Below are 60948 nucleotides of genomic sequence, written 5' to 3'. Positions count from 1 at the left end.
TGACCTTAACCCCATAGAGAATCTGTGGGGTATTGTCCAGAGGAAGATGAGAGACACCAGACCCAACAATACAGATGAGCTGAAGGCTGCTATCAAAGCAACCTGGGCTTCCATAACACCTCAGCAGTGCCACAGGCTGATCGCCTCCATGCCACGCCGCATTGATGCAGTAATTGATGCAAAAGGAGCCCCGACCAAGTATTGAGTGCATTTACTGAACATACACTTCAGTAGGCCAACATTTCAGATTTTAAAAACATTTTTCAAGCTGTTGTTATAAAGTATTCTAATTTACTGAGATAATGACTTTTGTGTTTTCATTGGCTGTAGGCCATAATCATCAACATTAACAGAAATAAACACTTGAAATAGATCACTGTTTGTAATGACTCTATATAATATAGGAGTTTAACTTTTTGTATTGAAGAACTGAAATAAATTAACTTTTTGATGATATTCTAATTTAGTGAAATGCACCTGTACATGATGATGATGCTGCGATTTAATTCCAATTGGATGGGTGCGGGGAAAAAATTTGGATGCCATACGGACCATCAGTATGACATCTAATTTTTATGGATATATTACAATTCTGTAACATAGGAAACTGTATATGGTCTTATAAATGATTAATAACTGCTGAGTAAAAAAACAGATTGGACACAGACAGCACATGGATGACAAATGAGAAAAATAGTCCCACTTTTCGATTTTTTTTTATACGCTCGTGTGATGCCAGCCTAAAAGGAACAGCCTTACCAACACCAGGTCAGAATACCAATACACTAACAGGAGGAAGCTCCGATCCACACATGGGGACCCATTCCCAGAATGTTAATTCATGTCCTATTGCGGGTTGATCTGTTTAGCCAGTTAGAAAACAGAAGATGCTTGTGCAGAAAGCTGACAATGTCATCTGCTATTCTGCAAAGTGTGCATTATAACACTTCACCAGCATTTGTTGTGCTGGGATGTTTTTTGGTGAAGGTGTTAGTCCATTGACCTGAAATGAACTATTTAGCAGGGACAAAGTGAAGCAGAATAAATTTTACCATAAAGTTATAATTAATGACAAAATTGTTCCTTAGAACAGTATCTGCCAGCAAGAAAGGTCCCACCGAGATTTGAACTCGGATCGCTGGATTCAAGGTCCAGAGTGCTAACCATTACACCATGGAACCCAATACATTAACCCTATAAAATACTATTTACAACATTGACTAATCTTCTCTAATTATATATTTGTACAACAGGTCTGGTGTTGGGTGCGGCAGCAGAAGCCGCAAATTATTATAGATCTGAGCATGCTATTTCAAGTCACCTGTGATGTCAAATCTTCCTTACATACTTTTTTTTATCAAAGTCATCCCAAATATCCATATAATCAATTAGCTGTTCACTAAGTGTAAATATAGTACTGACAACTAACATAATATTAATAACAAGTGCCGAAAATATTAAAAAACTAATGTAAATTACAAATAAACAATAATAAATTAATTTAATATATAAAAAACAAGTTTAAAATCTCTGAAGCAGCAGAAACTCTCGTTCCTGTTAAAGTATTTCTGTAACTCAATACATTTTCAATGTGGTCCCAACAATTTGTGAGAGCACCTATGCAAATTGCCTCTTCAGAGAAAAAGAGGACTTGAACTCTATAGCGCCACCTGTTGGAAGCAGCGATCCTACAAGCCACAATCAACCCTTTAACGAGTCGTGCAATAAGACTTAGGATAAAAGCCAACTCAGAATCAGAATGAGAGTATCTAGAAATCTGGAGTAGGCTACAATCACTCATCTGTTTCCATTTTAACATCCATCAAAAACAGTCATGTTTCTCACATGTGTTATCCGTTTTATGAAAACTGCAGGATGTAAACTGTCTCTAAACTTTCTTTCTCCATTCACTCTTAGCAATGGAACAATGAAAAACTGATGCAAGTCTTTCATTTGTTATTCATATGTATGTAAAAAAGGTCCAATTTTCATCAATGTTTCGGATCAGATTTTCATCATTAGTAAGTTTTTTCCATCAGTGATTTTCATGAAGTGAATGAAAAAAAATTGCAAAGCATCTCCTATCGTTTACTATTAATCACGGACTGTATTAACCACCCATTGGCGCCCCCATGACACGGTCAGCTTGGGGTCTTCTGAAGACGCCCATACTTGACATGTCCATACGACAGCACATGGCTAGCGTCCATTTTCATAATTGTTTAGTAAGTTTTTTCCATCAGTGATTTTCGTGAAATGAATGAAAAAACAATTGCAAAGTTTCTCCTATCCATTACAATTAATCACGGACAGCTTCCGGATTGCACCCAGATGACAGTGTGTGCTGCCAGAGATTTTCAAGGACCCATTGACATGGGTAATTTTGATCCATGGCACAGATGAAAAACAAACATGTCTTCTTGATTTATTGTAGTCACACAGACCACGAAAAAACACGGACATGTGAACGGCTCCATAGATTATAATGGGTTATGTATTCTAACCATGAAAAATGCTGATAGAGCATTTACAGTATGTCTGAATTAGGTCTTATTAAGAGTAAACTTTAACAAACACATGGAGAACATAGAAATGTTGCTTGTAGTAACCTGTAATCCCAGCACTGCAAAGTAATTGCACCAGCCATCTTTGATTAATAACCCATTCCTGGCAAATTTCGTACTGTTACATCTTGGATTCGCTTCTTTGATGCGGACTCAGGATCCTCCAGCCTTCATCTGCCTTTAAGGCCGGTTTCACACGTCTGAATATTTCCGAAAAAAACAGTACCGAAGATATCTGTGTCCATGTGCTTCTGTGTGGTACACGTGTGGCATACGTGTGCCACATCAGGATCTCACGTACCGGCGCCTGGGAATCAGCGGTACAGTTAGCACTGTTCCCAAGCGCTGAACGCTGCCCTCATCATTGTCCCTTGCTCGTGCTGTGATCAGTAGGTTGCTGGAAATGACGGAGTTATGGTAAGAAGTATGGTAAAATACTTAGAAATTTTGATACATAGTGCTTTTATGGACACAACAGTACCAAATATGTTGATTTTTAATTTTTTTAATGTCTGTATGCTACAGCAGTAACACGCATGTGTTTCCAGTGTCGTGCTACTCATTGTGTTCGCCACTCTAATAACAGCATACTATGTGGCCGCTATGGGGCCTGTGAGTCAGTTGAATGCAATGTGATAAAGGAGAGAGCGGCAGCCTCACCGCAGGCGTAATGACGTCACCTCATCGAACCTGTGCTGGGCAATTGGCAATGGAGTTGCTGAGTAGACCAGAGCACAGACCAGAGCAGCGAGGAAACAAGGAGAGGTAAAATATTGTATTTATATATATATACAGTACAGACCAAAAGTTTGGACATACCTTCTCATTTAAAGATTTTTCTGTATTTTCATGACTATGAAAATTGTACATTCACACTGAAGGCATCAAAACTATGAATTAACACATGTGGAATTATATACTTAACAAAAAAGTGTGAAACAACTGAAAATATGTCTTATATTCTAGGTTCTTCAAAGTAGCCACCTTTTGCTTTGATGACTGCTTTGCACACTCTTGGCATTCTCTTGATGAGCTTCAAGAGGTAGTCACCGGAAATGGTCTTCCAACAATCTTGAAGGAGTTCCCAGAGATGCTTAGCACTTGTTGGCCCTTTTGCCTTCACTCTGCGGTCCAGCTCACCCCAAACCATCTCGATTGGGTTCAGGTCTGGTGACTGTGGAGGCCAGGTCATCTGGCGTAGCACCCCATCATTCTCCTTCTTGGTCAAATAGCCCTTACACAGCCTGGAGGTGTGTTTGGGGTCATTGTCCTGTTGAAAAATAAATGATGGTCCAACTAAACGCAAACCGGATGGAATAGCATGCCGCTGCAAGATGCTGTGGTAGCCATGCTGGTTCAGTATGCCTTCAATTTTGAATAAATCCACAACAGTGTCACCAGCAAAGCACCCCCACACCATCACATCTCCTCCTCCATGCTTCACGGTGGAAACCAGGCATGTAGAGTCCATCCGTTCAGCATTTCTGCGTCGCACAAAGACACGTTGGTTGGAACCAAAGATCTCAAATTTGGACTCATCAGACCAAAGCGCAGATTTCCACTGGTCTATTGTCCATTCCTTGTGTTCTTTAGCCCAAACAAGTCTCTTCTGCTTGTTGCCTGTCCTTAGCAGTGGTTTCCTAGCAGCTATTTTACCATGAAGGCCTGCTGCACAAAGTCTCCTCTTAACAGTTGTTGTAGAGATGTGTCTGCTGCTAGAACTCTGTGTGGCATTGACCTGGTCTCTAATCTGAGCTGCTGTTAACCTGCGATTTCTGAGGCTGGTGACTCGGATAAACTTAACCTCAGAAGCAGAGGTGACTCTTGGTCTTCCTTTCCTGGGGCGGTCCTCATGTGAGCCAGTTTCTTTGTAGTGCTTGATGGTTTTTGCAACTGCACTTGGGGACACTTTCAAAGTTTTCCCAATTTTTTGCACTGACTGACCTTCACTTCTTAAAGTAATGATGGCCACTCATTTTTCTTTACTTAGCTGCTTTTTTCTTGCCATAAAACAAATTCTAACAGTCTATTCAGTAGGACTATCAGCTGTGTATCCACAAGACTTCTGCACAACACAACTGATGGTCCCAATCCCATTTATAAGGCAAGAAATCCCACTTATTAAACCTGACAGGGCATACCTGTGAAGTGAAAACCATTTCCGGTGACTACCTCTTGAAGCTCATCAAGAGAATGCCAAGAGTGCGCATAGCAGTCATCAAAGCAAAAGGTGGCTACTTTGAAGAACCTAGAATATAAGACATATTTTCAGTTGTTTCACACTTTTTTCTTAAGTATATAATTCCACATGTGTTAATTCATAGTTTTGATGCCTTCAGTGTGAATGTAAAATTTTCAAAGTCATGAAAATACAGAAAAATCTTTAAATGAGAAGGTGTGTCCAAACTTTTGGTCTGTACTGTACATATAAATATATATCTAAATATATATACATATATATACACTACCGTTCAAACTTTTGGGGTCATTTAGAAATTTCATTATTTTTGAAAGAAAAGCACATTTTTTTTCAATGAAGCTAACATTAAATGAATCAGAAATCCACTCTATACATTGTTAATGTGGTGAATCACTATTCTAGCTGCAAACGTCTTGTTTTTATTGCAATATCTACATAGGTGTATAGAGACCCATTTCCAGCAACCACCACTCCAGTGTTTTAATGGTACATTGTGTTTGCTAACTATGTAAGAAGGCTAATGGATGTTTAGAAAACCCTTGCACAAGTATGTTAGCCCAGCTGAAAACTGTTTGGCTGATTTGAGAAGCTATAAAATTGACCTTCCTTTGACCTAGTTGAGAATCTGGAGCATTACATTTGTTTGTTCTATGAAACTCTCAAAATGGCCAGAAAAAGAGAATTTTCATGTGAAACTCGACAGTCTATTCTTGTTCGTAGAAATGAAGGCTTTTCCATGAGAGAAATTGCCAAGAAACTGAAGATTTCCTACAACGGTGTGTACTACTCCCTTCAGAGGAGAGCACAAACAGGCTCTAACCAGAGTAGAAAGAGAAGTGGGAGGCCCCGCTGCACAACTGAGCAACAAGACAAGTACATTAGAGTCTCTAGTTTGAGAAATAGACGCCTCACAGATCCTCAACTGGCAGCTTCATTAAATAGTACACGCAAAATGCCAGTGTCAACGTCTACAGTGAAGAGGAGACTCCGGGATGCTGGTCTTCAGGGCAAAGTGGCAAAGAAAAAGCCATATCTGAGACTGGCTAATAAAAGGAAAAGATTAATATGGGCAAAAGAACACAGACATTGGACAGAGGAGGATTGGAAAAAAGTTTTATGGACAGACAAATCAAAGTTTTAGGTGTTTGGATCACACAGAAGAACATTTGTGAGACGCAGAACAACTGAAAAGATCCTGGAAGAGTGCCTGACGCCATCTGTCAAGCATGGTGGAGGTAATGTGATGGTCCGGGGTTGCTTTGGTACTGGTAAAGTGTGAGATTTGTACAAGGTAAATGGGATTTTGAATAAGGAAGGCTATCACTCCATTTTGCAATGCCATGTCATACCATGTGGACAGCGCTTGATTGGAGCCAATTTCATCCTACAACAGGACAATGACCCAAAGCACACCTCCAAATTATGCATGAACTATTTAGGGAAGAAACAGGCAGCTGGTATTCTATCTGTAATGGAGTGGCCAGCGCAGTCACCCATTGAGCTGTTGTGGGAGCAGCTTGACCGTATGATGCACAAAAAGTGCCCATCAAGCCAATCCAACTTGTGGAGGGGCTTCAGGAAGCATGGGGTGAAATTTCTCAAGATTACCTCAGCAAATTAAAAGCTAGAACGCCAAAGGTCTGCAATGCTGTAATTGCTGCAAAGGGAGCATTCTGTGACAAAAGCAAAGTTTGAAGGAGAAAATTATTCTTTCTAATAAAAATCATTATTTCTAACCTTGTCAATGTCTGGAATATATTTTCTAATCATTTTGCAACTCATTTGATAAATAAAAGTATGAGTTTTCATGGAAAACACAAAATTGTCTGGGTGACCTCAAACTTTTGAACGGTAGTGTATACTGTATATGTTGTGGAATACCTACACTAACTATGAAGAAGCAAATCGCTCCCTGACGCAGAAGCACCTCTCCCTACACTGCCTGGTTCCGGAGTAGACTGTGATGAGCATGGCGGCGCCCGGTCTTATATAGACCTGATGACGCTGTGCGGCCAGCCAATCACTCTAATGCCCACAACCAACATAGCTACGTCATTACAGTGCATGGCAGGCAATCCCTGCATGTTCATTGGCTCTCTAAAGAGCGCCAAACATACAGGGAGGGGACCCGAGTTCCCGCCCGAGCAACCTGGAAATACTCGCCGAGCACAGTGATGCTCGGGCGAGTACCGAGCAGTGGCGAGCATGTTCGCTCATCACTAGTAGAGATACCACATATGTGTATTCATTATTTTTATATTCTCTAATATTTTTAAAGACATTTTTTTATTTTTACTTTATTTTGTAGTTTCCTTAGGAAACTTGACCCTGTGGTTGTCTGATCTGAACTACACAAAAATACTGTGTGTAGCAAAAAATCCCGATCTCATATAGACGACAGCCATGTACGTCTTTCTTATGAGTATGGACATGTCAGGTATGGGCGTCTTCAGAAGACCCCCAGCTGACCGTGTCGTGGGGGCGCCGATGGGTGGTTAATACAAGGTGCTGTCTGTGATTAATAGTAAAGGATAGGAGAAGTTTTGCAATTTTTTTCCATTCATTTCACGAAAATCACTGATGGAAAAAACTTACCAATGATGAAAATCTGATCCGAAACATTGATGAAAATCGGACCTTTTTTACATACATATGAATAACAAATGAAAGACTTGCATCAGTTTTTCATTGTTCCATTGCTAAGAGTGAATGGAGAAAGAAAGTTTAGAGACAGTTTACATCCTTCAGTTTTCACAAAACGGATAACACATGTGAGAAACATGACTGTTTTTGATGGATGTTAAAATGGAAACAGATGAGTGATTGTAGCCTACTCCAGATTTCTAGATACTCTCATTCTGATTCTGAGCGGGCTTTTATCCTAAATCATATTGCATGACTCGTTAAAGAGTTGATTGTGACTTGTAGGATTGCTGCTTCCAATAGGTGGCGCTATAGAGTTCAAGTCCTCTTTTTCTCTGAAGAGGCAATTTGCATAGGTGCTCTCACAAATTGTTGGGACCACATTGAAAATGTATTGAGTTACAGAAATACTTTAACATCAGTGAGGGTTTCTATTGCTCCAGAGATTGTAAACTTGTTTTTTATATATATTAAATTAATTTATTATTGTTTTTGTGTAATTTACATTAGTTTTTTAATATTTTCGGCACTTGAGTCTAATATTATGTTAGTTGTCAGTACTATATTTACACTTAGTGAACAGCTAATTGTTTATATGGATATTTGGGATGACTTTGATAAAAAAAAGTATGTAAGGAAGATTTGACATCACAGGTGACTTGAAATAGCATGCTCAGATCTATAATAATTTGCGGCTTCTGCTACCGCACCCAACACCAAACCTGTTGTACAAATATATAATTAGAGAAGAATAGTCAATGTTGTAAATAGTATTTTATAGGGTTAATGTATTGGGTTCCATGGTGTAATGGTTAGCACTCTGGACTTTGAATCCAGCGATCCGAGTTCAAATCTCGGTGGGACCTTTCTTGCTGGCAGATACTGTTCTAAGGAACAATTTTGTCATTAATTATAACTTTATGGTAAAGTTTATTCTGCTTCACTTTGTCCCTGCTAAATAGTTCCTTTCAGGTCAATGGACTAACACCTTCACCAAAAAACATCCCAGCACAACAAATGCTGGTGAAGTGTTATAATGCACACTTTGTAGAATAGCAGATGACATTGTCAGCTTTCTGCACAAGCATCTTCTGTTTTCTAACTGAATAAACAGATCAACCCGCAATAGGACATGAATTAACATTCTGGGAATGGGTCCCCATGTGTGGATCGGAGCTTCCTCCTGTTAGTGTATTGGTATTCTGACCTGGTGTTGGTAAGGCTGTTCCATGTAGGTTGGCATCACACGAGCGTGTAAAATAAAATTGATTTGATTTTCATCCAGAAAAGTGGGACTATTTTTCCCACCTGTCATCTGTGTGTTGGCTGTGTCCAATCTGTTTTTTTACTCAGCAGTTATTAATCATTTATAAGACCATATACAGTTTCCTATGTTACAGAATTGTAATGTATCCATAAAAATCGGATGCCATACTGATGGTCATATAGAGTCCAATTGTTTCCTGTACCCAAGTGAAATCACATCATCATCATATATATCTGCATACAATGGGGGCTTTTTTTGACATGTTGTGAGTATTATGATTTAAGTCACTTTGAATTAGATTTAGTGTTAATAGGGTAAAGGAAAAAATAGACATCTCTTTCTCCTATTATAAATAATCATATACATCAGAGCTCACTTTTTTCACATTGTATGAGAGATGTGTGGTGAATATTCCTGACCAGATGTGTAGGGGCTTAGAACCCCCTTTCGCCTGCACCTCGCCTCCACTACTGTGTACACGCCAATTCTCCTTAACCTCATTTCTAATCTGGGACAAATCCACTGGGGTTAGATTGAGACACGTTCTCATGGGATCAGGCTTTTTTCCTTCCTTTACAGAACTTGGTGGCTCTTGTCCAGGTAGACGTCTATCCTGACTGGGATATTTCCATCTCAGGTCATCTATAAATTCTCACTTATCTCTGATATGAAGTTACACCATTTGAAACCTTAATCACTCAAGTAGTTCTTTGTACTAAACTTCTATCTTGTATACACAAAGCAACACATAGGGACACCTGCAATGAACATCTACCCTTTAGTGGGTCGTGGGACAGGGAACTGGGCAGCCAATTTCTTGGAGGAAGACTGGCAAAAAGAGGTGTGGCGGTGCAGCCGGGTCTATGTTACATATATGGTGGGAATGCCCATTGGTTTATGGGTTATGGAATTCAATTTTCACACTGTACAATAGCCTCACTGGTAGCAGAGTCACATCCTCCCCCCAAATAGCCCTACTTTCCATTACTCCGGATTCAATCGCAAATGCAAAGAAAGATATCCTTAGGCTCTTTCTAACAGCTATTAAGTCAATTATTCCACGTCACTGGAAATCCACAAAAACTCCCACTTTGGGCGAATGGGAGGAAGAGGTTAACAATATTATGAAAATGGAAAACATGATTGCACATGATATCAATCGCCTCAAGGCTTTTCATTGCCAATGGACATGTTGGATATTATTTAGTGAGGGGAATGACCTGGCAATTTGGAAAATAATACTTAAAATAGAATGTCGTGGTAGATGCGGTCTCCTAAGAAGTGCTGGTTTCAATAAGTCGTGATTTTGTTTTTGTTTTTTTTTGTATTCTCCCCACCTCCTTTTCCTTCCAGTTCTTTCTCGTTCTACCCTCCTATCTTCTTTACATTCCTCTAGCACACACATAATTATTTGTTTCATGTAAAAGCATATATTAATACTTCATCAACCTGATTATAGTTATATTATAATGTTTAACGATAACTTAATATTATCAACTGTCAGCTTTTTTATTGTTATTATTTTTTTCCGACCATAAGACGCACTTTTTTCCCACCAAATTTGGGAGGAAAATGTGGGGTGCGTCTTATGGTCTGAATGCAGAGCTTACCTGATAGTTGCAGTGGTGGTGGAGCGGGATCGCAGAGCCCTCCGTTCCCTCCCTCCTTTATCAACCCGGCGGCGGCAGTAGAGGTGAGATGCTGCGGGCCGGTGAGCGGTGTGGCAGAGCAGAGCGGCGTGGCAGAGCAGAGCGGCGCGACCATCTTCCTGAAGCTGTGATCTACAGGAAAATGGCTGCTCGAGCCGGCGCATGCGCAGACTGGTAGCTTATGTGGCCATTTTCCTGTAGAGCAAAGCTTCAGGAAGATGGCCATACGCACCGTAAAGCCGCGCACGCCGCTCTGCAACGCCGCTCACCGGCCCCCATCCACACACCGGCCCCCATCCACACACCGGCCCCAGGCCTCAGCCAGGCACCAGCCCCCATCCAGGCACCGGCCCCCATCCAAGCACCGGCTCCCATCCAGACATGAGACCCAGGTGACTCGCCTCCGGGGCCGTGGGGCACTCTTTGGGAGCAATCACGGTGGCTGGCCCAGGGCGGTCAGTGCACAAAAGGGGTATCACTTATTAGTAAAAAGGTTCAGAGAGTTCGTGACGCCACCTGTGGTGTCTGGTGAGGATCACCAGCGCTGCGACAGTCCACTGAGGCTGATGTTAGGGGCAGCTATGATGGGACGGCTCCCCACAGGGGGAGCGGGCCTCAGGGCAGTGTAAGATAGATGAATGGTGCGCTGGGCGTTGTAGTGCGGTGAGGAATAATGGCGCCGGTGACTGTTCGATGCAGTCGTTCAAGGTTTTACTTACAGTTCTTAGGCAATTCACAAGTGCACTTTACAGGTGAAGGCCTCCCTCGTCGCGCTGCGTCCACCGGGCAGGGGTTCAGTCCTTCTTCAAGCAGCTTAGGAATGCCTGGCGGAACCCCACTTTCTCGTGTTCCTACTTTGACCATCCACACACTTGGTCCTTCTCACCGCTGCCCTACGCTGCCCACTCTCAATCCCGCTCGGGTATGCTGAAGTCCTTCCTGTACGTCGGATCCGGGACCAACCTGACCCCCTGGAGATTAGAATGAAGCAACCGATCCCTCCTGACACCTGGCAGGAGCAGGGCGTACGGGTGCCGTCCTGCACACGCCGTACCCCCTGGAATCCTTTCCTTAGAACTGAGCCTACTCCCTGCTCCCCTCCGGGGCCTCTATCCTGGGCCCTAACTTGTGGAGCAGAGCTCTGACTGAGCCTCTGCTCCCGGACTGGTCTCCAACTACTAGACTCACTACTCTGAACATGGCTTCCCTTTTATATCTACTGTATAAGTGCTTCCTGTATCTGCTTCCTCCACCCACACCCGCTATTGGTTCCCCCCACCTCTGGGTTCCCCCCTACTCCAGCCAGGGCCAGGGCTCAGCAGAAAACTACATTGCGTCTTGCCCCCCCGGCTGGCCTGGAGCAGTGAGGTGTTGGGTGCAGGTGTTTTGGGGTTCCGTGCAGCACTCCCATCTTACCTGAGAGAAGGGAGACACCACACCTCAGGTGAGGTGCAGTACCTCTGTGGCGACCGAACCCTCAGGGGCGCCACACAGGCACCAGGCTTCAGCCAGGCACCAGGTCTGCGCCATCTCACCCCTCCTGCTGCAGCCGCCAGGTTCCTGTGGGAGGGAATGGAGGTCCTGCGACCTGCGGCACCACCGCAACTCCCGGGTGATGGAGCACCGGCTTCCTGAAGGACCCTGCCTCCTGTGACCCTCGCTCCACTGACCCCCAGGTAAGATACCTATTCAGACTATAAGACAGACCCCCATCTTATAAAAAAAATTTGGGGTGCGTCTTATGGTCCGGTGCGTCTTATAGTCCGAAAAATACGGTAATTGGAATGTTCTGTTTTCATATCAATGTTGTTAAAACCCAAAAATAATATTTAAAGTAAAAAAAGAAAGATTCACCAGGTCAGTACGCTTATGGCAATCCCAAATGTTTTTTTTTTTTCATTTACTAATTCACTGGTTTAAAAAAGTGAATAGTTAAGTAGTAGTTAGCTTATTACATTAAGGGGGACATGTCACTAAATTGTTTTCTCATACAGGCCAAAAATAAGCAACTGTTAAGGGATTAAAAACATTTAAAACAACAAGCTTTACAAATCAATAAAGAAATACTGAATGTACTAATACGTACAGGAATACAAGAAAACCATGCTTAATAAGAGTCCCACAAATCCAAGAATAGTAATAAGGTGTATCTACTTAGATTTAATTAAACATATAAAAAAGGTAAGTGAAATGTTGTGCCCACCAAATGGTGTATAGAATTGTTGAAAATATAAGTTCCAAGTTCCCTGGATAAGTGATGCCCCACAGTCTCCACACGACAGCTGCACTGGGTAAATCCTCGGTGTAAGGAAATTGGTACAGTCTCCATAATTCCCCGATGCTTACAGAGACACTAGATATAGACTGTCTCAAGCTACATTAGCCCCCATACAGTATAATGCAGCTCCCCCCATAAAGTTTAATGCAGCCACACCGTCCTGAAGTATTATGGCCATCACGTACTGATATATACAGTGGGTACAGAAAGTATTCAGACCCCTTTAAATTTTTCACTCTTTGTTTCATTGCAGTCATTTGGTAAATTCTAAAAAGTTCTTCTTTTTTTTCGTTAAAGTACACTCTGCACCCCATCTTGACTGAAAAAAAACAGAAATGTAGAAATTTTTGCAAATGTATTAAAAAAGAAAAACTGAAATATCACATGGTCATAAGTATTCAGACCCTTTGCTCAGACACTCATATTTAAGTCACATGCTGTCCATTTCCTTGTGATCCTCCTTGAGATGGTTCTACTCCTTCATTGGAGTCCAACTGTGTTTAATTAAACTGATAGGACTTGATTTGGAAAGGCACACACCTGTCTATATAAGACCTCACAGCTCACAGTGCATGTCAGACCAAATGAAAATCATGAGCTCAAAGGAACTGCCCAAGGAGCTCAGAGACAGAAATGTGGCAAGGTACAAATCTGGCCAAGGTTACAAAAGAATTTCTGCATTACTCAAGGTTCCTAAGAGTACAGTGGCCTCAATAATCCTTAAATTGAAGAAGTTTGGGACCACCAGAAGTCTTCCTAGATCTGGCTGTCCAGCCAAACTGAGCAATCGTGGGAGAAGAGCCTTGGTGAGAAAGGCAGAGAAGATCACTGTGGCTGAGCACCAGAGATGCAGTAGGGAGATGGGAGAAAGTTCCACAAAGTCAACTATCACTGCAGCCCTCCACCAGTCGGGCCTTTATGGCAGAGTGGCCCGACGCAAGCCTCTCCTCAGTGCAAGACATATGAAAGCCCGCATAGAGTTTGCTCAAAAACAAGATAGAAGTTTTGGTGATAATTCTAAGCAGTATGTGTGGAGAAAACCAGGCACTGCTCATCACTTGCCCAATACAATCCCAACAGTGAAACATGGTGGTGGCAGCATCATGTTATGGGGGTGTTTTTCAGCTGCATGGACAAGACGACTGGTTGCAATTGAAGGAAACATGAATGCGGCCAAGTACAGAGATATCCTGGATGAAAACCTCTTCCAGAGGGCTCTGGACCTCAGACTTGGCCGAAGGTTCACCTTCCAACAAGACAATGACCATAAGCACACAGCTAAAATAACAAAGGAGTGGCTTCAGAACAACTCTGTGACCATTCTTGACTGGCCCAGCCAGAGCCCTGACCTAAACCCAATTGAGCATCTCTGGAGAGACCTTAAAATGGCTGTCTACCAACGTTCACCATCCAACCTGATGGAACTGGAGAGGATCTGCAAGGAAGAATGGCAGAGGATCCCCAAATCCAGGTGTGAAAAACTTGTTGCATCATTCCCAAGAAGACTCATGGCTGTACTAGCTCTAAAGGGTGCTTCCACTGAATACTGAGCAAAGGGTCTGAATACTTATGACCATGTGATATTTCAGTTTTTCTTTTTTAATAAATTTGCAAAAATTTCTACATTTCTGTTTTTTTCAGTGAAGATGGGGTGCAGAGTGTACTTTAATGAGAAAAAAATGAGCTTTTCAGAATTTACCAAATGGCTGCAATGGAACAAAGAGTGAAAAATTTAAAGGGGTCTGAATACTTTCCGTACCCACTGTACATATATACACTGCTCAAAAAAATAAAGGGAACACTCAAATAACACATCTTAGATCTGAATGAATGAAATATTCTCATTGAATACTTTGTTCTGTACAACGTTGAATGTGCTGACAACAAAATTACACAAAAATCATTAATGGAAATCAAATTTATTAACCAATGGAGGCCTGGATTTGGAGTCACCCCAAAATTAAAGTGGAAAAACACACTACAGGCTGATTCAACTTTGATGTAATGTCCTTAAAACAAGTCAAAATGAGGCTCAGTATTGTGTGTGGCCTCCAAGTGCCTGTATGACCTCCCTACAACGCCTGGGCATGCTCCTGATGAGGTTGCGGATGGTCTCCTGTGGGATCTCCTCCCAGACCTGGACTAAAGCATCCGCCAACTCCTGGACAGTCTGTGGTGCAACGTGACGTTGGTGGATGGAGCGAGACATGATGTCCCAGATGTGCTCAATCGGATTCAGGTCTGGGGAACGGGTGGGCCAGTATATAGCTTCAATGCCTTCATCTTGCAGGAACTGCTCTTCACGGCGTCTCCAGGCTCTGTCACGTCTGTCACATGTGCTCAGTGTGAACCTGCTTTCATCTGTGAAGAGCACAGGGCACCAGTGGCGACTTTGCCAATCCTGGTGTTCTGTGGCAAATGTCAAGCATCCTGCACGGTGTTGGGCTGTGAGCACAACCCCCATCTGTGGACGTCGGGCCCTCATACCACCCTCATGGACTCGGTTTCTAACCGTTTGTGCAGACACATGCACATTTGTGGCCAGCTGGAGGTCATTTTGCAGGGCTCTGGCAGTGCTCCTCCTGTTCCTCCTTGCACAAAGGCGGAGGTAGCGGTCCTGCTGCTGGGCTGTTGCCCTCCTACGGCCCCCTCCACATCTCCTGGTGTACTGGCCTGTCTCCTGGTAGCGCCTCCAGCCTCTGGACACTACGCTGACAGACACAGCAAACCTTCTTGCCACAGCTCGCATTGATGTGCCATCCTGGATGAGTTGCACTACCTGAGCAACTTCTGTGGGTTGTAGAGTTCGTCTCATGCTACCATGAGTGTTAAAGCACAACCAACATTCAAAAGTGACCAAAACATCAGCCAGAAAGCATTGGTACTGAGATGTGGTCTGTGGTCCCCACCTGCAGAACCACTCCTTTATTGAGGGTGTCTTGATAATTGCCAATAATTTCCATCTATTGTCTATTCCATTTGCACAACAGCATGTGAAATTGATTGTCAATCAGTGTTGCTTCCTAAATGAACAGTTTGATTTCACAGAAGTTTGATTTACTTGGAGTTATATTCTGTTGTTTAAGTGTTCCCTTTATTTTTTTGAGCAGTGTATATATCTATCTGAACTAACAGTCCTTCTGAGGACTAATCAAGCTGCATATATTCAGTGGTGATAGCAGGAATTAGACAGGCAGGCAGTGTATGTGGCAGACTGCAGTGCATATACTGCAAGAGGGTCCATTGAACGTTCCTGCTGCTGCTGTTCTTACATATATTTGTAGACATAGCCTCAGATATCAGGGGCCAGGGAAAAAATTTTTTTGATCTTAATCCTGGTTATTTGCTTAAAAAGCAATCCAGAGTACACCATTTTTCTGCTCCATTTGCTTGTTCTCACTGCAGAATAAAGCCAGATCTTTTCCATATTTCAGCGCTAAAATCCAGAAGTTTAAACTGAACGTGGAAAATATTGGCCTCCTTTTACACTCTGTTGCAGTGTGTCGGTCAAGCTATTGACACTAGGTGTCTGTGAAGGATAGTATTAGCAAATTACAGGCCTGCTATTTAAAACCGTGGCTCTCTGTCAGACATAACACCTATAAGAGTGTTCCAAAATCTGACATTTCTTCCATTTTCATTCCATTGCAGTGTGTCGGTCAAGCTATTCACACTAGGTGTCTGTGAAGGATAGTATTAGCAAATTACAGGCCTGCTATTTAAAACCGTGGTTCTCTGTCAGACATAACACCTATAAGAGTGTTCCAAAATCTGACATTTCTTCCATTTTCATTTCGTTGCAGTGTGTCGGTCAAGCTATTCACACTAGGTGTCTGTGAAGTATAGTATTAGCAAATTACAGGCCTGCTATTTAAAATTGTGGTTCTCTGTCAGACATATCACATATAACTACGTTCCAAAATCAGTCATTTCTCGTGAACGTGGAAAATATTGTCCTTCCATTAAAAATGGGCAAGGTGCGTGGCAAGGGACAGGGAAGTGGACGTGATGGTGATGGTGCATGCAGAGGCCGAGGACGTGGCCGTGGGCAAGCTGAAATTGTGCCACAACAAACACCCACATCTTGTCGCTCGACCTTCCTGTCTCAATTAATAGGGGACCGCAGAACACCACTCTTGAACACAGAGCAGTGTCAAAAGGTTGCTGGTTGGATAGAAGATAATGCTTCCAGTCACTTAGCCACCACCACCACTCTGTCTTCCACACAGTCAAGTCTCAGTAGCCGTGAGTCTGGACCGCATATTCCTCACCCTGATCCTCCTTCTTCCCACCATGCCGAGTGCCCGGAGTCAACTGATCCCACACTTGGACACTCAGAAGAGCTGTTCACTTTTCCATTTGTAGGTTCAGGCCTCTCGCCCGGCCAGCTTCAAGCGAGTCAAGAGGAGAACGCGTGTAGCGATGCCCAAATATTGGAGCAGCCACGGTCACACGAAGGCGACGGTGGGAAAGTGCAATTACTGTCGCAAGAGGTGGATGATGATGATGAGACACAATTGCCAGAAAGTCAGGAGGAGGCCAGGGTGCGGAAGTGGAAGACGAGGTGGTGGATGATATAGTAAGTGACCCAACCTGGCAGGGGGACATACAGGGTGAGGACAGCAGCACACAGGGGGAGGGAAGTGTAGCACCACAACAGGCAGGAAAAAGCAGCGTGGTGGCCGCAGACACAAGGTGGAAAAGCCTTCCTCGTAACGCCAACACAACGGAAGTTGCCAGTACAACTGTTAGGTCTTCCCGAGTCTGGTTATTTTTTAAAGACTCTGCAGATAACCCCAAAAAGGCCATTTGCACCACCTGCCAGACCAGCATCAGCAGAGGTAGAAAAACTAGCAGCCTCACCACCACCAGCATGATCAGGCACATGGCAGCAAAGCACCTGACTAAGTGGGCCGAACCCCAGGGTCCAGCAACAGTGTCTGCGGGTGACACCCCTGCTTGTTCCGCTGTTGTGCGTGCACGCCAATCCCCTGGGTGTGCCAATCATCCATGGCGCATGCCAAGATGCTTCACGCCTAGCACCTGTCGTTGCACTCTCAACTAGCACCATCAGCAAGCACGTCCACGTTGTTGTCCTAGCGCAGCGTTCAGTTGTCTCTATCCCAGTCCTTGGAACAATACTAAATTCACACATTTCACGTATGCTTGCGCTCGAAATGTCACCTTTTCGGCTTGTGGAGACGGATGTTTTCCGCAACCTCGGTACTCGGTTCCCAGCCACCACTATTTCTCCCGGTGTGCCGTCCCTGCATTACATGAGCACGTGTCCCACAACATTAGACATGCCCTCAACAACGCAGTTACTGGGAAAGTCCACCTAACCACGGACACGTGGACAAGAGCTTGTGGGCAGGGACGGTACATCTCGCTGAAGGCACACTGGGTTAATATAGTGGAAGCCAGGACCCAGTCGGACCTTAGGACGGAACACATCCTCCCAACGCCGAGCATTGCGGACCCTGGGTCAATCAGGGTTGCCCCCACATTCTACAGCTCCTGCACCTCTTTCTCCTCCACTTCAGCCTCCATCTCCGAAATGACCACATCAGTCGCAAGCTGGAAGCACTGCAGCACTGCCTCGGCCAAGTGGCAACAGGCTGTGCTGAAGTTAATATGTTTAGGTGGCAAATCGCACAAAGCTGAACAGCTCTGAAAGAGCATGCAGGTCTGTGTCTGACACCGCTGAACCTACAGCCAGGCATAGTAGTGTGTGACAATGGCTGGAACCTGGTGGCGAGGCGAGCTCACACACTTACCATGCCTGGCCCATGTGCTGAACCTCGTGGTTCAGCGGTTTCTCAAAACCTACCCGGATCTGTCGGATCTGCTTGTCAAAGTAAGCCGCCTGTGTGCCCATTTTATAAAAGTCAGCTACAGCTTCCGCCGTCCTTGCAGTGCTTCAGCAGCGTTTGCAGCTTACAGCTCAACGACTGATCTGCGATGTCCCCACGCATTGGAACTCTACATTGCAGATGTTGGGAAGGATTTGTGAGCAGAAGAGGGCAGTTGTTAACTACCAGCATCAACAAGGCCGTCGGTATTCAGGTCAGACTCTACACATAAGACCTCAGGAGTGGACATGGATGTCAGACATATGTACCATTCTCCAAAACTTTGAGGACTCCACTAAGATGGTGAGCGGTGATGACGTCATAATTAGCGTCACTATCCCGCTTCTCTGTCTTCTGAATCGCTCTCTGCTCACAATTAAAGAGGATGCATTGCAGGCGGAGCATGATTAGATGGAGCAAGGAACCATACAGGGTGATTCCACACAGCCCAGCCTAATCTCATCCCAACATGGATTGGGTGACAATGAGGAAGAGGAGAAGGAAGAAAAGGAGCTAGTATCCTGCGCTATAGCCGGTACTACCTGCACAACTGTCATACCGCCTGTTCAGCGTGGATGGCCTGAGGACAGGGAGGAGGAGCATGAAGAGGAGAGCATGGTCAGTCGTCCTCTTGGTGAGGACACGGAAGTCTTGCCTCTTTGCAGTCTGGCACACATGGCTGAGTTTATGTTACGCTGCCTTTCCCATGACCCTCGCGTTCTCCAAATTTTGGGTGACAGTCATTGGTTGGTGACATTTCTAGACCCCCACTACAAGGAGAACTTTCTGTCTCTTATTCCCTTGAAGGACAGGCCTAATAAAATGGTGCAGTATGAGAAGGCCCTTGTTGCGGAATTATTAAAAAAATTCCCATCTGAAAACATTAGCGGTAGAGGTCACAGTTCGTTAGACAACCAAGGAGTACAGGCGAGAGAGACACAAATGCAATAGAACAGAGGCAGAGGAACACTGTCAAAGTTCTGGGACAGTTTTCTCAGACCCTCCCATCGCACAAGCCCTGATGCACGGGGTACTCTCTCAAGGAGGGAAAAGTTGCGGAAGATGCTGAGGCAGTACCTTGCAGACCGTACCAACGTACTCCGTGATTCCTCTGTGCCTTATAGTTATTGGGTATCCAAGCTGGATATGTGGCATGAACTGGCTCTCTAAGCCTTGGAGGTCCTGGCCTGCCCTGCCGCTAGCATTTTATCAGAGTGGGTTTTTAGTGCAGCCGGTGGAATTATAACCGATAGGCGCATCCGCCTGTCAACTGAAAATGCTGACAGGCTCCCTCTTATAAAAATGAACAAGGGCTGGATTGGGCCAGACTTCTCAACACCATCGAATGATAGCAGTGTAACATAAACTCAAGTACAGTGTCCTTTTTTTGGGAAGTCTAACTCTATTCCCATTCACCTCTGTCTTCACACCTAGACATGGGTATACGCTTCCTGATTTTGTCTATTTGCTCTTGTCCTCTTCCTTCTCCGCATCCTCATCCTCCACCACCATATCACCACCATATGTACCATATCAACATATCTACGTCTCTTGCAAGGGACATTGGAGTTCCTCCAAATTTTTGGCAGCCGTTGCTTCACTGCATAGGCAAAGAGTATGGGAGACCCACTTCCTAATGATGGGAACATTGTTTTCAGGAGGCCCTCCGACCTCTACGTCGCTTGCAAGGGGCATTGGAGTTCCTCCAAATTTTTGGCAGCCATTGCAGTCAGTGCATATGCAATAACAGTATAGGAGATCCACTCGTTAATAATGGGAACAACAAAGCATAGCCAACTACTGGCCCTTTAAGAATAGTAAGGGCCGCCTGATGGCCCTATAAAAATAGTGTTTGTGACTTTCAGAGTCCCTCCATCATAAATGAAACAGGATGTGTCTGATGATGTGTCACACACCACATGGCCAGATAAGGTAGTAAAATGTTAAAATGACACTTCCTGGTGAGTGCAAAAGTGCAAAAACGCATCAAAAGCGCTACGTGTGAACATAGCCCAAGGTGTGGAGGAGCATTTTTGTTTTTGGTTATTTATTTTGCCTTTCAGGATGGGAAACTTATATACTAGGATGGCAGACATATATACCAGGAAGGGGCTCAGGATACATGACATATATACCAGGATGGGCCCAGGTTGGGGGACATTTTGGTTATGATCTGCAACAAGAACTAAGGAAAGATAGGGGAAAGCTGTCCCTACAGTAAGACTAAGCTGAATCCCTACGATGTAGCGGGCTGCCTGTTCCTAGTGAACAGACCCGCCTTTGTCCTCGGCTAGTCTGAACGAAGACCTATAGAATTAAGGGAGGGGTCCCTAAAAGAACTAAGAACTGGGACAAAAATGGGACACCTCCTAAACAGAAGTTGTTGTAGAACACAAAAGACAAACTGACAAAAAGTACTAGAGGTCCCAGAGGACCAAGCAAACTGACAGAGATAGGCACCGAAGCACCAGGCTAGCAAGACAGTCAAACAACACTGTAGTCCAGCAAAGCCAGAAGGGCGGAGCTGGAATATATAGGCAGATGGTCACGTGACCGCAAAACACAAGATAGAAAAAACTAACAGGAGGGTTCTAACTGTACCCCCTCTTTTATGAGGATCCTCCAGATCCTCCAGGCCCAGGCCTATCCAGAAACCTCCTGTGGAAAGCTTTAACAAGCCTAGGAGCAGAGACATCATCCGTCCTTACCCAGGAGTTGTCTTCGGGACCGAAACCCTTCCAGGAGACAAGATACTGGCACCCCTGCAATTCTGTCAGATAATACTCAGTTTCTTCCTGAAAATGATTGCAATCACAAATTCTTTGGTATTATTATCTTCATTTAATTGGCTTGCAAGGAAAAAACACAAAAGAGAAGGTAGCAAAAGTGAAATCATTGATCATTTCACACAAAACTCCAAAAAAGGGCCGGACAAAAGTATTGGCACCCTCAGCCTAATACTTGGTTGCACAACCTTTAGCCAAAATAACTGCGGACAACCGTTTCCAGTAACCATCAATGAGTTTCTTACAATGCTCTGCTGGAATTGTAGACCATTCTTCTTTGGCAAACTGCTCCAGGTCCCTGATATTTGAAGGGTGCCTTCTCCAAACTGCCATTTTGAGATCTCTCCACAGGTGTTCTATGGGATTCAGGTCTGGACTCATTGCTGGCCACCTTAGAAGTCTCCAGTGCTTTCTCTCAAACCATTTTATAGTGCTTTTGGAAGTGTGTTTTGGGTCATTGTCCTGCTGGAAGACCCATGACCTCTGAGGGAGACCCAGCTTTCTCACACTGGGCCCTACATTATGCTGCAAAATTTGTTGGTAGTATTCAGACTTCATAAAGCCATGCACACGGTCAAGCAGTCCAGTGCCAGAGGCAGCAAAGCAACCCCAAAACATCAGGGAACCTCCGCCATGTTTGACTGTAGGGACCGTGTTCTTTTCTTTGAATGCCTCTTTTTTTTTCCTGTACACTCTATGTTGATACATTTTCCCAAAAAGCTCTACTTTTGTCTCATCTGACAAAGAACATACTTCCAAAACGTTTTAGGCTTTCTCAGGTAAGTTTTGGCAAACTCCAGCCTGGCTTTTTTATGTCTCGGGGTAAGAAGTGGGGTATCCTACCACACAGTCCCTTTTCATTCAGACGCCGACGGATAGTACGGGTTGACACTGTTGTACCCTCAGCTTGAACTTGTTTGGATTTTAGTCGAGGTTCTTTATCCACCATCCGCACAATCTTGCGTTGAAATCTCTTGTCAATTTTTCTTTTCCGTCCACATCTAGGGAGGTTAGCCACAGTGCCATGGGCTTTAAACTTCTTGATGACACTGCACACGGAAGGCACAGGAACATTCAGGTCTTTGGAGATGGACTTGTAGCCTTGAAATTGCTCATGCTTCCTCACAATTTGGTTTCTCAAGTCCTCAGACAGTTCTTTGGTCTTCTTTCTTTTCTCCATGCTCAATGTGGTACACACAAGGACACAGGACAGAGGTTGAGTCAACTTTAATCCATGTTAACTGGCTGCAAGTGTGATTTAGTTATTGCCAACACCTGTTAGGTGCCACAGGTAAGTTACAGGTGAATTAGAGAAACATCACATGATTTTTCAAAGGGTGCCAATACTTTTGTCCACCCCCTTTTTTTGGTTTGGTGTGGAATTATATCCAATTTGGCTTTAGGACAATTCTTTTTGTGTTTTTTTCATTGAAGACAAATTAAATGAAGAGAATAATACCAAAGAATTTGTGATTGCAATCATTTTCAGGAAGAAACTGAGCATTATCTGACAGAATTGCAGGGGTGCCAATACTTTTGGCCAGCACTGTAGAATTCAAGATACGCGAAATCTCAAATTCGCCGTCTTCCACCACAGGAGGAACTGTGACAGTGGCGTACCTATCATAAATGTCAGCCTTTTTCAACAAGGAAACATGAAACACAGGATTAATCTTCCAGGAAGTAGGGACATCCAACATAACAGCAGACGGGTTAACAACCTAAAGCACTTTAAATGGACCCACAAACTTAGGACCCAGTTTTTTAGAGGGAATCCTCAACCGCAGGTTCTTCGAGGACAACCAAACCATGTCACCCACAGTAAACAAAACCTCTTTACGTTTCCTGTCAAAATACTTCTTGGATTTCTTGTTAGCCTCTTGAAGGTTGCAACGTACATTAGTCCAAACTCTCTCCAAATCACAGGAAAAATTCTCCTCCTCCGGCACCGCGCCGACCCTCATTTGGAGAACGAACCAAAAGACGGATGTCTCCCAGTACAACAAAAAAAAGGAGAACACCCAGCAGAGGAGGATGTATGATTGTTAAGAGCAAATTCTGCGAGAGGCAGAAACTCAGACCACACCTCTTGATTGTCTGCCACAAAACAATGCAAAAACTGTTCAGCATCCTGGTTCTTTCTTTCAGTCTGTCCATTAGACTCAGGATGATAACCAGACAAAAATGACAAATGGACTCCCAACCTGTCACAAAAAGCATGCCAAAAGCGAGCCACAAACTGAGGTCCTCTATCAGAAACAATATCTGTGGGAACGCCATGGAGTTTGACAATCTCCTTAACAAACGCCTTAGCAAGTGTCTTGGCGCAGGGCAACTTAATGAATGGAACCAAGTGACACATCTTACTAAAAAGGTCCACGACCACCAAGATGACAGTAAAACCCTCGGACACAGGAAGGCGCACTAGGAACTTCCAGAGGGCAAAGCAACCCCATAGCAGGAGTATGTGAAGCCTTTGACCTAGCACACACAGTACACTGACGCACCCAGTTGATGACTTCCTTCTGCCATCCAGGCCACCAAAAACTGCGACTGATAAGTCTCTTAGTTTCCGAAATTCCTGGATGACCTGCCAACCGAGACTCATGACACTCCACAAACAAATCTCTCCTAAAGGCTCTAGGTACAAACAACCTCCCATGGGGAGTGTTAGATGGAGCATCATCTTGAGCTTTCAGAATCCCATTCTCCAAAACGGAGTCCAAAGCCGCCACCAAAACTCCTTTCTGTAAAATGCTCTCCTCCTCCTCGGCACCGACAATAGGAAAGAAACTGCGAGATAAAGCATCTGTTATGATCTGCTACAAGCACTAAGGAAAGACAGGAGATCTGTCCCTACAATAGAACTAAACTGGATCCCTACGATGTAACGGGGAACCTGATCCTGCGATCAGACCCGCTAAAGGCCTCAGCTAGTCTGTACGAAGACCTATAGATGCAAGGGAGGGATCCCTACAAGAACTAGGGACTGGGATAAAGTTGGACACCTCCTAGCAGAAATTGTAGCAGTAAAAGACAAACACACAACATAGAACATAGAGGTCAGAAGACCTAGCAAAACTAACAGAGAAAGGTAACAGAGTACCAAGCTAGCTCAAGAGAAGAAATTACAATGAAGTCCAGCAAGGCCAGGAGGGCGGAGCCAGATTAAATAGGCAAAAAAAGGTCATGTGACCAGCAAACTAGAAAAAAACCAACAGGAGAGTTCTAACAGTACCCCCTCTTCTAAGAGGATCCTCCGGATCCCCTAGGCCCGGGCTTATCAGGAAACCTCCTGTGAAACGCTCTGACAAGTCTGGAGGCAGAAACATCATCCGCCCTCACCCATGAGTTATCCTCGGGTCCGAAACCCTTCCAAGCGACGAGATACTGCAAACTCCCTCTATACCGTCTAGAATTTAGGATGCGGGAAATTTCATATTCCCCGTCCTCCACCACCGGAGGAACAGTGGCAGAGGCGTCACCAACCGACACATCAGCTCTTTTCAACAGAGAAACATGAAACACCGGATTAATCTTCCAGGAGGTAGGAACCTCCAAACTAACAGCAGATTGGTTAACTATCTGAAGCACCTCAAAGGGCCCTACAAACTTGGGACCCAATTTTTTAGAAGGAATCCTCAATCGCAGATTCTTAGAGGACAACCAAACCATGTCACCAATAGCAAACAAAACCTCTTGCCGTTTCCTATCAAAGTACCTCTTAGATTTTTTGTTATCCTCCTGAAGATTATCACGCACATCCGTCCAAACTCTCTCCAAATCACCGGAAAAACTCTCCTCCTCAGGCACAGCCGATACCAATTTGGAGAATGACCCAAAAGACGGATGTCTCCCAGAACAACAAAAAAAAGGCGAACACCCAGCAGAAGAGGATGTATGGTTGTTAAGAGCAAATTCAGCAAGTGGCAGAAACTCAGACCACCCCTCTTGATTGTCTGCCACAAAGCAATGCAAGAACTGCTCAACATCCTGGTTCTTTCTTTCTGTCTGGCCATTAGACTCAGGATGATATCCGGATGAAAACGACAAATGAACTCCCAACCTGTCACAAAAGGCACGCCAAAAACGAGCCACGAACTGAGGTCCCCTATCAGAAACAATGTCAGTAGGAACGCCATGTAGTCTGACAATTTCCTTGACAAAGGCCTTAGCGAGTGTCTTAGCGCAAGGCAGTTTGATGAAGGGAACCAAGTGACACATCTTGCTAAAACGGTCCACGACCACCCAGATGACCGTGAAACCTTCAGAGGGGGGAAGGTCAGTAATAAAGTCCATAGCCAGATGTGTCCAAGGTGCACTAGGAACCTCCAGAGGGCAAAGCAACCCCGCAGCAGGAGCATGCGAAGACTTAGATCTAGCACACACAGTACATTGAGGCACCCACTTAATGACTTCCTTCTGCCATCCAGGCCACAAAAAACTGCGACCCACAAGTCTCTTGGTCTCAGAAATTCCTGGATGACCTGTCAACCGAGACTCATGACACTCAACAAACAAATCTCTCCTAAAGGTCCTAGGCACAAACAACCTCCCATGGGGAGTGTTAGATGGGGCATTCTCCTGAGCTTTAAGAATCTCATCCTCCAAAACGGAGTCCAAAGCAGCAATCACAACACCTTCTTGTAAAATGCTCTCCTCCTCCTCCTCAGCACTGACCATGGGAGAAAAGCTGCGAGACAAAGCATCCGCTTTAACATTCTTGGTACCCGGGATGTAAGTAACAGAAAAATTAAAAAGCGCTTGGCAGCATCAAGATAGATCAGATTTTTATGATCAGTGAAAACCTGAATGGGAAATTCAGCACCTTCCAAGAGATGACGCCAGTGTTCAAATGCGAGTTTAATAGCCAACAATTCCCGATTACCAATATCGTAATTAAGTTCAGTCTCAGAAAATTTTTTTGAAAAAAAGGCACAGGGATGAACTCCATCCTTGCTTTCCTGAGACAACACCGCACCGACCCCCACAGAAGAAGCATCAACCTCAACCAAAAACGGCTTAGTCACATCAGGCTGCATAAGGATGGGAGCAGAGGTGAACCTCTCCTTTAGAAACACAAAAGCTTGAATGGCCTCAGAAGTCCACTGAACCGCATTAGCACCTTTCCTGGTGAGATCGGTCAGCGGTTTGACAATAATAGAAAATTTTTTTATGAATTTTCTGTAATAATTGGCGAAACCCAAAAACCTCTGTATCGATTTTAAACCAATAGGCCTAGGCCATTCCTGCACAGCTTGAACTTTAACCGGGTCCATCTCAAAACCTTCACTGGAGATAATGTAACCCAAAAAACTAATTCTCTGTACAGCGAACTCAAATTTCTCTAGCTTAGCAAAAAGCGAATTGTCCATTAGTAACTGTAAAACCTCACGTACGCTCTGCCAATGAGACTCCAGATCAGGCGAATAAATCAGAATGTCATCCAAATACACAACCACATTTTTGCTGATCAAAGGTCTAAGGATGTCATTAATAAGATTCTGAAAAAATGCTGGAGCATTGGTAAGACCAAAAGGCATAACCAGATTCTCAAAATGACCCACAGGAGTGTTAAAAGCAGTCTTCCATTCATCACCCTCCTTCATGCGCAACAAATTGTATGCCCCCCGGAGATCAATTTTAGAGAACCACTTGGCCCCCACTAACTGGTTAAACAAATCAGAAATCAATGGCAGTGGGTAAGGAATGCGTACAGTAATTTTATTAATCTCACGAAAGTCCAGACAAGGACGTAAACCCCCATCTTTTTTTTTTACAAAAAAAAAATCCAACAGCCACAGGAGACTTGGAAGGCCTAATGTGACCGGCGGCCAAGCTTGTCTGTATGTATTCCTCCAAAGAATTTCTCTCAGGAATAGTAAGATTAAATAAACAACTTTTAGGAAGAGTTGCTCCAGGGACAAATTCAATGGTACAATCATAGTCTCTATGGGGAGGCAAAATTTGTGACTCCGCCTCAGAAAAAACTCTCCAAAAACCCTGAATAGGTACAGGTAATTCCCCTTTTTCCACCGCAGCAATACGTCCGTTACAACACTTGTCATAACATTTAGGGCTCCAGGACTTAATTTCATTGGTAGACCAATCCAGTACAGGATTGTGCAATTTTAACCAGGGCAACCCCAAAATTACTGGAGAAGGCAAATTATTTAATACTACCAAATCCAAATTCTCTTGATGAATACCATTAATAGTGAGGGGAAATTCACAGACCTTGTGAGTAACACTCTTCAAGGGAGAGCCATCAACAGAAACCACAGCAATAGGGGATGACAAAGGTTTAGGCTTTAATTTAAGTTTTTCCAAGAATCCCCCATCAATCACATTCAGAGTAAAACCACAATCCACAAATACCCGAAATTCAATTAATTCTTCCTGAGCAGCGGTAGTAGCAGATAGGAATACTCCCTTGGTATTTAAACAGGCAATAGGTGCATGACTGACCATTTTTTTTTCTTTGCTCATACGAAGCACACAGTTCTTAATGAAATGACCAGAATTTCCGCAATAAAAGCACAAACCTCCGGAAAGCCTGCGGTCTTTTTCCTGAGAGCGGGGTGCCATCGCCCCAATCTCCATCGGCTCTCCTTTGTCAGCACAGACCCTCTCAAGATTCGGAGCTGACATGGCAGAGGATTTATTCTCATTAACCCTTGCACGCAGTCTCCTGTCCACCCGTATAGCTAATTGCATTGCCTCCTGCAAGTTTCCAGGTGTGGGATAAGCAATCAGCAAATCCTTAACCCTTTCACCTAGTCCTGCAAGAAACAAACTTTTCAAAGCTGAATCGTTCCACCCCACCTGGGCAGACCACCGACGGAAGTGAGAACAATATTTTTCCACATTACCTGATCCCTGCCTCAGATGTCTCAATTCAGACTCAGCAGATGAGACACGATCAGGATCATCATACAACAAACCCAAAGCAGAAAAAAAACTATCCACTGATCTAAAGCACGGATCACTAGGTTGGAGAGAAAAGGCCCATCCCTGAGGATCTTTGCGCAAAAGTGACATTATGAACCCTATGCGCTGTGATTCATCACCAGAGGATCTGGGTCTTAAACGAAAATACAATAAACAAGCATTTTTAAAAGAAAAAAAATCTTGTTGTTCACCAAAAAATAGATCAGGCAGACGTACCTTTGGCTCCACAAAATGTGCTCCAGAACAGCTACTCACGTGTTGTTGGAGCTCGGCCACCTCCAGAGAGAGTCCCTGCAAGCGTTGAGCCAAATCTTGAACCGAGACCATGATGGAAACTGGAGGCCTTTCCTTAGAGAAATTTTTTTTTTAGGCTGGACTTACTGTTATGATCTGCTACAAGCACTAAGGAAAGACAGGAGATCTGTCCCTACAATAGAACTAAACTGGATCCCTACGATGTAACGGGGAACCTGATCCTGCGATCAGACCCGCTAAAGTCCTCAGCTAGTCTGTACGAAGACCTATAGATGCAAGGGAGGGATCCCTACAAGAACTAGGGACTGGGATAAAGTTGGACACCTCCTAGCAGAAATTGTAGCAGTAAAAGACAAACACACAACATAGAACATAGAGGTCAGAAGACCTAGCAAAACTAAGAGAAAGGTAACAGAGCACCAAGCTAGCTCAAGAGTAGAAATTACAATGAAGTCCAGCAAGGCCAGGAGGGCGGAGCCGGATTAAATAGGCAAAAAAAGGTCATGTGACCAGCGAACTAGAAAAAAACCAACAGGAGAGTTCTAACAGCATCGGCTTTAACATTCTTAGTACCAGGGATATAGGTAACAGAAAAATTAAACCGAGAAAAAAAAAGTGCCCACCTAGTTTGACAGGCATTCAAGCACTTGGCAGCATCCAGATAGATCAAATTCTTATGATCTGTGAAAACCTGAATAGGAAATCTAGCGCCTTCCAAAAAATGAAGCCAATGTTCAAACGCAAGTTTAATAGCCAGCAACTCCCGATTTCCAACATCATAATTCAGTTCGGTTTCTGAAAATTTCCTCGAACAGAAGGCACAAGGATGTACTCCACCCTTGTTCTCCTGAGACAAAACTGCTCCGACCCCCACCGATGAAGAATCGACCTCGACCAAAAAAGGCTTGGTCTCATCAGGCTGCATAAGGATAGGGGCAGAACTGAACCTCTCCTTGAGATACTCAAACACTTCAATGGCCTCAGCAGTCCACTGGGCCGTATTCGCACCTTACTTGGTGAGATCGGTTAGAGGTTTAACAATTACAGAAAAATTCTTAATGAATTTCCTGTAATAATTGGCAAAACCCAAAAATCTCTGTATAGATTTCAAACCAATAGGCCTAGGCCATTCCAGCACAGCCTGAACCTTCACAGGGTCCATCTCAAAGCCCTCGCTGGAGACAATGTAGCCCAAAAAACTAATTTTCTGCACAGCGAACTCACATTTCTCCAGCTTAGCAAAGAGTGAATTATCACTCAATAACTGCAAAACTTCACGTACACTGTGCCAATGGGACTCCAGATCTGGTGAATAAATCAAAATGTCATCCAAATACACAACCACATTCTTACCAATCAAAGGTCTCAGGATGTCATTAATAAGGTTCTGAAAAAATGCAGGTGCATTGGTAAGACCAAAAGGCATCACCAGATTCTCAAAATGACCTACTGGAGTGTTAAAAGCAGTTTTCCATTCATCACCCTCCTTCACTCGTAACAAATTGTATGCCCCCCGGAGATCAATTTTAGAGAACCACTTGGCTCCCACTAACTGGTTAAGCAAGTCAGGAATTAACGGCAATGGGTAGGAATTGCGTACGGTAATCTTATTAATTTCACGAAAATCCAGACATGGAGGTAAACCGCCGTCCTTTTCTTTAACAACGAAGAATCCAACTGCCACCAGCGACCTAGAAGGTCTAATGTGACCAGCAGCCAGGCTAGTCTCTATGTACTCCTCCAAAGCCTTTCTTTCAGGGATAGTCAAATTAAACAAGTGACTTTTGGGAAGAGTGGCACCCGGAACAAACTCAATGGCGCAATCATAATCCCTATGAAGAGGTAAAACTTGCGACTCCTCCTCCGAAAAAACCCTCCAAAAATCTTGAATAGGTACAGGTAATTCCCCTTTTACCACAGCCGCAATGCGACCATTACAACATTTATCATAGCACTTCGGACTCCAAGACTTAATCACATTAGTAGTCCAGTCCAATAAAGGATTGTGCAGTTTTAAACAAGGCAATCCTAGAACAACTGGAGAGGGCAAATTATCCAAAACAACCAAGTCCAAAATTTCTTGGTGAACTCCATTGATAGTGAGGGAAAATGCAGAAGTCTTGCGAGTAATACATTTCAAAGGAGTGTTATCAATTGCAACCACAGAAATAGGTGATGACAAAGGTTTGGATTTCAATTTAAGGTTTTCCAAAAACCCTTTATCAATCATATTAAGTGTTGAACCACAATCCACAAATACCTGAAATTCAATCAAATCTCCCTGCAGAGTAGTACTCCCAGAAAGAAATACTCCTGCAGAGCGTAAACAAGCTATACGGGCGTAACTGACCCTTTTTTTTTTCTTTACTTAAACGACGCTCACAATACTTAATCAAATGGTCAGCTTTACCACAATAAAGACACAAACCTTCGGCGAATCTCCGGTCTCTTTCCTGAGAGCGGAGTGACATTGCCCCCACCTCCATTGGTTCTCCGCTGTCAGAGCAGATTTTCTGGGAACTAGGACCTGATGTTACAGGAGTTTTTACATCATTCACCCTGGACCTCAGTCTCCTGTCCACACGAACAGCTAACTGAATAGCCTCCTGCAGTGTCTCAGGTGCAGGGAATGCAATTAGCAAATCCTTAACCCTTTCACTCAGACCAGCAAGAAATAAACATCTCAGCGCAGAATCATTCCATTTAACTTCTGAGGCCCAACTCCTGAAGTGTGTGCAATAATTTTCAACATCATCTGACCCCTGATTCAAAGGTCTAAGTTCTGATTCAGCAGATGAGATTCGATCAGGGTCGTCATATAATAGCCCCATAGCAGAAAAAAATTCCTCAACAGACCCCAAACATGGATCATTAGGTTGGAGAGAAAAGGCCCACCCCTGTGGTTCCTTGCGCAAAAGTGACATAATAAAGCCAATACGCTGTGATTCATTCCCAGAGGATCTTGGTCTCAAACGAAAATATAACAAACAAGCATTTTTAAAGGAAAAAAAATCTTGCTGTTTACCACAAAAAACATCAGGCAGTCCTACCTTGGGTTCGACAAAATGCGCTCCAGAACAGCTACTCACGTGTTGCTGGAGCTCGGCCACCTCCAGAGACAATCCCTGCAAGCGTTGAGCTAAATCCTGGACGGAAACCATACTGATCCCCGAATTTCTTTCCTTTAGGTTTTTTTGGGCTGGACTTACTGTTATGATCTGCAACAAGAACTAAGGAAAGATAGGGGAAAGCTGTCCCTACAGTAAGACTAAGCTGAATCCCTACGATGTAGCGGGCTGCCTGTTCCTAGTGAACAGACCCGCCTTCGGCTAGTCTGAACGAAGACCTATAGAATTAAGGGAGGGGTCCCTAAAAGAACTAAGGACTGGGACAAAAATGGGACACCTCCTAAACAGAAGTTGTTGTAGAACACAAAAGACAATACTGACAAAAAGTACTAGAGGTCCCAGAGGACCAAGCGAACTGACAGACATAGGCACCGAAGCGCCAGGCTAGCAAGACAGTCAAACAACACTGAAGTCCAGCAAAGCCAGAAGGGCGGAGCTGGAATATATAGGCAGATGGTCACGTGACCGCAAAACACAAGATAGAAAAAACTAACAGGAGGGTTCTAACAATTTTACCATGAATTGGCTCAGGATGATGGACATATATACAAGTATGGGAGACATTATACCAAGATGGGTGACATATATACCAGGATAGGGGACATAAATACCAGGATGGGAACATATATACCAGGAATAGGCCCAGGATGGGTGATATATATACCAGGATGGGAGACAATTTACCATGAAGGGGCCCAAGATAAGGGACATATATATCATGATGGGGGGTATATAAACCAGGATGGGACCAGGATGGGAGACATTAGTAGAGGATGGGGGACATTACTTCATAATCAGGAGTGGGGGGGGTTAAACGTACCATATCTCCTTATAGGAATTAGAATGCTACAAGGGTAAGTATAGCTAACCAACATGAGGGAGTGTATATGAGCAGTATATACAGTGACTCATGAGCACTATATACAGTGACTGAGAAGCAGTATATACAGTGACTGAGGAGCAGTTTATACAGTGACTGAGGAGCAGTATGTACAGTGACTGAGGAGCAGTTTATACAGTGACTGATGAGCACTATATACAGTGACTGATGATCAGTATATACAGTGACTGAGGAGCACTATATACAGTGACTGATGAGCACTATATACAGTGACTGAGGAGCACTATATACAGTGACTGATAAGCACTATATACAGTGACGGATGAGCACTATATACAGTGACTGATGAGCACTATATACAGTGACTGATGAGCACTATATACAGTGACTGAGGAGCACTATATACAGTGACTGAGAAGCAGTATGTACAGTGACTGAGGAGCAGTTTATACAGTGACTGATGAGCACTATATACAGTGACTGATGATCAGTATATACAGTGACTGAGGAGCAGTTTATACAGTGACTGATGAGCACTATATACAGTGATTGATGAGCAGTATATACAGTGACTCATGAGCACTATATACAGTGACTGAGAAGCACTATACACAGTGACTGAGGAGCAGTTTATACAGTGACTGATGAGCACTATATACAGTGACTAATGATCAGTATATACAGTTATATGAAAAAGGTTGGGCACCCCTATTAATCTTAAGCTTAATGTTTTATAAAAATTGGTGTTTTTGCAACAGCTATTTCAGTTTGATATATGTAATAACTGTTGGACACAGTAATGTTTCTGCCTTGAAATGAGATTTATTGTACTAACAGAAAATGTGCAATCTGCATTCAAACAAAATTTGACAGGTGCATAAGTATGGGCACCCTTATCATTTTCTTGTTTTAAATACTCCTACCTACTTTTTACTGACTTACTAAAGCACTTTTTTGGGGTTTGTAACCTCATTGAGCTTTGAACTTCATAGCCAGGTGTATGCAATCATGAGAAAAGCTACTTAAAGTGGCCACTTGCAAGTTGTTCTCCTGTTTGAATCTCCTCTGAAGAGTGGCATCATGGGCTCCTCAAAACAACTGTCAAATGATCTGAAAACAAAGATTATTCAACATAGTTGTTCAGGGGAAGGATACAAAAAGCTGTCTCAGAGATTTAACCTGTCAGTTTCCACTGAGAGGAACATAGTAAGGAAATGGAAGAACACAGGGACAGTTCTTGTTAAGGCCAGAAGTGGTAGGCCAAGAAAAACATCAGAAAGGCAGAGAAGAAGAATGGTGAAATCAGTCAAGGACAATCCTCAGACCACCTCCAGAGAGCTGCAGCATCAACTTGCTGCAGATGGTGTCACTGTGCATCGGTCAACTATACAACGCACTTTGCACAAGGAGAAGCTGTATGGGAGAGTGATGCGAAAGAAGCCGCTTCTGCAAGCACGCCACAAACAGAGTCGGCTGAGGTATGCAAAACCCCTTTTTGGGGAAGCCAATTTCTTTTTGGAAGAAGGTCCTGTGGACTAATGAAACCAAGATTGAGTTGTTTGGTCATACAAAAAGGTGTTATGTATGGCGGCAAAAAAACACAGCATTCCAAGAAAAACACTTGCTACCCACAGTAAAATTTGGTGGAGGTTCCATCACGCTTTGGGGCTGTGTGGCCAATGCCGGCATCGGGAATCTTGTTAAAGTTGAGGGACGCATGGATTCCACTCAGTATCAGCAGATTCTTGACAATAATGTCAAAGAATCAGTGATAAAGTTGAAGTTACGCAGGGGATGGATCTTTCAGCAAGACAATGATCCAAAACACCGCTCCAAATCTACTCAGGCATTCATGCAGAGGAACAATTACAATGTTCTAGAATGGCCATCCCAGTCCCCAGACCTGAATATCATTGAACATCTGTGGGATCATTTGAAGAAGGCTGTCCATGCTCGGCGACCATCAAACTTAACTGAACTGGAATTGTTTTGTAAAGAGGAATGGTCAAAAATACCTTCATCCAGGATCCAGGAACTCATTAAAAGCTACAGGAAGCGACTAGAGGCTGTTATTTTTGCAAAAGGAGGATCTACTAAATATTAATGTCACTTTTCTGGTGAGGTGCCCATACTTATGCACCTGTCAAATTTTGTTTGAATGCAGATTGCACATTTTCTGTTAGTACAATAAACCTCATTTCAAGGCAGAAACATTACTGTGTCCAACAGCTATTACATATATCAAACTGAAATAGCTGTTGCAAAAACACCAATTTTTATAAAACATTAAGCTTAAGATTAATAGGGGTGCCCGAACTTTTTCATATGACTGTACAGTGACTGAGGAACAGTTTATACAGTGACTGATGAGCACTATATACAGTGACTGATGAGCAGTATATACAGTGACTGATGAGCACTATATACAGTGACTGATGAGTACTATATACAGTGACTGATGAGCACTATATACAGTGACTGATGAGCACTATATACAGTGACTGATGAGCAGTATATACAGTGACTGATGAGCAGTTTATACAGTGACTGATGAGCACTATATACAGTGACTGATGAGCACTATATACAGTGACTGATGAGCAGTATATACAGTGACTGAGGAGCAGTATATACAGTGACTGATGAGCACTATATACAGTGACTGATCACCACTATATACAGTGACTGATGAGCACTATATACAGTGACTGATGAGCAGTATATACAGTGACGGATGAGCACTATATACAGTGACTGATGAGCACTATATACAGTGACTGATGAGCACTATATACAGTGACTGAGGAGCAGTATATACAGTGACTGAGGAGCACTATATACAGTGATTGAGAAGCAGTATATACAGTGACTGAGGAGCAGTTTATACAGTGACTGATGAGCACTATATACAGTGACTGATGATCAGTATATACAGTGACTGATGAGCAGTATATACAGTGACTGAGGAGCAGTTTATACAGTGACTGATGAGCACTATATACAGTGACTGATGAGCACTATATACAGTGACTGAGAAGCAGTATATACAGTGACTGAGGAGCAGTTTATACAGTGACTGATGAGCACTATATACAGTGACTGATGATCAGTATATACAGTGACTGAGGAGCAGTTTATACAGTGACTGATGAGAACTATACACAGTGACTGAGGAGCAGTTTATACAGTGACTTATGAGCAGTATATACAGTGACAGATGAGCACTACATACAGTGACTGATGAGTACTATATACAGTGACTGATGAGCAGTATATACAGTGACTGATGAGCACTATATACAGTGACTGATGATCAGTATATACAGTGACTGAGGAGCAGTTTATACAGTGACTGATGAGCACTATACACAGTGACTGATGAGCAGTTTATACAGTGACTGATGATCAGTATATACAGTGACTGAGGAGCAGTTTATACAGTGACTGATGATCAGTATATACAGTGACTGATGAGCACTATATACAGTGACTGATGATCAGTATATACAGTGACTGAGGAGCAGTTTATACAGTGACTGATGATCAGTATATACAGTGACTGATGAGCACTATATACATTGACTGATGAGTACTATATACAGTGACTGATGAGCACTATATACAGTGACTGATGAGTACTATATACAGTGACTGATGAGCAGTTTATACAGTGACTGATGAGCACTATATACAGTGACTGATGAGTACTATATACAGTGACTGATGAGCACTATATACAGTGACTGATGAGCACTATATACAGTGACTGATGAGTACTATATACAGTGACTGATGAGCAGTTTATACAGTGACTGATGAGCAGTTTATAGTGACTGATGAGTACTATATACAGTGACTGATGAGTACTATATACAGTGACTGATGAGCACTATATACAGTGACTGATGAGCACTATATACAGTGACTGATGAGTACTATATACAGTGACTGATGAGCAGTTTATACAGTGACTGATGAGCACTATATACAGTGACTGATGACCAGTATATACAGTGACTGATGAGTACTATATACAGTGACTGATGAGCAGTTTATACAGTGACTGATGAGCAGTATACACAGTGACTGATGAACACTATATACAGTGACTGATGCTTACAGAGGATTATGCCCATTATTTCTGCAGCCCATACATTGGAACCCTCCACTGCACAGCAGCAGTATTAGCACAGTACACGCAGAACGTCCATAAGCCCCGTCCCTTTCCCACCTGCTGACGTCACAATACCACACGCTGACGTCACAACAGACTCCTTACCGATATGATCCGAAACTGGGCAAGTTAGCAGCCACACCGCGGAGGAGGCGCAAGCGAGAGGTCCTGACCCAGGGAGGAGGAGCCATTACCCAGAGCGACTGGAGAAGCAGCAGATGTAATGGGAAACTGCCTAGTAATTCGAGGTCCAGAGATCGTCTATTTATACAGAGGCTCCATCTTGTGGCCACTGTGAATTATAGCAGCTTCCTGACACCATGCTTTAAGTTACCATGTAACTTCGGAAGGAAGGACTCAAATGAGTAAAGGTGACATGTAACTATAATACCATGGGGAAACTGTGGCCCATAGCAACTAATCAGCACTAAGTACAACGTTAATTCTATACAAAATGACAGCAGTGCAGCGATTGGTTGCTTTGGGCAACAATTAAGTTACATTTAGATGGTTTTAGAAATCTCTATTTCTAGGTGCGTATAGAGATCCATGTGTCTGTGTGGGTACATATATATATATATATATATATATATATATATATATATATATATACTGCTCAAAAAAATAAAGGGAACATTCAAATAACACATCCTAGATCTGAATGAATGAAATATTCTCATTGAATACTTTGTTCTGTACAAAGTTGAATGTGCTGACAACAAAATCACACAAAAATCATCAATGGAAATCAAATTTATTAACCAATGGAGGCCTGGGTGTGGAGTCACCCCCAAAATTAAAGTGGAAAAACACACTACAGGCTGATCCAACTTTAATGTAATGTCCTTAAAAAAAGTCAAAATGAGGCTCAGTATTGTGTGTGGCCTCCACGTGCCCGTATGACCTACCTACAACGCCTGGGCATGCTCCTGATGAGGTTGTAGATGGTCTCCTGTGGGATCTCCTCCCAGACCTGGACTAAAGCATCCGCCAACTCCTGGACAGTTTGTGGTGGAAAGTGATGTTAGTGGATGGAGCGAGGCATGATGTCCCAGATGTGCTCAATCGGATTCAGGTCTGGGGAACAGGCGGGCCAGTCCATAGCTTCAATGCCTTCATCTTGCAGGAACTGCTGACACACTCCAGCCACATGAGGTCTGGCATTGTCCTGCATTAGGAGGAACCCAGGGCCAACCACACAAGCATATGGTCTCACAAGGGGTCTGAGGATCTTATCTCGGTACCTAATGGCAGTCAGGCTACCTCTGGCGAGCACATGGAGGGCTGTGCGGCCCTCCAAAGAAATGCCACCCCACACCATTGCTGACCCACTGCCAAACCGGTCATGCTGAAGGATGTTGCAGGCAGCAAATCGCTCTCCACGGCATCTCCAGACTCTGTCACGTCTGTCACATGTGCTCAGTTTGAACCTGCTTTCATCTGTCAAGAGCACAGGGTGCCAGTGGCGACTTTGCCAATCGTGGTGTTCTGTGGCAAATGCAAAGCGTCCTGCACAGTGTTGGGCTGTGAGCACAACCCCCATCTGTGGACGTCGGGCCCTCATACCACCCTCATGGAGTCGGTTTCTAACCGTTTGGGCAGACACATGCACATTTGTGGCCTGCTGGAGGTCATTTTGCAGGACTCTGGCAGTGCTCCTCCTGTTCCTCCTTGCACAAAGGTGGAGGTAGTAGTCCTGCTGCTGCGTTGTTGCCCTCCTACGGCCCCACGTCACCTGGTGTACTGGTCTGTCTCCTGGTAGCGCCTCCAGCCTCAGGCCACTATGCTGACAGACTCAGCAAACCTTCTTGCCACAGCTCGCATTGATGTGCCATCCTGGATGAGCTGCACTACCTGAGCAACTTCTGTGGGTTGTAGAGTCCGTCTCATGCTACCACGAGTGTGAAAGCACAACCAACATTCAAAAGTGACCAAAACATCAGCCAGAAAGCATTGGTACTGAGATGTGGTCTGTGGTCCCCACCTGCAGAACCACTCCTTTATTGAGTGTGTCTTGAAAATTGCCAATAATTTCCATTTATTGTCTATTCCATTTGCACAACAGCATGTGAAATTGATTGTCAATCAGTGTTGCTTCCTAAGTGGACAGTTTGATTTCACAGAAGTTTCATTTACTTGGAGTTATATTCTGTTGTTTAAGTGTTCCCTTTATTTTTTTGAGCAGTGTATATATGTGATTACATGAATATATAAATGTACAGTCATGGCCAAAAGTTTTGAGAATGACACCAAAATTATATTTTCACATGATCTGCTGGCCTCTGGTTTTTATTAGTGTTTGTCTGATGTTTATATCACATACAGAAATATAATTGCAATCATATTATGAGTACCAATAGGTTATATTGACAGTTAGAATGAGTTAATGCAGCAAGTCAATATTTGCAGTGTTGCCCCTTCTTCTTCAAGACCTCTGTAATTCTCCCTGGCATGCTCTCAATCAACTTTTGGACCAAATCCTGACTGATAGCAGTCCATTCTTGCATAATCAATGCTTGCATTTTGCCAGAATTTGTTGGTTTTTGTTTGTCCACCCGTCTCTTGATGATTGACCACAAGTTCTCAATGGGATTAAGATCTGGGGAGTTTCCAGGCCATGGACCCAAAATCTCTATGTTTTGTTCCATGAGCCATTTAGTTATCACCTTTGCTTTATGGCAAGGTGCTCCATCATGCTGGAAAAGGCATTGTTGGGCGCCAAACTGCTCTTGGACGGTTGGGAGAAGTTGCTCTTGGAGGACATTCTGGTACCATTCTTTATTCATGGCTGTGTTTTTAGGCAAGACTGTGAGTGAGCCGATTCCCTTGGCTGAGAAGCAACCCCACACATGAATGGTTTCAGAATGCTTTACAGTTGGCATGAGACAAGACTGGTGGTAGCGCTCACCTCTTCTTCTCCGAAAAAGCTGTTTTCCAGATGTCCCAAACAATCGAAAAGGGGATTCATCAGAGAAAATGACTTTGCCCCAGTCCTCAGCAGTCCACTCCCTGTAAATTTTGCAGAATATCAGTCGGTCCCTGATGTTTTTTCTGGAGAGAAGTGGCTTCTTTGCTGCCCTCCTTGAAACCAGCCCTTGCTCAAAGAGTCTCCGCCTCACAGTGCGTGCAGAAGCACTCACACCAGCCTGCTGCCATTCCTGAGCAAGCTCGGCACTGCTGGTAGTCCGATCCCGCAGCTGAAACAGTTTTAAGATACGGTCCTGGCGCTTGCTGGTCTTTCTTGGGCGCCCTGGAGCCTTTTTGACAACAATGGAAGCTCTCTCCTTGAAGTTCTTGATGATGCGATAGATTGTTGACTGAGGTGCAATCTTTGTAGCTGCGATACTCTTCCCTGTTAGGCCATTTTTGTGCAGTGCAATGATGGCTGCACGTGTTTCTTTAGAGATAACCATGGTTAACTGAAGAGAAACAATGATACCAAGAACCAGCCTCCTTTTAAAGTGTCCAGTGATGTCATTCTTACTTAATCATGACTGATTGATCGCCAGCCCTGTCCTCATCAACACCCTCACCTGTGTTAATGGATCAATCACTAAAACGATGTTAGCTGCTCCTTTTAAGGCAGGACTGCAATGATGTTGAAATGTGTTTTGGGGGTTAAAGTTCATTTTCTGGGCAAATATTGACTTTGCAAGTACAGTAATTGCTGTTAAGCTGATCACTCTTTGACATTCAGGAGTATATGCAAATTGCCATTACAAAAAATCAAGCAGTAAACTTTGGAAAAATGGCCATGACTGTATGTGTATGTATATATATTTGTCTCATTCCGAAATATACATCTATAGATATACACACATATGTCTCTATATATAGAAAATATACTGTAGATGCATACACACAAATGCTTGTGTATGTTTGTACAGTATATTTGATATATATAGAGAGGTGTATACGTGTTGTATGTATACGTGTAAATATACATATATATATATGCATATTTGTGTGCATCAATGCATCAATTTATGTGTATATGCTGTGCCTAGTTGTGTTTTATGAGGTTCTGCAGCAGCTGAGGTGTGTATTATGAGGTTCTCCAGCAGCTGAGGTGTGTATTATGAGGTTCTGCAGCAGCTAAGGTAACTGTGAGGTTTCGCAATAGTTGGTGTGTATTATGAGGTTCGGCACAGCTGGGGTGTATTTTGAGGTTCTGCAACAGCTGAGGTGTGTATTATGAGGTGCTGCAGCAGCTGAGGCAGCTGTGAGGTTCTGCAGCAGTTGGTGTGTATTATGAGGTTCTGGAGCAGCTGGGGTGTATTTTGAGGTTCTTCGGCAGCTGAGGTGTGTATTATGAGGTTCTGAAGCAGCAAAGGTGTTTATTAAGAACAATGTATGGTATAATTTGGACAACCTCTTCTCATTCATCATGTTTGGCTCCATTAAAACACCTATATTTACCTCCCTGCCGGCACTGCTCCAGAGGTCATGGCACTCGCGCTTCCGGGGCTCACGTGAGATTGTTATGTCACGTGAACCCTGAACCTAAACATCACTGACGTCACTGTACACATTGATTTCTTTGCCTGTGTGGATTGGATGGATTGTTCCCGACTTCTGGTAAGAATTTCATGTCAATAGCACCTTTAGAAATTTACTTAGAGATTTGGTGACGTGATCAATACTTATTTCACCCAATGTATATGACAAAAAAAAAATTCTATGAAACATATACTTATGTTTTCTGAACCATTGGATTTCCTGTACCATCTGAACCTTCTGTACTGAAGACTAACATACATGCTGTTAAATTTTTAAAAAGCCTGATGGTTCAGAATATTTACACACTTGTCAGTCGGTGAGATGGCTAATCTCTTTGATTCATATTCATGCTGTACCCTAATTATTTCATAAAATGTGAGTCAGTATAGTAACTTTTGGTGGAAAGAAGATAAGTGGTGTCCATTGATGAGATATGGGAAGAACGCACCGATCAATAGATGAAAAGAATAGTGACGCAGAACTCAAAATATGGACTGTAGTGCGAGATATTTAGAAAGCTCTGCACACTACCTATATCCATTCACCTCTCATAGAATGTCCATTTCTTCAGCAAGATCAAGTTTTCAAACGATTTGTTCGTAGCTGGGGTACTGTGATGAGACAATGGAAGAAAGTCTCTCTCACAAGTGGATAAAAAGGAAGATGACACAACCTGTAACTGTTGGACGTTGGAGAGACACATTTATTAAGTTCTGCACAATACCTATTTGTATATCTAGCACTGAAAGAGTGTCAGGTTCTCCACCAACATCAAGTTCTCCAAAGGTGCCTTGATATATATTATTGGTTTTAGACATGTAGTTACTATGTTTCTTCAACAGTTACATTTTCTGTATCATCAGGTTCACTCTTTTTTTTAACCTTAATAATAGGAAATATTGGTGTGAAAAATTGCACAAATTTTGGAGATGGAATGGCCAGCTGAGGCGGTTGGAGGAGGCTGGATTTTTTAACATCATGTCTTCATGCCTTCAAGGCTAATATACATGTTGTTAAATTAATTTTAGGCAGCCTGATGTTTCAGAATATTTACATACTTGTCAATCGGTGAGATGGCTAATCTCTTTGATTCGTATTCATGTTGTAACCTAATTATTTCATACAATGTGATTCAGAATAGTACCTTTGGTGGAAAGAAGATAAGTGGTGTCCATTGATGAGATTTTGGAAGAACGCACCGATCAATGAATGAAAAGAATAGTGACGCAGAACTCAAAATTTGGACTCCAGTGGATGAGGTATTGGAGGGAATTACGGACCCTCTGAGAATCCACCACTCTTTGAACCCCATACTCTAAGCCACCGTCGACTGAAACTGGAGGAGGCGGGATGAGGGAGACAATACCGAGGGAACAAACTCCTTTAATAAGGATTTATGGAAGACGTTAGGGATGCGAAGGGATAGAGGAAGCTTTAATCTGAATGCCACTGGATTGACCACCTCAAGGATCTCATAAGGACCAGTAAACTTTGGACCCAACTTTGCTGACGGCACTTTAAGTTTAATGTTCCTGTATGACAACCAAACCTTATCCCCAATCTTAAAAACAGGACCCACCGAACATATTCTATCAGCCTTCAGTTTTTGGAGAATCTGAGCAGTCCCAATATTCTTTTGAACCTCCTTCCAAACATCCCCAAGTCTTTGTACGGTGACTACCACCCCAGGACATTCAGAACTAATGCTAGAAAATTCACCAAAATGGGGATGAAACCCATGATTACAGAAAAACTGAGAGGTTCCAGTAGACTGATTCACTCGACTGTTAAAGGCAAACTCAACGAGAGGTAAAAACGAAGACCAGTCCTCCTGCTGAGCCTACACAAAGCACCTTAAAATTTGTTCCAAAGATTTATTTGTCCTCTCAGTCTGACCGTTGGTCTCAGGGTGGTAGGCAGATGAAAATGACAAGTCAATCCCGAGTTTACTACAAAAAGCTCTCCAGAATTTAGAGACAAATTGTACTCCCCTATCGGACACAATGTTAAGAGGAATACCATGTAACCTTACAGTATGGGAAATAAACAACCTGGAGAGTGTCTCTGCATTATGTTATCCAGACAAGGGAACAAAATGAGGTTGTTTGCTGAATCGGTCCACTACCACCCAGATAGCAGTTTTCCCATCAGACAGAGGCAAATCCGTGATGAAATCCATGGACAAATGAGTTGGCAATGGAGCCAATTCCTTGGCCGGCTGGCTATGACTGACTTTAGCGCATGTGCGGACTTCACAAGCAGATACAAAATCTTTGATATCATGGATGGCCACCAAAAAAGTCTGGCAATGGCTTTCCGTGTAGCAGTAACCCCAGGATGACCATTCAAGACGGAATCATGAAATTCCTGTAACAGACGCAATCTTAGGTACACAGGCACAAATAATTTAGTCCCAGGAGTAGCGGGAGGAGCTAATGACTGGGCATTTGCCAAAGACTGGGCATTACGGATCTCCTCCTCCAATTTTGAGGTCACCATAGAAATCACAATTCCCTGAGGAATAATGGAGGATGGAGGTTCTGGAGGAGAAACTGGATCGAGACTACGAGACAATGCGTCAGCTTTCACATTCTTAGACCCCGGTCTGAATGTAATCGAAAAATTAAACCTTGAGAAAAAAAAGGACCATCTTGCTTGTCTAGGAGTTAACCTTTTAGCTGACTCAATATAGGCTAGATTCTTGTGATCAGTGACCACAGTAACTGGATGAACCACCCCCTCCAAAAAATGCCTCAATTCCTCAAAGGCTAATTTTACAGCAAGTAACTCACGATTCTTAATATCATAATTTCCGTCGGCGAAAATTTCTTAGACAAAAAAGCACTTGGACGCAAGTTAGTCAGAGTTTTGGGCCCCTGAGACAAAACCGCCCCTACTCCGACATCCGAAGCATCCACCTCTACAATGAATGGTTCCTGGAGATCCGGTAGGATCAGAATGGGGGCAGACATGAAACACTCTTTTAATTTTTCGAAAGCCTTGATAGCACTCGGTGACCATATCTTGAGATTTGCCCCCTTACGTGTAACGTCAGTAAGAGGTTTAGCAATCTGAGAACACCCCTTGATAAATTTTCTATAATAGTTGGCAAATCCCAGAAAATGTTTTAAGCTTAAAGCCTTAAGATCACGAGGCTGAACACAGTCAATTACGGCCTGTACCTTCCCAGGGTCCATCTTAAACCCTTCTGCAGACAAGATGAACCCCAAGAACGAAATTTCCTGAACAGAAAAAACACATTTTTCCAATTTAGCAAACAAAGAGTTCTCCCTTAACCTTTGTAACACAACCCGGACATGTTCCTGATGAGAATCCAAATTTGGCGAGAAAATTAGAATATCATCCAGATAAATTACAACATATCTTCCAATGCAATCAGAGAATATATCATTCATAAAATTTTGAAACACAGCAGGTGCATTGGATAACCCAAAAGGCATGACAAAGTTTTCAAACAGACCGTCAGACGTTAAAAACGCAGTCTTCCACTCAACACCCTCCCGGATGCGTATCAAATTGCAAGGCCCTCTAAGATCAAGTTTAGAGAATACCCTGGCCCCCAGAAGCTAATTATATAGGTTGGGGATGAGTGGAATTGGGTACGTATTTTTAAACGTGATTTTGTTTAGTTCCGAGGCAAGGACGGAGACCCCCATCTTTCTTTTTTACGAAGAAAAAAACGGCAGCTACTGAAGAGGAGGAAGGACGGATATGACCCTTCCTTAAACTTTCGTTAACATATTCTTTCAAGGCGGCCCATTCAGGCCCGGACAAATTGTAAAGGCGAGCTTTAGGCAGTTTGGCATAAGGAAAAAGCTCAATAGCACAATCATAAGGACGATGGGGAGTTAGTATCTCCGCCTCTTTTTCCGAGAACACATATCCGAAGTCCTTCAGGTACCCTGGCAGACCCTTTAGACTAACGGAGCATATTTGTACAGTTTTTAGACATTTCTTGCAACAATTAGGGCCTCATTTAACATTCTCCCTCTGACACCAATCAGTGACAGGATTGTGACTCTGCAACCATGGAAGCCCCAGTACCAACCCAGTAGGTAAATTATCCAACACAAAACATGAGAAGGATTCAGAGTGGAGAGCTCCTACTTGAAGCGTGAAATCCACGATAACCTTCTTGACCAAATTCCTGGATAATGGTGTTTTGTCAAGGGCGAAGACTTGCAAGGCTCTTTCTAAACCAACTGTCCCTAACCATAACTTCAGAACCAGTCCTGAATCAATAAAGTTAGCAGCAGACCCACAGTCGAACGCCAATATTGATAACACCTGGTTCTCGAAGGATAACACAGTATTTATTAGTACCCTAGAGGAGGAAGAAAAAGGTACCTGGAAGTCTGGGTGACCTCCTCGGCCGTCACCCAGACTCAGATGTTCTCCTGATGGTTTGGTAGCCTGAGGACGAGTAGGGCAATCCTTGAGAAAATGTCCAGAGAGACCACAGTACAGACAGAGTCTGAGATCTTACCTGCGTCTTCTCTCCACAACACCAAGACTGGCAACTCTGATCTCCAATGGTTCCACCTCCGGTAAATGGCCTTGTTCCAGGGAAATATAAAAGGCAGCCATCTGTTCATCTCGTCTCTCACGGAATCTATGGTCCATTCATATGGCCTGGGTCATAGCCTCCACCAGAGAACAAGGAGCGTCATGGAGGACCAGGGCGTCCTTAAGGGTTTCAGAAAGGCCTTTGCGGAACATGCACCTGAGAGCTGCATCGTTCCACAGAACTGCAGTGGACCACTGCTGGAACTCAGTACAGTAGTCCTCAGCTGTTCGACCCCCTTGTGCCAGGTTCGTGATCTTGGTCTCAGCGACTTGGATCCTGTCGGGTTCATCATATATCAGTTCTAAACTGTCAAAGAAAGTATCAACAGATAACCGTTCTGGAGTCAGGGGGGATAAGGAAAATACCCAGGTCTGAGGACCCCTTCGCAGTAGGGACATGATTATTCCCACCAGCAGGAACTCCTTCCCTGATGATCGGGGGCGCAGGGTAAAGAATAACCTACAGCTCTCCCTGAAGACCCTAAACTGATCTCTCTCTCCAGAACATTTATCAGGGAGGTCTATTACAGGTTCTGGAGAGACCAACTGTACATCAGTGGGTACTGACGCCGCAGTGACTGCCGGCAGTGAAGGGCTATCTGAGGTTTTCATTATATTAGTTATCTGACCCTGCAGCTGACATTGTGATGACTACAGACTCTGGCATTCCTTAGCCAGATCTTGAGTCATCAGCTTCAAATTCGCCATCTGGTTACAGAGTGTGTGAACAGTTTCCATACAGGCGAAAAAGAAAAACTTATGGGCCAGACATAATGTGACGCTGAGTCACTTTTCACGGCCAGGCTGTGAGACGGGATAGTCAAGGAGTCTGAAGTCAAAGCCAGGAGGGTACGTCATAAACAGAGGGAAGAGGCAAAGGCGTAGTCAGGTAACATTCTGTAGATCAGAATACCAGGAGGAAAGCAGATCAGAGCAGAAGGGGTTAAACAGACGGATGGTCAGAACAAGGTCCAAGGTAAGGCAACAAAAGATCAATAAACAGAACTAATGTATGTCTGGAAAAGATCTGGGGGAAACAGCTCAGTTAAGTAGCCAGGCATTCAACTGGGATAATGAACACCTCAAGATAGCCAGTGCCTCCCAGTCTCAGGTTGAACAGCTGAGCTGTCAATCACCACACTGACAGCTCCAGCACGCCCCTGTACAAGATTGGACGGCTGAGCTGTCAGTAATTGCATCCCAGACACAGTGAGGGGTGAAACCATGACAATGGCACAATCTGCAACTGTAGGACTTTGGAGATACACATTTATTAAGTTCTGCACAATACCTATTTGTGTATCTAGCACTGAAAGAGTGTCCGGTTCCCCACCAAGATCAAGTTCTCCAAAGGTGCCTTGATATTTATTTTTGGTTTTGGACATGTAGTTACTATGTTTCTTGAACCATTGAATTTTCTGTATGATCAGGTGCTTTCTTCGTTTTAACCTTATATAATAGGAAATATTACGGCTACAAGGAGAAAGTTTTATTCTTCCAGCAGCTGCTTGCTTTCAGTCATCACTGATTGCCAGCACAGCAACATTGAAATGGTTAGACAACAGAGACTGGTGGTAGCTCTTGTTGCTGCTATTAGAGGAACATGCTGACTGTGAAATACAGTTGGCAACACCCCATATGTGATCTGTGACAAAAAAATTTGACACAGGATGTTAAGGGTTAAAGGAGATCCTTCACTAATTTTTTCATATTGACATGGACTCACAATGCAACAGTGACTTCAGAGTAGAATATTTTTTTAACCGCTTTCTGACATAGGAAATACTGGTATGCCCTATGCCAGCTCCCTGACTTTGATGCGAGCTTGCACACCAAGCTTGCATCCCTCCCGGCTGATGATGGCTGAAGTATTCAGCTATCATCTGCATCTAACAGCTGCGAGTGGAGTGGAGCAGAGCTCGTGGCTGTTATGATGTTAAATGCCACTGTCGATCTCTGAGAGCGGCATTTAACACGTGCAAGAAGGGAGGTGCGTCATTCTACGCTCCGTTTGACGCGCCCGTGACATGATCGCAAAGTGCTGATGGGTTCCCATAACAGCCAGGGTACTGCTGAAAAACTCTATGCTTGTCATGACGGTACTCCTGTAAAAACCAGCCCGTCACAGGTGTTCATAGGAAATCTTGATTTCTGCTACATACAGACACTAATGAAATGTATGTAAACTTTTGACTTTGCAGTAAGTAATAAAAATGCCTTAAAATATTCTCTCTCATTATTCTGGCATTTGGCAAATATTAAAAATTATGGTAATCCTAATTGACCTAAAATGGGAAAGGTTTATTCTGATTTCATGTCAGATATTGAGAAAAACATGCATATGTGTCTTTTTATATAGTGCATGTAAACTTCTGGTTTCAACTGTATTTGGTATCTCTGCATTCGTAAAAGTCTGATTTATCAAAATATAAAATTAATTAATCTGATCGGTAAACAGCATAATGTGAAAATGAATCAAAACATCAGAATTATGGTTTTTCAGCGCCGCACAACACAAAAAAATGTAATTTTAAATGTTAAATTTTAATTTTGATTTTTTTCACCACCTAAGTAAAATAAAAACTACACATGTTTGGTATAAAAAATAAAAAAGTTATGGCTCTTTGAATAGTAGTAGGAAAAAACTAAAGCTCAAAAACGGAAAATCGCCCAGTTGGGAAGGGGTTAATTCCGCCTCTGATTGCTAATATCTTCGCAATGCAAAGTATTTAGCACCTGATAAGTTGACTTTTTTTTAAGTCCAAATGGGTGTTATCAGACAGTTTTCACTGTGGGTATGCGCTTCTTGTAGGATGCTGACCAATAATAAACAGGCAACAACCCTCAAAGGAAAGAACAACACAACACTACAACATAGTTACATAGGTTGAAAATAGACCTAGGTCAATCAAGTTCAACCTTCCTCCACCAATTGTACATGTTGCCATTAATTTAACTGTAACCTACAATGTCATGTGTATCGAGGAAATCATCCAGCCCTTTTTTAAAAGCTGCTATAGTGTCTGCCATCACTACCTCTTGTGGTAGGGCATTCCACAGTCCGACTGCTCTGACTGTTAAGAACCCTTTCCTGTTTAGGTGTTGGAATAGTCTTTCTTCCATCCATAATGAGTGCCCCCTTACTATGGTCTTTGGAAGGCATAAGTCATGTGCTAGTCCTTTGTACTGACCACACATATATTTATACATCTAAATGAGATCTCCTCCTCCTCCTCCTCTCATCATATGACAGGCCTTCCATCCCTTGTAATAATCTAGTTGCCCACCTTTGAACTGACTCTAACTTCTGAATATCCTTTTTAAAATGTGGAGCACAAAACTGGATCCCATATTCCAGATGTGGCCTCACCAGTAGTGTTGAGCGATACCTTCCGATATCAGGAAATATCGTATCGGATTGGATCGGGCCGATACCCAAAAAGTATCGGATATCGCCGATTCCGATACCGGAAACCAATGCAAGTCAATGGGACACAAATATCGGAATGAAAATAAACCCTTTCTTTCCTTGTAGGTTAATTCTACATGAAGTAAAACAACTAAGAATAATGTAGAATGACATGAAAAGCCGGCAATTCATCAGCGGCATACACCGGTACCCGACAATTTACAACAGAAAGAATAGAGCATCACACATAGATTAGATAGATAGAAACATGTCAGTCACATATATATGAAGTACAGTGACAGTGTTGCTTACTGTACTTGTCATTTAGTGTAAAGGATTTATTAAAAAAAATATTAGTGTTTTCGTGCACCGTCTCTTTAAAAAAGCCGGCCGGCAATTCAGCAGCGGTACCCGACAATTTATAACAGAAAGAATAGAGCTTCACACATAGATTAGATAGATAGAAACATGTCAGTCACATATATATGAAGTACAGTGACAGTGTTGCTTACTGTACTTGTCATTTAGTGTAAAGGATTTATTTAAAAAAATAATAGTGTTTTCATGCACCGTCTCTTTAAGAAAGCCGGCCGGCAATTCAGCATCTGTACCCGACAATTTAGAACAGAAAGAATAGAGAATCACACATAGATTAGATAGATAGAAACATGTCAGTCACATATATATGAAGTACAGTGACAGTGTTGATTACTGTACTTGTCATTTAGTGTTAAAATAAAGGATTTATTTAAAAAAAAAATTGGCGTGGGGTTCCCCTTAATTTTAGGCTCTAGCGGAGGTTAAGCAGACAGCTGGGGCAAATGTTTGAAGCCTGGGAAGGGGGTAATACCCACGGAGCTTCCCAGGCTACTAATATCAGCCCCCAGCTGAATACCTAGCCTTTACTAGCTATTAAAATGGGGGAACCCCCCCAAAAAAATAACGTGGGGTCCCCCCTAATTTAATAGCTAGCACAGGCTAGGCAGACAGCTGGGGGCTGATATTAATAGCCCAGGAAGGGTGCCATGAATATTGGCCCCCTCCCAGGCTAGAAACACCAGCCGTCAGCCGCCCCAGAAATGGCGCATCCATAGGATGCGCCAATTCTGGCACTTAGCCTCGCTCTTCCACGCTGCCCTGGTGCGGTGGCAGGGGGTAATAGGGTTGGGGTTGATGTCAGCTTATAATGCCAGCTGACATCAAGCCCAGGTTAGTAATGGAGAGGCGTCTATAAGACACCCCCATTACTAACCCCATAGTCAAAGTTAAAAGAAAACACAAACACCCAGAGTAAAGTCCTTTAATTGAAATAAAGACACAATTCTTTATTGTTCTAAATTAAACCATACTTACCATCACGCCCATTCCAGCTGAAGCCAACGATCTCCTGCAATAAAAGAAAAATAATAAAGCAACCTCATCCTTACCTTTCGATGGTTCCCAGGACAGCTCCAGCTCTGCTACATCGAGATGACAGGATGGACCGCAGCAGAAAGCTGCCATCCAGCCTGTCATCCCGCAGACACTGAGAAGGCAGGCATGCTTGCGTTCCTCAGTGTCTCTCTGTGACGTCATCCAGATGAGCCGAGTTCATGTCCAATGAACTCAGCTCACCTCATGCACGTCACTGACAGCGTGGGAAAGTTCTCCTGCACTCAGCGCTTCAGCGTGAGAATTCTCCCACGCTGTCAGTGACATACATGAGGTGAGGTCATGTCCAATGAACTCAGCTCACCTCATGCACGTCACTGACAGTGTGGGAAAATTCTCACGCTGAAGTGCTGAGTGCAGGAGAATTTTCCCACGCTGTCAGTGACGTACATGAGGTGAGCTGAGTTCATTGGACATGACCTCGGCTCATCTTTATGCCGTCACAGCCAGACATTGAGGAGCACAAGCATGCCTGTGCTTCTCAGTGTCTGCGGGATGACAGGATGGATGGCAGCGTTCTGCTGCGGTCCAGCCTGTCATCTCGATGTAGCAGAGCTGAAGCTGTCGTGGGAGCCATGGAAAGGTAAGGATGAGGTTGCTTTATTATTTTACTTTTATTGCAGGAGATCGTTGGCTTCAGCTGGAATGGGCGTGATGGTAAGTATGGTTTAATTTAGAACAATAAAGAATTGTGTGTTTATTTCAATTAAAGGACTTTTTTCTGGGTGTTGTGTTTTTTTAAATACTTTACTAGAAATTCATGGTGGTCATGTCTAATATTGGCGTGACCCCATGAATTTTGGGCTTAGGGCCAGCTGATAATACCAAGCTGGCCTTAACCCCTTTATTACCCAGTGAGCCACCGCACCAGGGCCCTGGATGAGTTGGGTACAGCGCCAGAAGATGGCGCTTCAATGAACGCGCCATTTTCTGGGGCGGCTGCGGACTGCAATTTGCAGCGGGGGTGGCCCAGAAAGCTTGGGTCTCCCTGCGCTGCGGATTCCAGCCCCCAGCTGCATAGTTGTATCTGGCTGGACACAAAAATAGGGCGAAGCTCCACGTATTTTTTTTTTTAAATTATTTCATGAAATTCATGAAATAATTAAGAAAAAAAGGGCTTCCCTATATTGTTGTGTCCAACCAGGTACAAATAGGCAGCTGGTGGTTGGGGGCAGCCCGTTCCTGCCTGCTGTACCTGGCTGGACACAAATATAGTGCGAAGCCCCACGTCAATTTTTTTTAAATCATTTCAGGAAATTCATGAAATAATTAAAAAAAATTGATGTGGGGCTTCGCCCTATATTTGTGTCCAGTCAGGTACAGCAGGCAGGAACGGGCTGCCCCCAACCACCAGCTGCCTATTTGTACCTAGCCGGACACAACAATATAGGGAAGCCCTTTTTTTCTTAATTATTCCATGAATTTCATGAATTAAAAAAAAAAAAACGTGGAGCTTCGCCCTATTTTTGTGTCCAGCCAGGTACAACTAGGCAGCTGGGGGCTGGAATCTGCAGCGCAGGGAGGCCCAAGCTTTCTGGGCCCCACCCGCTGCAAATTGCAGTCCGCAGCCGCCCCGGAAAATGGCGCGTTCATAGAAGCGCCATCTTCTGGCGCTGTACCCAACTCATCCAGGGCCCTGGTGCGGTGGCTCACTGGGTAATAAAGGGGTTAAGGCCAGCTTGGCATTATCAGCTGGCCCTAAGCCCGAAATTCATGGGGTCACGCCAATATTAGACATGACCACCATGAATTTCTAGTAAAGTATTTAAAAAAAACACAAACACCCAGAAAAAAGTCCTTTAATTGAAATAAACACACAATTCTTTATTGTTCTAAATTAAACCATACTTACCATCACGCCCATTCCAGCTGAAGCCAACGATCTCCTGCAATAAAAGAAAAATAATAAAGCAACCTCATCCTTACCTTTCCATGGCTCCCACGACGGCTCCAGCTCTGCTACATCGAGATGACAGGCTGGACCGCAGCAGAACGCTGCCATCCAGCCTGTCATCCCGCAGACACTGAGAAGCGCAGGCATACTTCCACTCCTCAGTGTCTGGCTGTGACGGCATCCAGATGAGCCGACAATGAACTCGGCTCACCTCATGTACGTCACTGACAGCGTGGGAGAATTCTACTGCACTCAGCGCTTCAGCGTGAGAATTTTCCCACGCTGTCAGTGACGTGCATGAGGTGAGGTCATGTCCAATGAACTCGGCGCACCTCATGCACGTCACTGACAGCGTGGGAGAATTCTCACGCTGAAGCGCTGAGTGCAGGAGAATTTTCCCACGCTGTCAGTGACGTGCATGAGGTGAGCTGAGTTCATTGGACATGACCTCGGCTCATCTGGATGCCGTCACAGCGAGACACTGAGGAGCGCAAGCATGTCTGCGCTTCTCAGTGTCTGCGGGATGACAGGCTGGATGGCAGCGTTCTGCTGCGGTCCAGCCTGTCATCTCGATGTAGCAGAGCTGAAGCTGTCCTGGGAACCATGGAAAGGTAAGGATGAGGTTGCTTTATTATTTTACTTTTATTGCAGGAGATCGTTGGCTTCAGCTGGAATGGGCGTGACTGTAAGTATGGTTTAATTTAGAACAATAAAGAATTGTGTCTTTATTTCAATTAAAGGACTTTTTTCTGGGTGTTTGTGTTTTTTTTAAATACTTTACTAGAAATTCATGGCGGTCATGTCTAATATTGGCGTGACCCCCATGAATTTCGGGCTTAGGGCCAGCTGATAATGCCAAGCTGGCCTTAACCCCTTTATTACCCAATGAGCCACCGCACCAGGGCCCTGGATGAGTTGGGTACAGCGCCAGAAGATGGCGCTTCTATGAACGCGCCATTTTCCGGGGCGGCTGCGGACTGCAATTTGCAGCGGGTGGGGCCCAGAAAGCTTGGGTCTCCCTGCGCTGCAGATTCCAGCCCCCAGCTGCCTAGTTGTACCTGGCTGGACACAAAAATAGGGCGAAGCGCCACACATTTTTTTTTTTAATTATTTCATGAAATGCATGGAATAATTAAGAAAAAAAGGGCTTCCCTATATTGTTGTGTCCGGCTAGGTACAGATAGGCAGCTGGTGGTTGGGGGCAGCCCGTTCCTGCCTGCTGTACCTGGCTGGACACAAATATAGTGCGAAGCCCCACGTCAATTTTTTTTTTATTATTTCATGAAATTCATGGAATAATTAAGAAAAAAAGGGCTTCCCTATATTGTTGTGTCCGGCCAGGTACAAATAGGCAGCTGGTGGTTGGGGGCAGCCCGTTCCTGCCTGCTGTACCTGACTGGACACAAATATAGGGCGAAGCCCCACATAATTTTTTTTTAATTATTTCATGAATTTCCTGAAATAATTAAAAAAAAATTGACGTGGGGCTTCACACTATATTTGTGTCCAGCCAGGTACAGCAGGCAGGAACGGGCTGCCCCCAACCACCAGCTGCCTATTTGTACCTGGCCAGACACAACAATATAGGGAAGCCCTTTTTTTCTTAATTATTCCATGAATTTCATGAAATAATTAAAAAAAAAAAAACGTGGGGCTTCTCCCTATTTTTGTGTCCAGCCAGGTACAACTAGGCAGCTGGGGGATGGAATCTGCAGCGCAGGGAGGCCCAAGCTTTCTGCCCCCCCCCCCCCCCCCCCGCTGAAAATTGCAGTCCGCGGCCGCCCCGGAAAATGGCGCGTTCATAGAAGCTGGATGCTGTACCTGGCTGGCATACAAAAATATGGCGAAGCCCACGTCAAAAGTTTTGGGAAAAATTTATTAAAAAATAAATAATAATTTAGGGACTGCATCTTTATTAAGTCCTCAAATGTCATTTAGTGTTAAAATAAAGGATTTATTTTAAAAAAAAATGGCGTGGGATCCCCCATAATTTTAGTCTCTAGCGGAGGTTAAGCAGACGGCTGGGGCAGATGTTTGAAGCCTGGGAAGGGGGTAAAACCCATGGAGCTTCCCAGGCTACTAATATCAGCCCCCAGCTGAATACCTAGCCTTTACTAGCTATTAAAATGGGGGACCCCCCCCAAAAAAATGACGTGGGGTCCCCCCTATTTTAATAGCTAGCAAAGGCTAGGCAGACAGCTGGGGGCTGATATTAATAGCTCAGGAAGGGTGCCATGAATATTGGCCCCCTCCCAGGCTAGAAACACCAGCCGTCAGCCGCCCCAGAAATGGCGCATCCATAGGATGCGCCAATTCTGGCACTTAGCCTCGCTCTTCCACGCTGCCCTGGTGCGGTGGCAGGGGGTAATAGTGGTGGGGTTCATGTCAGCGCCAGCTGCCATGAAGCCCAGGTTAGTAATGATGGGTGTCTATAAGACACCCCCATTACTAACCTACAAAGTGTTAAAAAGAAAAAACACACTACACCCAGAAAAAAATAATTTATTTGAAATAAAACACCATTTTATTTAATTCTTAGTTTACTAAAAAAAAATAGTTACCTGTCCACGTTCCTGCGCTGATCTCCCATGCACAGCTGTCACATCTGGAGATGGTGACAGCTGTGCATGGCTGCTGTAAGCTCACGCTGCCGGGAACACGTCCGCTCCCGGCAGCGGGAGCCACTGACTGAGGTTACCGGAGTGCATTCAGGCAGCGCAGCTCCGGAGACCTCCTTTACGGCAGTGCTGTACCGTGGGAATTTCTCACGATACAGCAGTGCCGTAAAGCAGCTAACCGGAGCAGCGCTGCCTTAACTCTGGTGAACCCTTACGGCCCCGTCATTCTAGCGGCGGCAGCGGTTCAGAGCGGTCACATTCTATGTGGCTGCTCTGAACTGGAGATCTTCGTGGGACACTCGTGGACTGCTACGGAGGGGTAAGGATAAGGTTGTGGTTTATTATTTTATATTTTATTACAGGAGATCGATGGCTTCGGGGAATTAGGTGTCTAGGTGAGTATAGGTGTAGTTTTTTATTTTTTACTTTATTTTAGGTGACGATCGGCGGGGACAGGTAATGTATAAACTAATTTCTTTTAGGTAACCACTGGCCACCAATGACATGTATCTAACATTTATTGGGGACACAGTAGGGCAATTTATATAGCAGGATCAGGCTGATGGGAACTACTGCTCCCATCGAGCTGATCCTGCTGGCACGAGTGGACGGGGGACAGACATAGGCCGATGGGAGTAGTAGTGTCACATCGGCCTATGTCTGCCTGCACGCACAGACACCCCGCACACACACCCCGCACACACACACACCCCGCACACACACCCCGCACACACACACACCCCGCACACACACACACCCCGCACACACACACCCCGCACACACTAATCATGACGGGTCTGGGAGGTGAGGCTGACCTGTGCGGCCGTGGGAAAGTTCATGTGAGTTCATGCAGTCAAGCATGAACTCACATGAACCCTCTGAGGGCACCGCGGCTACTTCAAATGAACAGCTGATCGGCATCACCTGATACCTCAGCTGTTCATTTGAAATAACCGGCGGGAAAGCGCAGCACAGAACGGGAAAGCCGGCGGTGAAGTCTTTTCACTGCCGGCTTCCCCGCCCGGGTCCTTCGCTCCTTGGTGCTGCGCTCCCCGCCCGGTCCTAATTTACGATTGGGATTGGAGGTGGCGAGGGGAGCGGAGGATCGGGGTGGGAGGCTGCGGGGAAGCAGTATGGGGCTGTGTGATTGTTTAAAAGCCGGCGGCTTTTTACCGCCCGCCGGCTTTTAAACAATCAGCAGAATTCTCCCACGCTGGGATGGCATTCTGATGACAAGCTGGATCGCAGCTGAGCGCTGCCATCCAGCTTGTCATCCTTCACAGACACTGCAGAGCGCAGGCATTATGGGAACTTCCGATTCCGGTATTCGATATTATAAAAGTATCGGAATTAAGTATCGGAATTCCGATACAGTGAATATCGGCCGATACCCGATATTTCAGTATCGGAATGCTCAACACTACTCACCAGTGATTTATAAAGGGGTAACAATACGTTGGTATCGCAGGATTTTATTTTTCTTTTTATACATCCTAAAATCTTGTTTGCTTTTACGGCTGCTGCTTGACATTGAGTACTGCTGCTCAGCTTACTTGTAACCAGAATACCCAAGTCCTTCTCCTGTTCTGTAGTCCTGAGTATACTCCCATTTAATGTGTATGTAGTAATAGGATTACTCCGTCCTAGGTGCATTACTCTACATTTATCTACATTAAACCTCATCTGCCAAGTGTTTGCCCATTCAGTCATCTTATCCAGATTGTTCTGCAATATCGCAAAGTCAATATCAGATTTTAATATCCTACATAGTTTGGTATCGTCAGCAAAAACTGAAACTTTACTCTCAATCCCATCCCCATCGTCATTAATAAAGAGGTTAAAAAGAATCGGTCCTACCACAGATCCATGGGGCACCTCACTGCTGACTATGTCCCATTTAGAGAATGTACCATTTATGATGACTCTTTGTTTCCTGTCATTTAACCAATTCCTTACCCATCTGCCTATACTTCCCCCAAGTCCTTGCTTCTGCAGCTTCAGTATAAGGCTGTTATGTGGTACAGTATCAAATGCCTTTGCAAAGTCCAGATAAATTACATCAGCCGCATTACCAACATTCAGATTTGCAATTACCTCCTCATAGAACCCCAACATGTTGGTTAGACACGACCTATTTTTCATGAATCCGTGCTGATTATCATTTATTATATTATTGTCTGTGATATAACTCTCCAGGTCATTTCTTATGATGCCCTCAAAAACTTTGCACACTACTGATGTCAGACTTACCAGGCGGTAGTTACCTGGATCCAGCTTCTTACCTTTCTTAAATATCGGTACCATATCAGCTATCCTCCAATCCTGTGGCACTATCCCCAGTTTGTTAGGCAATCCCTGCATGTGTCGCAGCTGTCTAACAACCATGACACATGCAGCCGCGGAAGGATCAAACATAGATGCCGAGCACGCCGAAAATACTCGGCGAACACCCGAGCATGTTCAATTAATGGGTTAAATGAGCATGTTCACTCAACACTAGTAGTGTGCTTTATCTGCTGTGCTGTTGGCTAGTTATGATTGGGCAACTCACACAGGCAGAAAAAGTACAATATATACAAGACAGAAGTTTAGCACAAGCAATTACTTGAGTGATTAAGGTTTCAAATGGTGTGAATTCATGTCAGAGATATGTGAGAATTTATAGATGACGTGAGATGGAAATATGCCAGTCAGGATAGACGTCTACCTGGACAAGAGCCACCAAGTTCTGTAAAGGAAGGAAAATAGCCTGATCCCATGAGAACGTGTCTCAATCTAACCCCAGTGGATTTGTCCCAGATTAGAAATGAGGTTAAGGAGAATAGGCGTGCACACAGTAGTGGAGGCGAGGTGCAGGTGAAAGGGGGTTCTAAGCCCCTACACATCTGGTCAGGAATATTCACCGAACATCTCTCATACAATGTGAAAAAAATTAGCTCTGATCTATATGATTATTTATAATAGGAGAAAGAGATATCTATTTTTTTCCTTTACCCTACTAACACTAAATTTAGTGCACAGTGACATAAATCATAATACTCACAACATGTCAAAAAAGCCCCCATAGTATCCAGATATACAGGTGCAACCTCACTAAATTAGAATATCATCAAAAATTAATTTATTTCAGTTCTTCAATACAGAATGTGAAACTCATATATTATATAGAGTCATTACAAACAGAGTGATCTATTTCAAGTGTTTATTTCTGTTAATGTTCATGAGTATTGCTTACAGCCAATCAAAACACAGAAGTCATTATCTCAGTAAATTAGAATACTTTCTAACAACAGCTTGAAAAATGTTTTCAAAATCAGAAATGTTGGCCTACTGAAATGTATGTTCAGTAAATGCACTCAATACTTGGTCGGGGCTCCTTTTGCATCAATTACTGCATCAATGCGGCGCGGCATGGAGGCGATCGGCCTGTGTCACTGCTGAGGTGTTATGGAAGCCCAGGTTGCTTTGATAGCAGCCTTCAGCTCGTCTGCATTGTTGGGTCTGGTGTCTCTCATCTTCCTCTTGACAATAGCTCATAGATTCTCTATGGGTTTAAAGTCAGGCGAGTTTGTTGGCCAATCAAGCACAGTGATACTGTTGTTTTTAAACCAAGTATTTGTACTTTTGGCAGTGTGGAGAGGTGCCAAGTCCTGCTGGAGAATGAAATTTTCATCTCCAAAAAGCTTGTCGGCAGAGGGAAGCATGAAGTGCTCTAAAATTTCCTGGTAGACGCTGCGCTGACTTTGGTCTTGATAAAACACAGTGGACCTACACCAACAGATGACATGGCTCCCCAAACCATCACTGATTGTGGAAACTTCACACTAGACCTCAAGCAGCTTGGATTGTGTGCCTCTCCACTCTTCCTCCAGACTCTGGGACCTTGATTTCCAAATGAAAATTGGAGCTCTGGGACCTTGTGGAGTGTGTCAATGACTGCCTTCTGGACATCTGTCAAGTCAGCAGTCTTCCCCATGATTGTGGAGCCTACTGAAACAGACTAAGGGACCTTTTTAAATGCTTAGGAAGTCGTTGCAGGTGTTTTTTGTTAATTATTTTAATTTACTGAGATAATGACTTCTGTGTTTTCATTGGCTGTAAGCCATAATCATCAACATTAACAGAAATAAACACCTGAAATAGATCACTCTGTTTGTAATGACTCTATAATATAAGAGTTTCACTTTTTGCATTGAAGAACTGAAGTAAATGAACTTTTTGACGATATTCTAATTTAGTGAGATGCACCTGTACATGATGATGATGCTGCGATTTAATTCCAATTGGATGGGTGCGGGGAAAAAATTTGGATGCCATACGGACCATCAGTATGGCATCTAATTCTTATGGATACATTACAATTCTGTAACATAGGAAACTGTATATGGTCTTATAAATGATTAATAACTGCTGAGTAAAAAAACGGATTGGACACAGACAGCACACGGATGACAGGTGGGAAAAATAGTCCCACTTTTCGAATTTTTTTATACGCTCGTGTGATGCCAGCCTAAAAGGAACAGCCTTACCAACACCAGGTCAGAATACCAATACACTAACAGGAGGAAGCTCCGATCCACACATGGGGACCCATTCCCAGAATGTTAATTCATGTCCTATTGCGGGTTGATCTGTTTATCCAGTTAGAAAACAGAAGATGCTTGTGCAGAAAGCTGACAATGTCATGTGCTATTCTGCAAAGTGTGCATTATAACACTTCACCAGCATTTGTTGTGCTGGGATGTTTTTTGGTGAAGGTGTTAGTCCATTGACCTGAAAGGAACTATTTAGCAGGGACAAAGTGAAGCAGAATAAATTTTACCATAAAGTTATAATTAATGACAAAATTGTTCCTTAGAACAGTATCTGCCAACAAGAAAGGTCCCACCGAAATTTGAACTCGGATCGCTGGATTCAAAGTTCAGAGTGCTAACCATTACACCATGGAACCCATTGCATTAAACAGATATATTTGTGTCTGAACAGTCAGCGAGACACTCAAAATGTTTTTTTTTTATAAAAAAAGGCAAAAAAGTGGATAATACAGAGATTTGAACCGTAGAAGAGGAAAACCACAGTTCTAGTTATCTGGCCTACACCAGACTCTTTTAAACAGATATATTTGTGTCTGAACAGTCAGCGAGACACTCAAAATGTTTTTTTTTGTGCAAAAAGGTGGATTACACCCAGATTTGAACCGTGGGAGAGGAAAACCACAGTTCTAGTTATCTGGCCTACACCAGAATCTTGTAAACAGATATATTTGTGTCTGAACAGTCAGCGAGACACTCAAAATATTTTTTTTTATTGAAAAAAGGCAAAAAAGTGGATAATACAGAGATTTTAACCGTGGAACTGCAAAACCACAGTTCTAGTTATCTAGCCTACACCAGACTCTTTTAAACAGATATATTTGTGTCTGAACAGTCAGCGAGACACTCAAAATGTTTTTTTTTATTGAAAAAAGGCAAAAAAGTGGATAATACAGAGATTTTAACCGTGGAACTGCAAAACCACAGTTCTAGTTATCTAGCCTACACCAGACTCTTTTAAACAGATATATTTGTGTCTGAACAGTCAGCGAGACACTCAAAATGTTTTTTTTATTGAAAAAAGGCAAAAAAGTGGATAATACAGAGATTTTAACCGTGGAACTGCAAAACCACAGTTCTAGTTATCTGGCCTACACCAGACTCTTTTAAACAGATATAATTGTGTCTGAACACTCAATTTTTTTTGGGGGGGGAATACCAAAAGGTTAATAAGACGGGTATTTGTACAGTCTGACTGAGGAAAAAAAAAGAGGATTTAGATGAAAAAAAAAGGATTTTTCCTGGCCCCTGAGACCTGGGGCTAAGTCTAGTAATTTGAAAAGCAGCACACAGGACTGTAATGCAGTGTTTGTTGGTATAACCACTGCG

The 60948-nt window shown here is 43.6% G+C and overlaps 3 non-coding genes across 3 annotated transcripts; 1 reads left to right on the top strand and 2 right to left on the bottom strand.

The window, feature by feature from the left end:
• Window positions 1–1109: 1109 nt before the first annotated feature.
• TRNAQ-UUG (transfer RNA glutamine (anticodon UUG)) lies at window positions 1110–1181 on the bottom strand. The gene has a single exon. It is a non-coding gene; the product is annotated as a tRNA-Gln (tRNA).
• Window positions 1182–8201: 7020 nt separating this feature from the next.
• TRNAQ-UUG (transfer RNA glutamine (anticodon UUG)) lies at window positions 8202–8273 on the top strand. Its single transcript has one exon. It is a non-coding gene; the product is annotated as a tRNA-Gln (tRNA).
• Window positions 8274–59906: 51633 nt separating this feature from the next.
• Window positions 59907–59978, bottom strand: TRNAQ-UUG (transfer RNA glutamine (anticodon UUG)). Its single transcript has one exon. It is a non-coding gene; the product is annotated as a tRNA-Gln (tRNA).
• Between the last annotated feature and the right edge of the window lie 970 nt (window positions 59979–60948).

This window comes from Phyllobates terribilis, unplaced genomic scaffold (assembly GCF_046119375.1).
Source record: "Phyllobates terribilis strain yellow unplaced genomic scaffold, ASM4611937v1 Scaffold_1__5_contigs__length_1240528914, whole genome shotgun sequence".
Lineage (NCBI taxonomy): Eukaryota > Metazoa > Chordata > Amphibia > Anura > Dendrobatidae > Phyllobates > Phyllobates terribilis.
This window is presented reverse-complemented; position numbering and strand designations above follow the sequence as displayed.